The sequence below is a fragment of the Anabrus simplex genome, chromosome 7 (assembly GCF_040414725.1).
Source record: "Anabrus simplex isolate iqAnaSimp1 chromosome 7, ASM4041472v1, whole genome shotgun sequence".
Lineage (NCBI taxonomy): Eukaryota > Metazoa > Arthropoda > Insecta > Orthoptera > Tettigoniidae > Anabrus > Anabrus simplex.
The window spans coordinates 21,524,709-21,596,797 of record NC_090271.1 but is presented as its reverse complement, the minus strand read 5'-3'; the positions used below and the strand labels follow the sequence as shown (position 1 = coordinate 21,596,797).

General features: G+C 42.6%; 1 protein-coding gene across 1 annotated transcript; it reads left to right on the top strand.

Annotated features, from left to right (window-relative positions):
- The first annotated feature begins 19,681 nt into the window (after positions 1–19,681).
- On the top strand, positions 19,682–60,755 carry LOC136876868 (uncharacterized). Its single transcript, XM_067150628.2, has 3 exons — positions 19,682–19,737; positions 37,871–38,215; positions 60,194–60,755. Exons 1-3 carry the CDS (start codon positions 19,723–19,725, stop codon positions 60,578–60,580), a joined length of 747 nt encoding a protein of 248 aa, XP_067006729.2. The 5' UTR covers positions 19,682–19,722; the 3' UTR covers positions 60,581–60,755.
- The last annotated feature ends 11,334 nt before the right edge of the window (positions 60,756–72,089 follow it).

The following is a 72,089-nucleotide window of genomic DNA, read 5'->3' as shown; positions in this document are numbered from 1 at the left end:
GGCCAGCATCCAGTTATAGGGAGATAGTGAGTTCGAACCCCACTGTCGGCAGCCTTGAAGATGTTATTTCCGTGGATTCCCATTTTCACACCAGGCAAATGCTGGGGCTGTACCTTAATTAAGACCACGGCCGCTTCCTTCCCATTCCTAGGCCTTTCCTCTACCATCGTCGCCATAAGACATATCTGTGTCGGTGCGACGTAAAGCAAATAGCAAAAGAAAGATCTACGTCCAACAATATGTCAACTGACCCAGCACGCAACAATCCCTTGTCATGTCACAAGATAGCACCACCTAATATGATGTACGTCCAACAATATGGCAGTTGATGCAGCACACAACATTCCCATGTCATGTCACAAGATAGCACCACTTATCAAGATCTACGTCCAATAGGATGGTCGCTGATTTAGCACACAATTGTATGGCCATAAATAAAATTCGCAAGACACGTGTTATGAGAAACATTCTGCTACCTTCGATGACGTTACCATGTGTAAGGGGCGTTGCTGTGACCTAAACGAAACGTCAGTCAAGGGCAGTGGAAACACGGCGACATTTGTACCTGCTGTATATAGAAGGTACAGTTCTGGCGCACGGTAATAACGTGAGGAAGAAGATGACGAACACCGATCGCCTGATTACTACAGTGTCTGTTTTCTGCCCACGCAAAGCAGTCCGGCTGAATTGATGACGCCAATTTCAGATGGACTCCCCAACCCAAAAATATATCCATATTAAAAACATACGTCGGATTTAAATCAGGTGAACGGTGAGGTCCATCAACTTGACGTCTCCTTCCGATCCATACAATGATTGAGGATACCACGGACATTTTAGGTAGAAGGGTACGGGTGCACAATATTGCTGCCAACACATGTACAGACAAAGAGCATATAAAATATATTTTAGTGGCTCAAGAACCGCAAAAGTTACAGTAGATTTCTCCATTTAAACGGGATGGCAGTATACAATGCCGTTTCAGGTAGTTAAACAGTGTTCTAGCCCATGTATGAAAATTGCTGTTGAGGGTTTCTGATGACGCGAAAGTGAGAATTTTCCTCAGCCCAGATGTGGTTATTTCTTAAGTTATATAGATGCAGCCCCTCGTGAAGCATGCAACGTCATATTAGGGTCATGACTACACATATAAAGAAGCCATTAACTAAACATTTCACTTGAGGGCGGTAAAAAGTCCTTTTCAGTTGCTCGACATTTCCGCCGTGGGTACAGACTTCGCTCGTGAAAAGCTTTCCAGGCTCGTATTTTTGAACGACATTTCTTTCTCGCAGTTTTTCGTGTACTGTTCATCCACACAATTCAGCGTTACTTCTTGAAATTCAACAATGCTGCAATGTCTCCTACCAACATGTTTAATAAACTTTGGTCACTGACTTTGTGTCACGAAATCATTGGTGAATTCTACAGACAAGCTGTAAATTGGTTGGCACCTTAAGAACCTATAACAACTGGCAGTCCTGCAGCTTCACTTCATAACTTAAGTTCATAAGAGTAAGTTGTGTCGGTGTGAATTTCTCCAAGTTAGAAATAACTTCTTCTGCCCCTCCTCTGTTTACCCTATCCAGCGTTTTAGATTTTGGTTTCTCGGTTTTCTGCCAGGCAGTAGAGCTGAAAAATTCCTCTCAATGCTTTGATATTGTTCAGACAGAAGCAGTGGTTTTTGGACAGTTCAGCGGCCACCGCCACGTCCGGCCCCTGTGAGAGGCCTCCACCTCATGGAATGTGCTGGCTAGGAGTACATGCTTAAACTCACATAACCTCACTTGAAAAGTAGGCCAGTTGGCTAAGAGCGTGCTCTTAACCTTAAATGACCTTACGCTGGCTACGTGTTCAAGCTTAACCTCGCAGATCCGAGGTTCGATCCCAGGCTTAAGGACGTTAACATTACAGACCCAACTTCAATGCCAAAAAGTGCAAGCTTACACTAACAGCGAACGTGGTTATGGCTAAGAGGGCAAGCTTAATCTAAGAGGCATGGCGTGTCTAGACTTAACCTCGCAGACCCCGGGTTCGACTCCAGGCCTAAGGACGTTATCCGTACAGACCCCAGCTCGAAGCCTAAGAGTAAAAGTTTTAACCTAAGAGACTGAAAGTTCAACATACGGGCTAACCGCACAAGAGTGGAAGCTTAACCAAACAGACTTCAAGTTGGATACCTGGGCTAACTGCAGGTCGAACGTTACGCCGACCACGCGTTAACCTAACCTAAACCTAACCTCCGAGGCTAAACGAACACGAGTGTAAGCTTAACCTAACAGACTTTAATTTCGATACCCGTGCTGTCTGCATAAAACTGCAGGCCTAACGTTACGCCGACCACTAGTTAATCTAACTTAACTCCCGACTTCTTCGATCTGAACTTGGAACAATATGGCGGCTCTCAGGCTTAATACATATGCTTTATTCATAGGGACATAACATTGGAAAGCGACTTAAGGGAACTTGGAACTGAACTTTGAACAATATGGCGCGTATAAGGCTTAATACGTATGCTTCATTCATAGGGGCGTCATATCGGAAGGTGAGTTTGGGACTCAGAGCTGAACTAGGAACAAGATGGCGGCTGCACATGGGACTAGGGAGATGGTGTAAGACTTAATACATATGCTTTATTCATAGGGGGCGTAATGTTGAAAGGCACCCTCAGGGGCTTGGAGCTGAACTCGGAACAAGATGGCGGGACTGACTAGGGAGCTAGGCTTAATATGTATGCTTTATTCATAGGGGGCGGAATGTTCGAAAGCGACTTAAGGGAGCTTGGAGTTGAAAATGAAACCAGACGGTTCCTGTGCTGACCGTAACACACTTTTCGTTTTTTATTGTCCGGAACACTCAAATTTTTATTTGAACTTTAGAGCTTATAGAGTTGAACGTCAAGGTACAACTTGTAGAAAAAAGTTTAAAAGGAACGTTTCCCTTTGTGAAAATCAACTGATCATAAATACGTGTCCCACTCAAGGCCACCCATCAACGGCTTCTAATTTCAAATGATCACCAGCCATAAGACATAGCCAGCACGGTTGATAGGTAACATTGTCTGACCATCCATCCATACCTTACACCACAGCCTGCACGGTTGCTAGGTAACATTGTCTGGCCGTCCATCCATACCTTACATCACAGCCTGCATGGTTGCTAGGTAACATTGTCTGGTTATCCATCCATACCTTACATCAGAGCCTGCATGGTTGCTAGGTAACATTGTCTGGTCATCCATCCATACCTTACATCACAGCCTGCACGGTTGCTAGGTAACGTTGTCTGACCATCCATCCATACCTTACATCACAGCCTGCATGGTTGCTAGGTAACATTGTCTGGCCATCCATCCACACCTTACATCACAACCTGCATGGTTGCTAAGGTTACACTTCCGTCACATATTTTGTGATACTAACTTCCGTAGCACAAATATTGAGACGAATCCTCAGGCATAAAACACACTTATGTCGATAGAGAATGTATGTGCTTTTTTTCCCAAAGCTTTTCAATTTGTTTTACTCCTCTTCCTAAATAAGAGATGTGATTTAGGAATGTATTACAGGAAGAAAAATTACGAAACCTACCAAACAAATCATTTCCGGAAAATTGTTCATACTCATTCCCTCTGTCAGCCCTGAACTTTCTAGCATAATCACAGATACAGAGGTACAGTGTAGTCCCTTTTACATTGGTGATAAAACCCAAAAATTACTCTGTCAACCTTTTCCTTACGTCCAGCTTTCTATGTGTTTCTCTTCAGTGGAACACAGCACGCTAGTTTTGTTACATCAAATATCGACAGTTACCAAGACACTATGTCAGCCTGGGGAAACTTAATCATAAACCATCCATACTTAAGAGCCGTCATGAAGTAGAGTGTACGACCTTGTACACCGTATTATAACTCAATCTTGAGAAAAGCAAGTGAGAATTGCCTCTTTAATGGTGATTCATTCTCCAGGATCCGGTTCCATTAATGAAAAATACGATCGTCATAACTAGTGAAGTCTGTACCCAAGTACAGTAAGACTTATTTTTACTGCTCAGAATAATTTTATGCAATTTTATTGACACAGCATACGCCCCCTCGTTCCAGACTGATGTAGTCGAATACTCACGCTTTAAATGGCAACGTACTTATTTACCATTCTCTCCACTTCCTTAAGTTTCATTTCATTTCAGGCTCATAATGAACTCTCCTGTTCCTGACATCAACAGGAAGGTTTACATTAACATTTAGGAGACTGTCAATATATCTGTCATATGTGTACGCAGATTTTTAGGATCTACAATGAGTAGAGGTGGCAGATTTTCGCAATCGCAATAAATAATGCTGTAAAAGTTTAAAAGACATTTAGATCTACCACTGCGAGTTTTTCATCCTCTATAAAATGTGAAATTGAGTACAAATTGCAAAATGTATACTCTAACACGGAACAGAGGCTAATTTATATTTGAAGAAAAAGTTGTAAGAAAGCGCAAGAAACGTAACATAAGAGTTTCATGGAACATGCACGTTATCGAGTATGGTACATACAACCTTTCTGGTCCGGATTGCGCACAGCAATCATAGTATTCAACTGCTGTAATACATGTGGACGAAATGAACAAACACTCGTCACTTGTATGAAAAGGAAATAGACATGATGAGTGTGCGCTGCCTATGTTATACTTCCAGTTAACTTCAGATCACAAGGCTAGCACAGGTTGGGACTTTTCTTCAAGAAGTTAGGTCATACCTCCATGTATGACTGAAGTTCACATATTATTTTGAAAAGTGAAGTATTTACAGCCGACCCCGTGGTGTAGGGGTAGCGTGCCTGCCCCTCACCCGGAGGCCCCGGGTTTGATTCCCAGCCAGGTCAGAGATTTTTCTCTCAACCTGAGGGATGGTTCGAGGTCCACTCAGCCTACGTGATTAGAATTGACGAGCCATCTGACGGTGAGATAGCGGCCCCGCTCTCGAAAGCCCAGAATACGGCCGAGAGGATGACCACACGACCCCTTGTAATCTGTAAGCCTTCGGGCTGAGCAGCGGTCGCTGGGCAGGCCAAGGCCCTTTCAAGGGCGTTAAGTGCCGTGGGGTTTGGTTTCTTGGTTTCTGGAAGTTTTTCTTTACAACTTGCTTTAGGTCGCACCGACACAGACAGGTCTTATGGCGACGATGGAAGAGGAAAGGCCTGGGAGTGGGAAGGAATTGACCGTCGCCTTAATTAAGGTACAGTCCCAGCATTTGCTTTGTGTGAAAATGGGAAACCACGGAAAACTATATTCAGGGCTGCCGACAGTGAAGCTCGAGCCCACTAGCACACAGCTGCGCGCCCCTAACCGCACGGCCAACTCTCCCTGTATTATTTACGGAGTGTAATTCTAAAAATGTAAATTAAAATTGAAATCAACTGAACACTGGGAAAATCCGAAGAAAACATCGATGTCGATGGCAATATTAATAAGTAGACGTTTATGCATATAGCTAACGCGGTGCTGCCCTCATAAGGCAGACCCTACGATGAGGGTGGTCGTCACTTGTCGTGTATAAGAAACTCCGTGTTATTTTGTTTGTTAGTCCAACCCTTGTCCCGCTTCCCTACGGGGCCGGGTATGAGGTGAGGTGAGATGAATCTGTCGTGGCGGGTTTTTATGATCGGATGCCCTTCCTGCCTTCAACCTCATCAGAGGAGTTAGTGAGATGAAATGAATGACGTGATATATGGCACCAAGAAGAGACAGGGTGAAACCTGGTGCCGGCACATAGCCTAATCCTGTCGAATAGCACCAAGGGGTCTGCTCAAGGCTTAACGTCCCCATCCGAGGACGAATCACCATCAACGGCGTCATATGAGCGCCGCGGAGAGGTTTGGAATTTAATCCAGGCTTTTAGCCTGCGTTCAAGTGATTGGGAATTGTATACTATCACCTCTCCAACCCTGCTGGCCAACATTCTGATGGTGGAAATCTTTTTCGACTAACGGGACTCGAACCGTCTAACCTCGGTGTCAGACCGTTTAGACTTAAACGCCTTAACCATCATGACCATCAGGCGGGCTAAACTGCGTGTTATTTTGTTGGAATACAATGCTGTGCGTGGTGTATGAGAAGCAGTGATATTGGGGATAACACAAATACCCAGACACCGAGCGAAAGGAATTAAGCATTTAAGATTAAAATACACGACCTGGCTGGCAATTGAACTCGGGTATCCTCTAAAGCGAAGACAAGTACGCTGACCATTCATGCAAGAAGCGGGACTATGAATTTATTAAAAATAAAAATACTAACCGAGCAAGTGGCCGTGGGGTTGGGGTCGAGCAGCTGTGAACCTGCATTCGGGAGAAAGTGGGTTCGAACCCCACTGTCGGCAGCCCTGAAGATGATTTTCCATGGTTTCCCATTTTCACACGTAGCAAATGCTGGGGCTGGACCTTAATTAACGCCAAGGCCCTTTCCTTCCCACTCCTAGCCCTTTCCTGTCCCATCGTTGCCATAAGACATATCTGCGTCGGTGCGACGTTAAAGCGAACTGAAATAAATGTCTAAAACATTGAAGATACAGTAATCGATATTCCAGTTAATTAAGGGCATACAAAACCGATGTGAAAGAGAGCCAATTTCTACGATGATACGTATTACTGTTCATGATTTTCTGGAACTGCACAGTGTCACAAAATATCTGTCGATATTCATTCCTAAATTGAAGTTCAGTTGATAGCAAACCGGCCCCGGAAGAAGTGAGAGACTCTAACAATATTTATTTATTTATTTATTTATTTATTTATTTATTTATTTATTTATTTATTTATTTATTTATTTATTTATTTATTTATTTATTTATTTACTCACCCTCCAGGGATGGTTTTTTACCTCGGACTCGGGGGAGGATCACTCCTCTACCACCTCAAAGGCAGTGTCCTGGAGTTTCAGACTTTGGTTCTGGGTATACAACTGGGAAAGATGACCAGTACCTCGCCCAGGCAGCCTCTCCTGCTATGCTTTGTCGGGGGATGGGAAGAGTGGAAGGGATAGACAAGGAAGAGGGAAGGAAGCGGCCGTAGCCTTAAGTTAGATAGTATCCCGGCATTTGCCTGGAGGAGAACTCGAAAACCACGGGAAACCACTTCGAGGATGGCTAAGGTGAGAATCGAAGCCCCCCTCTACACAGTTGACCACCCAAGGCTGAGTGGACCCCGTTCCAGCCCTCGTACCACTTATGCAACTTCGTGGCAGAGCCAGGAATCGAGCCTGCACCTCCGGGGATGGTAGGTAATCACACTAGCCATTACAGCACAGAGGTGGCCACTGCTACAATTACTAGACGTTAATTACCTGGATGTTTTCCTACTACTCATTTAATAATCCCACGTGAAGTGGACATGCCAAAATATTGTCTTGCAGGAGATATTTCAGCTACCGCCAGCTCTACCAGCACGAGGATGGGAGATGGATCAGTGGTAGAGTATCAATCTCTGGATTTCAATACCGTGGATTCAAGCCCGGCGGAGATAATTGGATTGTAGAAGGCTGGGACCAAGTCCTTTCGACACGCCATGTTGTATGAAGTCAGCATGTCAGGTGTAGATGTTATGTCTGGTGTTGTCCGACTCCTTGGCTGAATGGTCAGCGTACTGGCTTTCGGTTCAGAGGGTCCCGGGCTCGATTCCCGGCCGGATCGGTGATTTCAACCATCAATGGTTAATTCCATTGGCACGGGGGCTGGGTGTTTTTGCTGCCCCCAACATCCCTGCAACTCACACAGCACACATATTGCAGATGCCGCCCACCCTCATCGGAAGGTCTGCCTTACAAGGCTGTACTCGGCTAGAAACAGCCATACGAAATTATTATTATCCAGTGTTTACTTCAGAAAAACTCAGAAACCATCCGCCAGAGTGAAACAGAACGCCAAAATTGTCACGCAGGTATCCTAAATGGCATAACATTAAAATGCCTGAGCATGACGACATTATTCAAACACCTCCGGACTCAGCAGCCAACTTCAGGGCAGAAGGGTAGCGATTTACATTCTCCGTGGCTCAGGCGGCGACGCCCCAGCCTCTCACCTTTGGGTTCCATGGTGAGATTTGTGCTGGGTAAAGTGGAGGTTGAACAGGATTTTCTCCGGATACTCCGGTTTTCCATGTCATCTTTCATTCTAGCAACACTCTCCAATATCATTTCATCTGACAGTCATTAGCCTAATTATTACCCAAAGGAGTGGGACAGGCTTCGGCGGCCGGCACAATTCTCATCCTCCCGCTAGACGACGGCGTCATTCCATTTCTGACCCGGTTGTATGACTGAAAACTGGCTGTGTATTAACAAGGGTGGCGATGTATCGCCTGCATTATGTAGCCTGGCAGTTTCTGTAAGAAGTTCAAGTAACATCATCGCGTGTTTCTTGCCGGCGCTTTCAGTACTAAGGTGGCGGTGACTTTCAGTCTTCAGTAACAGGCGGAGGACCATGAAAAGACATAACATCCGATATGGTAAATCTCTGAGGAGATTACGTTAGACCTCAATTATTCGGTGTGCACAACACTAATTGATGTTTATGTAAGAAGATTACTTGACACCAGTTCCGCTGCTAGCAAGCCGGAACAGGAAGAAACAGGAGAACTGCAACAATTACTAACCGTTATTTACCTGCCCGGAAGTTTTCCAACTACACAGATAATGAAAGGATTACGGTACGCGTATGCACCGCCGAGTTACGTGTGCTAAGAACTGCGAGATTCTCCTCACTGATGATCTCTCTTCTTCTCCTCCTACTTACTAGGACTCGTTCGCGGTCAAAGGAGAACAGCATTTGGGCAAGGGAGGTTGGACAGGGAAGGAGAAAACGAGCAGCCTGATAAATGAAATGACGTATTACTTTTAGTGCCGGAAGTATTCGAGGATAAGTTCGGCTCGCCAGATGCAGGTATTTCGATGTGACTCCTGTAGGCGACCTGCGCGTCGTGATGAGGATGAAATGATGATGAAGACGACACAGAGATACATCCAGGCCCTGTGCCAGCTGAAATAACGAATTACTGTTAAAATTCCCGACCCTACCGGGAATCGAACCGGACACCCCTGTGACCAAAGGCCAGAAGCCTGATAAAAGTAAGTGGAAGCAATGTTAGACGCAGCTAGGGGAATCGCGGTCCCCAAGCTGAGAATTTTTGGTTTCCCTTTTAGCTGCTATTTACTACAGACAGGGATACCACGGATTTGTTCCACCGTCCCAACGTACCGGTGGGAGGATCTCAGTTGGTCTCAAGCCACCTCCTGCGGGTAGAAGTGGTCGAGGGTTTTTCCAACTTGTTTCACGTCGCACCGACAACGATGGGACAGGAAAGGGCTACGAGTGGGAAGGAAGCGGCCGTTGTCTTATGGTACAGCCTTAAATTGACTTGCCAACGGCCGTAGCTGTTTTGAAACACCGGATCCCGTAAGATCTCCGAAGTTAAGCAACATTGGGCGTGGTCAAGATTCGGACGGGTTGCCACGAGCTGGGGGTAAGGGAAGGAGGAGCGGAAAGGAACTGGCCGCCCTACCGTACGTAAACTCCGGCTCAGGCACACCTCTGCGGAGGTTCGGACCTGCCTTCGGGCAGAATACACCCTTACCTTATCTTAAATTGCCTGGTGTTGAAAATGGGAAGCTAAGTAAATTATCTTCAGCACCGCCGACAGTGGGGTTCGAACCGACTATTTCCCGAATGTCAGGAGTGGCAGAAGAGATCGATGGTATCTCCTGTCTGTCATCTGAGGCGGCTAAAGATGCAGCCCTAGGGACTGTTGAATGATGATCACAGGGCCCATAACTTGTGCCACGTTTCTCATATCCGACTTCTTTTTTTCTTGCGATCTGTACGTATTTAGGTTTGAGTGGTCTAGTTTGTCTTTCACTTCATGCTCTTCTTGACCCTTTAGTTTTCTTTGTCTATAATCTCATTTCTCAAATGGTCAAACCTCTTAAATATTTCTCTGTCATTAATGTTAACAGAAGACGGTTGACCAGTTCTGCTTCCTCTTAAACCAATGTTCATCATCATCAATTCTTTCTGGACAAGTCATCGTACGAGTAAACCTAATGCCTTGCTATATATTTCATAACTAGGAGAATATTTTTATAAAATGTAATAAACATGCCTTGCATCTGATTATCTGTCGACACTTTGGATAACACTTTACTTCATATGCATAGACGTAACTCGTACATAATTATCCTTTGTTCAGTGCAAACACATGCTTCCGCACTAGATAACAGTATTTTCGTTAAAGTTCTAAATTTTAAAACGTTATTTTAAGATGGAGTGAACCTGTTAACGGAAATTATGCCTTAATTAACAACCCGTTATTTTCACTATCTCTTCATTATAATCGTTTCGTGTGAGTGAAACCCACAATGATCTCCCCAAAGTACCACACTTATCCAATTAGACCTGTAGATTTAGGCTGTTCGATGAATGTCACCATACTCGATATAAAATATCTTGTAAAATGTGAAGTTTTTGAAGAAATGCATTATGTCCCAACTGATGGCTTCATGAGCGTGCCGTTCAACTTAGCGAATATCAGCAAGCGGTACGATCATTTTGATATGAATACAAGAGGAGTCTCACCGAGCTCGATAGCTGCAGTCGGTTAAGTGCGGCCAGTATCCAGTATTCGGGGGATAGTAGGTTCGAACCCCACTGTCGGCAGCCCTGAAAATGGTTTTCCGTGGTTTCCCATTTTCACACCAGGCAAATGCTGTGGCTGTACCTTAATTAAGGCCACGGCCGCTTCCTTCCCACTCCTAGCCCTTTCCTATCCCATCGTCGCCATAAGACCTATCTGTGCGACGTAAAGCAAATTGTTTTCTTTTTAAATGTTGGGTAGATACGTAGCACGTGCCAACAATCATAATGCAGAGTGCCAAGAGCATCCCAAAAATCGATCTACCTCGGACAAAACAGAACACGAGCTTGAAGTGAGAAGAACCGAGACAAGTATGATAACCTCATCAGCAAAGAACGACGACGCTAACACTGTAACAAAGATGTGAATGTAACAGATCTGATATCACAACCTACTACCTCTGCTAAGTGGGCACCTGTTGGTCTTAAATACCACACTTTGTATGATTCACAAGTAACACATCTCGTGGTTTAATTGTAGGGGTTTCTGTTGGTAACGTCGTAGGTCGTGAGTCATGACGACCAGCTAAGCAAATGTCTGTGACAGATGGGATGCAACTTATTAAAATACAAGTGTGGGTATGCGGAATATTTTCTTAGTCATCGTTACGCTATTGCTTAGGCATTTACTAACTACAAGTTACAAATATTCGTTTTCTTCTTCTACTTCAAGTTGTTACTTCATCCTCCCTTGAGGAGTTGACTATCAGCTATACTACCTTACAGTAGGCCTTGGGTAAGGAATTCTGATTGAAGGCACTGAATGTTTGATGTAGATATTGGTGGGGCTGGTTTATCATAAGGAGGCGGCTTCCCACCCTGGCATTATCCTGTTAACCCTTTCATTTATTTATTTATTTATTTATTTATTTATTATTTATTCTTACATAACTTTTAAACATTTTTATATTTGCAGGCAGTAAATTTGGAAATATAGTAACAAGAATAGTTGGTTACGTTTACAACGATTATCTCTGAAAACCTTAGATAAACATTGGAATGCGCAGAACTCAATTTTCAAATGTTACTGGCTCTTTACCGGTTCATCCACAATGACGACATACTCCGATATCACAGGGAACAAACTTCTAAGGTTTTATCCTTACCTCCACGACATTTTATTTCCATGTCATATTGCGTATTCACCTTTTACAGTGTTCGATTACTACAGATCACTTCACACAACCTATTAACTAGTTCGTGTTAGGGGCACGTATATTATTAAAGCACATAATAAAGGGCACGTTAGTGGAATGATCCATCTTGGCGTGAATATTGCGTAGCCTATACTAATTCTTTTTCTCGTGGAAGGTTGTCTTGTTTTGGATTGCTTACATATACGATAGGTAGCAAACAGAGCAGTATCAACCTTAAGGAATGGGGCCGATGACTTTAGATGTTAAGCCCCTTTAAACAACAAGCATCATCACCATCTCAGTGACAGTTGGGTAGAGTGAATTTAAGGGACTGCTCTGTATAGAGCTATAACAGTGTTTACACAAGTAATTCACTGACATATAGACTTACTAGTTGACTTCTTCGTCAAGTTACAGTTTACTTATACTTTACATTATAAATGCTTACTTTGCTCGGTAGCCTAGATAAGGTTAACCTTGAAGGATGCGAGTTCGATTTCGCGAAGTCAAAAACCTTAGAAACGTGATTTCAACGTTTGAAGAGGAACATTGCTCATGAAAAAATATTTAGAAACCTTTTTGCTAAGTCGGCAAGAGTCTATAACATGTTCGATGTAGAGTTGCTATCAATATCATTCTGGCAACGATTAAGAATTTGTACATCTACCTATAATCTGTATTTTTATATTAACCTGATGGTAAAGTAGCAATAATGGAAAAGAGATGACGCTGCGGAGCGCCATAGACAGTCAGGAAGGTAGTACGTCACGAGAAACCGCTGACAGCCGGATCTCCACCTACGTGTCTCAGAATCTCAAGAACAGCATGATAGGTCGACAAAAATATAATTATGCACATGATGAATTATTGTTCCGTCAGCGACGTTTACAAAAGCCAGTTCATATGAAAATCCAGAGTTCTGGCGCTTCAGGCAAGCAACTCAGTGTTGAAAACACCCTGGGGATATGAGCTACGAACTTTAGGTTAATAAAATATAAGACTATATTCTTGATTGAACCAAGGAACACATTACAGAAATAATTTTGTAAATAAGTTCATTTGGCTAGGATTTGATTCAAGAAGGAAACGAGTAGAGAAACAAGCGAGCTTTTCCGGAACTGCATTTAGGCCGGAAGTGATTTTCAATTTTTTAACTTTCATAGAGATATCCAAGATTCAAAATTGAATTCTTTCCACGCAGTTTATTCATTCAAAGTTCGGCACAAGTGAGGAAATTGCTTAACTTTATGTTTTTTGTAGTATGCTAAGAAATTATTTCAAGATTAAAAATAATTAAACCATGGAATGATGAGATTATACAATCATCTCAGGTGCTATCTTAATACGTAGACTTTCACGACCACTAAATGACATTATAATATTTGGGGATATTCGGTCGCGTAAAATGAATAATCAGCTGACGCGTTTCGATCCTGCCACAAGGATCGTCTTCAGAACAACAACAAAGCATGTAATGTCAACTGTCACTCTATAGTAACCAGACTCAAGATAGAGAGACCCCGTTAGAAATATAGTTCATTCCAGGGACTCCAGAATCACGGAGAAAGGTGTTGACGAGATAACTATGGAGGGTAACCATGATCTACTCAGTATATAGGCTTCACCTGTGTTTTATTCGGGTGTTTTAGCAACTTCTGTCGCCTCACGATTGATTCTTGGTATAACATTTTTCTCTTCATAAATGACAGAAGATCCTTATCTTTATGTATGGCATGTTCTGCCACAGCAGACTTCTCTGATTGGCAAAGACGTAGGTGCTTGCGATGTTGTTTAACCACCGTTGCTACCTTCCTTCTTGTTTAGCCAACATAAACCGATCCACAGGAGCAAGGAATCATATATATTCCAGCACAGTTTTAACCAATAGGATCTTTGACAGAACGCAAGCAATTGCCTATGGTGATATTAGGCTTAAAATGGTCTTGATATTGTGCTTTCCTGAGAATATTTCCAATCCGATCCGTGACAGATTGTACGTATGGCAAGACGACCAGACTCAGAGGACGAGAATTACGTGACAACCTGTCTTTTGACTTAGGATGTAGCACTTCGTCAATCTGTTTCCTTGAGTAGCAATTGCTCAGAAATGTTTTGGTTAGGAACTCAAGTTCACCGTTTAATTTACCCTCCTCACAAACCTTCCTTGCCTGGCTGATTAGGGTGTTGAGCACAGCACGATTTTGGCAAGGATGGTGATGAAGAGGACCCATGAAGATGGGTCGGTTTATGGTATACCGAATGACCTAAAGTTCCATCTGATTTCCTAGACGCCAAAACATCCAAGAACGGCAAACACCCCCACCTTAAGTCTCCATGCTCAATTTAATGTCTGGAGATATGCTATTCAAGTGATTAAAAAATGTGGATAATTGATGTTCACCATGGGGAAAGATAACAAATGTGTCACTGATATATCTCAAGCAGATGGAAGGCTTTAGCGTGCAGGATTGAAGACAACGCTCCTCAAATTCTTGCTTATAGAAATTAGCGATGACTTGTGCCAATAGCGATCCCATGGCAACACCATCCACTTGTTCATACATTGTACCATGAAAACTTAAATATGTGGTGGTGAGTACAAGGTTAAACACATTAAAAATGTCACCACGGAAGATTGTATCCAATAGAGACAAGGTGTCCATGATTGGAACCGTAGTGAACAGAGACACAACATCAAAACTGGCTAGAATATCACCAGGAGAGACATGCAGATTGGTTAAAATGCCAATAAACTGCGTAGAATTCCTAATGGATCCCCATTACCTATGTACGGCTTGAGAAGTTCTCCAAGGTATTTGGCCAGGTTATAATGTAGGGCAGGGCCTCTCGGGGTGCATGCACCAGTGCATTGCACGGTGCACGGTGCAAAAGACGACTTCGCTTGGTTGACCAGAGTGTAGACCCCCACCCCTCGATTTGGAGCAATAGCGCTGTCTCCCTCTTCCTCACTTGCTCCGTAGCGCTTCAAATCCGAGCCGAGTTTAGGCGAGCTTAGCCGAGTCGCCCCGAGACGAAGCGCTGGTCCGATCCGAGCCGAGTGGGACCGATGCACTGTGAACAGGACATCTGCGCCTCAGTTTGCACGCGTGAGATTTTGGGCGTTTGAGAGGCCCTGATGTAGGGGAACCTATACATTGACAATAGGTCTAAGGGGAACTCCGTCTTTATGGATCTTAGGAAGTTCATACAGACGGGGAACTGTAGAAGCCTGCAGTCGCAAACCACGAGAATCATCACTTATAATTGAGCTAGCTTTAAGAAGAGACGCTGTTTTCCTATCAATGGCATGGTAGGATCATTCTTTTGTACCTTGTAAATGGGATCACGGAAGAGTTTCTCAATCTTGCTATTATAGTCACGGTGTTCATAACTACTTTATCAGCTATCAACACCACCAACTCCTTGATCATTTTCAGTTGTTTGAGAGCATACCGCTCTCCAGAACTAATGTTATAACGAGAGCGTTTGAAATGTCTGATGAAATGTCGTATGGCTTTTAGTACCGGGATATCCCAGGACGGGTTCGGCTCGACAGGTGCAGAGCTTTCTATTTGACGCCCATAGGCGACCTGCGCGTCGTCATGAGGATGAAATGATGATGAAGACAACACATACACCCAGCCCCCGTGCCATTGGAATTAACTAATTAAGGTTAAAATCCCCGACCCGGCCGTGAATCGAGCCCGGGACCCTCTGAACCGAAGTCCAGTACGCTGACCGTTCAGCCAATGAGTCGGACGAAATGTCTGATAATGGTCAGCTATATGATACAGTAAAGGCTCTAAAGAAGTCTCAACACCACAGATGATCTCCACAGTCGGAAGCTTAAGTGGTGAAATCGCAAAATATAATCCCATGTCGACCACATACACAAAGGAGTATTAAAGTTAGTGGTGGATAGATTAACCATTATTATAGAAGAATTCAAGTGTGGAACAGAATTATTCCTCTGGCACATCGACAAACGGGAAAGAAGATGAAAGCGATAAGGAAACCACGTGAGTCCTCTAATGTCGGACCTTCTGCCACGGAACATTTTATAGCTAGAATCATTCGTGATAAGATATAAATTGCTAAACACCAGAAGAATTTCAACAACGTTGACGGCTATATACTGAATAGATCATGGCTACCCTCCATAGTTATGTCGTCAACATCTTTATCCGTGATTCTGGAGGCCCTGAAATGATCAGGGTCTCTCTATCTTGAGTCTGGTTACTGTGGAGTGACAGTTGCCATTACATGCTCTAAAGACGATCCTGCTCGCAGGATCGAAACGCGTCAGCTCATTATTAATTTTACGCGACCTAATATCCCCTAATTATTATAATGTCATGTTTGCAGTGAACCTCAGGAGTTTGGTAAACTATCAACTTACACAGTAACCAGTCAGAAAATGGAGAAGCCTCAAGGCTTCTTCTTGTGTAAAATCGTTTCGCAAAGAAATTGCTCCTGGATTTTGCAGGGAACCTGTTACATTTTCACCATGTCATTAAGTACGTGACTGGTCAAATATCCCAGGGGTCAGTAGCGATTACCACTTTCTATACTCTTTATTCCTGTTCCCATTGCATCACTCGGAACAAAGCTCATGATCTTGGGGAATTTAGAATACAGCTACAGTTGAAGTTAGTCGGACCCTTGGGGCGGTCAGCACCACAACCACCGTGCTACGCGGGCTGGTACTGTAACATTGTATAGTATTACATGTCACGTATTCTCAGACATGTCATTTATACGTGCAAGGGGTCATACAGCCGAAGAAAATAGGAATCAAAATTATTTATAAAGGAGCAAAAATCTTGGATGGTATTTTTAACATAAACATGTCATGCCTGGGGGTCATCTAAAATTTTTTGTCAAGAAATTAGCGATATAAAATGGGTGACGCCATGTTACTTAGCAACCGTGCAGGTTGTGATGAGAAGTATTGATAGATGGCCATGACTGGCAGATATTATATCAAATCGAGTACAGATGGTCCATGTGATCTTGCAGGCTGTGATGAGAAGTATTGATTTTCCCAAAGGTGAATTTCACACCATTTTTATAACACTTCGGGGTTCTTCTAATTCGGCAGTTGACAAAAGATACAGTACGGTAATTCTTTACAAGTGGCGATGAGTGCTTTAGGAATTCAAAACAAACCAGTCAGAGTAAAACCCATACCTGTGACAATTGAAATTGAACACGCTGCAAAACAGTTAGACTTACTTCAGAATAGAGCCTGGAATACAGTTTACTACAAGGAAAAAAGTGCATAAGCAATTTCTTCTTATTCAGTTTTCCTCTAAAATAGGTGCATTTTTGTCTTATGGTTGTGATTTAAGTGTTGTAGCTCACACTGATTAGAATAACTGGGATTTAGTGGTCAATGCACAAGTACCCAAAGGTACTAGCAGCAGTACTGAGGGAACCCAGTGATAACGAGAAAGAAAGAAGAGATTGGAATCTTCACGCATTTATCCCATGTTAGTTCGTAGTTCCAACGTTGTGGCTATTTGGGTACCCACATCATTATTATAGCATCGCAATTACTTCATACTGTTCTAACTCTCTTTTAAATGGCTTTTGCCACCCTTATTCACACGTAATGCCCATAATATTAGCTTGACAGTTAATAATTCATCCGCAGCAAATCTGTCCATTCATTCTGCACACGTTGGATTTATACATTTGTATCCTATCTAGCATGAGTGCAATCTTTTTTAAGTTGCAAACTATAACTGCGGGTAGATGCGACTATATTAATAAATAGATACATGTCAATCTCAAAGAAAGACCATCACAGAATCTTTTTCTTTATGTAATTACTATCGATACACTTAGTAGATATGCCTCTCTCCTTCTTTCTCTCTCTCTCTCTCTCTCACACACACACACACACACACACATGCACAGGGGCTGAGCACGTATTCTTATGTTCCTCAATCATAAATCTGTATATTTGTTGAGATAAATGTTTTGCTGTTGATAAACTTAACCATGATAGGTTAATATGGTTGTTCGATCCGTACTGACTAGTCTGGATGTATATAATTGTTTTAATCACTGATACTTTTAAATTCCTGTAGTCCAAAATTGATGTTCGTAATGCTTTAGTTTCAAACCTGGTGTAACTATCATGTGTCCTTTAACTCGATTTAGTACCTGGACAAGCACAGTCGTAATTAAAATGTGTACTCGTATTATAGCAATTTAGTCAGTGGCCTGTGGGAAGAGAAGATACCACTAAACCTCAAGGGTTTTCTTTATAGGAGTATGACTCGTCGTTCCTTAACGGAAGGTTTGGAAACAGTTGACAATGACAAAAGCCTCCGCAAGAGAGATGGAGTTGGCATAAATGAAAATGCTGCGATAGGCATGTGGCGTGTCAAGGAAGGATGGCGACATCTGGAGGAGAGGGAGTGATTATGTGGGAAGAAGGCCCTTAGATATGCCTTGTCCCTAGAACACAAGAAGAAGAGACAAGCGTCCATAAGGAAGGACCCCGTCATCTCGGATAACAAAGAAATTCATCATCTCAGTTTGTCCCTTGAAAAGGTGTTCGTTCATAGCAATTGTCCCACTTTGATCCCCTTCCAAAAACGGGTCAACTTACCCTTAATATATTTTCTTCTTATGATTCCTTTTCTGTCTATTTCACAGACACACACTTATGGGGTCGCTTGTTTTATACGTCTCGTAAATACCCTGCCTCATAGCCACAGGATTTAACAAGACACTGCTAAATCTCCGGCCGTCGGGGAATCGAAGGCGATACCCTCTGGATCAAAGGCAACAACGCTGATCATTTATCTAGTAACTTAAACAAACCCCATAGTGCCTCCATTCCGATGAGTCTTGACCAGCCTAGTAGTCACTGCAGGTGACGAGGTGATGCATTGTCAATGCGACGGTTCCTCTCGGCTGTTATTCTTGATTTTCTAGACCGAGCCCGCTATCTCACCATCAGATAGCTCCTCAATTGTAATCAAGTAAGCTGAGTAGACTTCGAGACAATCCTCAGATCCAGGTAAAAATCCCTGACCTGGCCATTGATCGAACAGGGGGCCTCCAGGTGGAGAGGCAGGTGCGCACCGCCTGACAGGTATAGTAACTTACCTATCAGCTACAAATTACCCTGAAGATTGAGTAGATATTCTTCGCTTCTGTTATATTTGTGCTAACTTGAAGGATCGTGTGCACAAAAGAGATCCGAATGTTCTTGCTGAAGTGAAGAGAGGATGTCAGGAAGGTTAACCATGCAGCGATCCTGCCTCTAGAACCTGTTTCGCCAATTAATTACTGATTGTAATAAGCTCAATAAGGTGGTTTATGTCATTCCCCACCTGCCATCACCAGCGGCGCCCAGCGGGCGAGTCACGCTGCGAAACAGTTGAAGGTCGCGCCGCGCTTTCAGGAGGAGGAGAAGAAGAATTGCAGAGGAGAGCGAACGGGAATTGTTGTAAGGTCATTGGGCAACTTGTGTGAGAGGAGCTGGGCAGAGAGAGAGAGAGAGAGAAAGTGTATCTGGAGGAGGAGGGTTAACGTGAGATGTGTGTCACGGTGGGTTACATCACTGCCCCTCACTCTCACTGTCAGACACGAAGGATGTTGGCTCCTGGATCTCCTTCTCGTCCCCCACCACTCAACACTTTCCCACTAGTAAATACTTACGTTAATTTCCCCCCACCATCTTCCAAGAACGAAAATTCCTGAGCCCCCAAACTGGTGTTCGCTATTTCTTCTTCCTCTTTGCACCCCGACCCCTTCCCCTCCGCAGGTATTGTCTTCAGGCCTGGAAGTCCCCCGAGAAAGCCCTGTGCTATAAAAGGAGCTCCCTAGCATGTCGGCAGCATCAGTGTTTGTTTGGTGAAGTGTTCCACCGTGCGCCATCAACCAAGGATTTCGAGCAGCATGGGCTTTCTCAAGGTGTGTTCCAAAATTTCATCGAAAATACCGCGAGTTTTATGACTACTACAGTCAGCGGAATGTTAGCAAGCTGTAGTGTGCTGAGGTGTTATTCTGAACTCTGGTGGCATCTTGAAGCTTTTTTGCAATCCTTTTATTGTACAGCGATACCAGCGCTATTCGAAATTGATTTCAAATCAAAGTTTTAAAATTCTGCACATTGTCAACATTTGAATTTAAAATTTGCATAAGTTAATTACTCTGTGGAAAGCAGTGCAAAAAAAATTAACACTTGTATATTTTGAAAATTAGAGAACGAATTCTCATTGCTAATAAATACTTAATTTTTTTTAAAAAAATACAGAAATGTAAATGTATGATTAACGAAGTTCTGCTTTGTTTAAGATTACAGTCTTGTTTTAACAAAGTCGTTTCGATGTCACCACGAAATTCAGATTAACTTAATTCCTTACTTCACTCATTTCTGGAAAGGTTTCGGTTTTGTGTTTAACACTTCTCCTTGTTGTAAGTTAATTTTAGATAATTCTGTTGACTTGTTTGATGATAAAAGATTCCTAGAAAAAACATTCGTGCCTTATACTAACACTAAACACAGTAGTGACGATCATTTTAAGAAGTGTGGGGGGGATACACAGGTTATACTGCACTATTGAGACAAGATTGGAAATGTAATGCATTTCAAGAATGATCACCTCATTTCCCCTGTAAGCCTCTTCAGCGAACCTACGCTACCTATGACAGGTGAGAGCAGAGGTACTGAGGATCCAGCGAGACTTCGAGCTGAGTACTCAACAAACGAATAAATAAACAAACAAACAGACAAACATTACATACATAATCCCTTACGCTACATATTTTTACTACTTCAAAACAATATTACAATGTACTCTTTTAAGTAATTCAGTTAATTGTAATTGTATTTGTAATAATTCACCTAAATCCACGGTAGTCCGTTTAATTCCGCTCTAGTCCATGAATTCATTGTCAATAAAACAACCAATGTCCCGATTTTTAAGCATTCAAAGTTGTCAAAATAGCCAATCAAAAAGGTGGACAAAATATGTAAAATGGGAATTCCAGATTTAAAATAAGCAGTTTAGAATAATGTCAATAAAACAACAGAGCATAACGATATACAAACCATTTCTTTAAATTCTCAGTGTCATAACTCACACTCCTCTCAGACAACATAACCGGTGTTACTGCTGAAAAATAACCGTTCCACATGTTTTAAATAAGGCAGAGTAGATAGACTTCAAATCTACTGTCACTGAGAGATGTCTGAAGATTTTATAACATCGGTATGAAAACCACCAGATTGCTTTGACAATTTTGGGTATGTCTTTGTTTTTACGAGGGTTAGATAACTTGTGGTCTTCTGGTGTCACACCATTATCGGCAATAACAAATAGTAGCATTAATTTTTAAATAACTCAAAAAATAGAACAGATCATTTATGTCCATAAACTGCATGATACCAAAATACTGGGCAAGAAATTAATAAATACGTCACTTTACAGCTTTAAAATGAAAAAGAGGCACTAAGTCTTATAAAATGCAGTAGAGACTACAGTGGGCAAAATAAAATTAGCCCTGCCATTCCAAATATGCCAAAACATCTTTATATAATGCTTTATTAAATCAATTCAGAAAAAAAAGGCATTTTGCCGAGTAATTCGGCTCTAAACAAACATGTTTATATAATGTTTTCTTAAATCAATTCAGGAAAAAAGGCATTTTACCGAACAACCCGGCTCTAAACAATCCAAATAATATTACTTGATAGTAGTAATACATATTGCAGAATCATTCACGTTAAGAACACATTCGTAGGCATTTGTAAGATATAACGTGAACTTATTCAGACCAGTAACCGGTATGCCCCTGCCCGGACAACAGTTCTGCTATGAGATGTACATAAACTTTAGGGGCCCGGCCTATTAGATCCCCTATAAGTTATGTTACTCTCGCTACATTATGGAACAGCAGGCTAGGAGACACGTCCTACTAGCCAAATTATCTTGCATTCCGATCTATAACTACATAAACATCGGTATCTACCACTTCAGGCTAGATAACTACTGAAGTTTATTGATTCTCCCACCAAACGGATCCACTTCACAATTTACAACCTTTACCTTCAGAATACAAGATGTTTAGAGAGTGTATAAAGTCTATCAGATATCCTCAACGCCACTGTAAAGTTACTGTGGAGCTAGTTGAGCCTCCTCTACAGTATTATTATGTATGCCTCACGTGAAGAAGTAAGTGCCGGGCGTAGTAGCTCAGGTGATAGAGCGCTGGTCTTCTGAGCCGAACTTGGGCCGCTCGATTCTGGCTCGGTCCGATGATATTTGAAGTTATTCAAATACGTCATGTTTATACGTAAGAAAAACTCCTGCGGGACCAAATTCCGGGACCTCGACATCTCCGAAAACAATACAAATGTAATTAGTGGGACGTAAAACTAATGATAGTATTTATAAGTGTTCTCGTGACATAAACTTGAGATACTGCACTCTAAAAATCTGAAGGGTTAAGAAGACACTGGGAATAAAGTAACGGACGAAGCTTTGGTTGACTGGTAAGTCAGTCGACTTTTAACCCAAGAGGTTTTTAGTCCACCTAAGGTTTACTACAGTGCCCAGAAGGCTACGCGCCATCTCACCTGGCTAATTCGCAATACACGCACCGCGCCTCGGGTGTTGATGCGGAAGAAGATTACAGCCATGACTGATGTTCCTAGATTACGTCTCGAGGCTACAGAACGAACTAACGGATCTGTTTGCCACAACTTCCTCATGAGCAGCGAAAGCCGTATTTTACGCCATCGATAATTACCTCTGAGATGATTGCCTAATTATTTTCCACCGCTTTTCTTTGATATTAACAAATTAACTTCAACCGTTATAGAACAAACATAACTTGCAGTGATTTTGCCTTCCCCACAGAGAGAACTATTAATCAAAGGTCAATTCATGTTACAGGCAAGAGTTTCCATGTTGTTAACTATGCTATAGCCAACAGAGCACTCCTTCCAAACGAGCTCTATCATGGCGAGATGAGCGCTACTTCTTCCATTATGAACACTGAGGAATAAGTTTTGCAGGAATGAGTATCAAAAAAGGCTGCTACTCGTATTATGTAGACGATCGTACCAAGCATCTAGTACGAGTCAATACTCCCTGCCTTAACCTCACGGTTGGCCCCAACCTTGGCTCTCCTGAGAATGGTTTTCCGTGGTTTTCTATTCTCCTGCACTAAGGCGAATGCCGTGACAGTTCCTAGTGGCCACGGCCGCCAACTCCCTCACCTTCTCCGAGCATCCCCTTCACCGTACCAAATCTCCCGGCCTGAGAGATGGCGGCACCGTCTAAGAGGCCCGCCTGCCCGTTAAGGGGAGGAATGAAAACATTTTAGTAGTAGTCCCTCCCTTAAGAGCTGTGCTGGTTCTGAGAAATGCTTGAATTTACTTTTGTTCATGAGAGATGCATTATTACAATAGATAAGGTTACCGGGCGAGTTGGCCGTGCGCGTAGAGGCTGTGAGCTTGCATCCGGGAGATACTATCGGCAGCCCTGAAGATGGTTTTCCGTGGTTTCACATTTTCACACCAGGCAAATGCTGGGGCTGTACCTTAATTAAGGCCACGGCCGCTTCCTTCAAACTCCTAGGCCTTTCCTATTCCATCGTCGCCATAAGACCTATCTGTGTCGGTGCGACGTATAGCAACTAGCAAAAAAAAAAAAAAAATAGATAAGGTTTATTTTATTTTAATTTATTGTAGAGGACCATCTTTTACAATCTTGTATGATTGCACTTTAAGCATTTGCCGTACATTTTAAGAAAGAAGAACTGAATCCTTACATCTTCGACGTGTATACAAGAGTATCTTTGGATTGCATGAATTAAAAGTCTACTGCTGAAAATTGTGCATATCGTCGCTGCCGGGACAAAACCTCCTATGTGAAATAATTCTAGCTTAGAACTTTGGCTGGTAAGGTTCTGTCATCTAAGGTGCAATATCGTGTGCATATTGTCAAGCTATTCTCGCTCTTCACAATGTATGTGCTGTGGGTCAGTATATCTCCAAAACATATTATCACATAGGAGGTTTTGTCCCGGCAACGACGATATTTTAACTGTGAGCATATTTCAGGTTTTAAGAAGTATCACATTTAACGTACACTTAATCAATTAATTGAGGCAGATATAGGTCAAAACTGGAGGGAGATTTTCTCTATGAATGTAGCAGAGTATTGATGTGGTCCGCACACACTTCATGCGAGTTTCAAGGGCACGAGGGATGAATTCTAACGTTCAATATAAGGGAAGTAAGGCCTGCTGGCCGTGTTCGTTAAGGCGTTGTCAGCCTTCAATAACCATTAGATCGAATACCAATAGTAAGGATTAAATTCCAAACTTTTCCGCAGTCTTAGTTTATAGAGTGAGGGCGTATGACGCTCTTCTTAATGATTCCTCGGTCGGATAATGACGTTAAGCCTTGAACAGACCCCCTCGGTGTTATTAGACCGGAGTAAGCCATGTGCGACATCGGGTTACGCCTTCTCCCTATTGAGGAACCACAGCAGACGTAAATTGGTCATGCACGGACCTTCGCTCGTAAAGAAACAATAATACGAAGCTGTAATTGGGAATATTCGTAGTTTTGGAGTATCTGTGTTCTAATCCTACACCCGAAGATTGGCTCATTACTAACTTATTTGATACTCGTTGGGTGTCTTTGCAAGTGGTTAAACGGCTTTCTGACACACTAAATGTTTTCAGCGACGGAAGGCTGGGAGGGAGCTAGGAAAGGGCAGGTAGCGGCCGTGGTCTTAATTCTTGCTAGTTGCTTTATGTCACACCGACACAGATAGGTCTTATGGCGACGATGGGACAGGGAAGGGCTAGGAGTGGGAAGGAAGCGGCCGTGGCCTTAATTAAGGTACAGCCCCAGCATTTGCCTGGTGTGAAAATGGGAAACCACGGAAAACCATTTTCAGGGCTGCCGACAGTGGGGTTCGAACCTACTATCTCCCGAATACTGGATACTGGCCGCACTTAAACGACTGCAGCTATCGAGCTCGGTGGTCTTAATTCAGATGCAGATTCAACATTTAGCTGGTGTGGAAATGAGAAACCAGGGAAATCATCTCCAAGAGTGGAGAGTCGAACCCACATCATCCAAATGCAAGCTCACAGCTACGCGCCCCGAACTACGTAGCCAAATAGTTCGGTTTTAGATCATCAAACATTCAGATCTGAAGTTACAAAAATTAAAGAGCATACGACATGAGCAAACCAACAACCCTCCATGCCTCCTGACCGCATTGCATACAGAAATTAAAAAAATGAATAAATTGGTGGTGACGATTGTGTGAAGAGGAAGTAGAAGTAGACAACCATCCTCTCATGAACAAAAATAGAAGGAAAATGCATGAAATCCCACTCTTCAAAGAGCGAAATTACCGAAAGAGGAGGGCTTCGCAAATCGGAAGCCGTTGGGGTCGGAAGAGAACAACAGTTGACCAGGGAAGGCCGAGCCTGACACAAGTAAGTGGAACCAGTGCCAGACTCAACTCACGCTATCAAGACGATATAACCTGCTCTCTGTTTTAAATACCTCTTCCGACAGATAGGCAATACCGTGGATACATTCCATCATCCCACCCGCAGGGGGCTCATGAAGAGCATTACGTCTTAAGAGTAGAACAAGTCAACATGTAAAACATCATCATTTGCGCTTAATATAAAAACCATTTAGTCGGCCCAGTGGTCGCAAGCTTATCTCCTACCCGGAGGGCCCGACCTCGATTCCCTGCCAAGTCAGGGACTTCTATGTCATTTCATGTTCGGCTCCATGGCTGCCCTTTGAGCCAAGATGTACTGGGTTCAATTCCGGATCGGGACGCAGATTTTAACCTCAATTGGTTTATTTCAATGGTTCGGGGGCTTGGTGCGTGTGTATGTGTCTCCTACAGCATTAGAATTCATCATAGGGCGCCATTCTCAGAGACGCCCAGGCGTCAACTCGAAAGACCTGCACCAGGCCTCTCCGGAGGCCACCCTCAACCTACGTGAGGACAATTGAGGAGCTATGTGAAAGTGATAAAGCGGCCCCGGTCGAGAAAGTCAAGAAATCGTCACACTGAACACGCCTCACCTCTCGGGCTTTAGGGATGAGCAGTGGTCTCTTGGTAGTGTGTAGCGCCATGGGGTTTACCTTGTGAAGATCATTTCCACTGCATGGAAGGTCACTGTTTACTGAGAGGGTGTCCAGCTTCATGGGTAAATGGTGAGCGTGCTGAGCGTTGGTCACAGGGGTCCCGGGTTCGATTCTGGCAGGGTCGGAAATTTTAACCATCATTTGTTTGATTTCGCTGGCCCGGGGGCCATCCTCATCACGACGCGCAGGTCGCCTACGGGAGTCAAATCAAAAGATGTGCATCTGGCGAGCCGAACTTGTCCTCGGACACTCCCGGCACTAAAAGCCATACGCCATTTCATAGCTGAGAGTGTCAAGAGATAGCACGTAGCCGTCACCAGTCTCGTTCTAGTTTCCATTTAACATGTTCTTTGAGGGGAATTCCCGACAAGACGAACAGCATGTTTCTCGGAAGTAACAGTACCTCGCTAATGTTCTATGCAACACGAAGTTCCTCAAGCGGAGTGCAGATCAGGTGTAATTCATTAAATCAGAAATCAGGATCGTGGCTCACAGCGGCGGCGTGCTGCGATCTTTAAGTAAGAAATCCAACAAGAAATAAATACACAGAGTAGTCTGAAACAAGCGCTAGAAGGTTGGCAGTACTGATAGATATCCTGAAGAATATCTCGCGCTGTTGCCGGACTGAGTGGCTCAGATGGTTGAGGCCCTGGCCTTCTGACCCCAGCTTGGCAGGTTCGATCCTGGCTCAATCCGGTGCTCAAATACGTCAGCCTCGTATCGGTAGATTTACTGGCACATAAAAGAACTCTTGCGGTACTAAATTCCGGCACCTGCACCTCTCCGCAAACCGTAAAACTAGTTAGCGGGATGTAAAGGAAATAACATTACTATTTATATCGTCTCGCAGTTGTTATTTTATCACCTGCTGTAATTAACCAATCAGACCGCTCCATGGGCGAATTAAACTGGGCGTTGAGAGGCGGTGTTGCTAAACCTACACGTGGCTTAAAACAGGCTTTGGAGCATTCATCGAATGACCGCAGAAGTGATATTTGACGGTGACACCCAGGGTGTGTTAAAGACCACTTGAATTCCTCGCGAAGCGATCTGATTGGCTAACTTCAGCAGCTGATAAAACGGTACGAGTTATCACCATTCTGTTTCACATTAGTTATCACTACAACCAACATTCTAACGCTCATATTCACCATTCACCCTGTTTCCCTGTATATTAATGACTCAAGGACCACCTAGATGAGGTAGTTAAAGCTGTGTTTTGATGACCGGTACCTGGGTCCTATTCCACGTCATGAAGTCGAAAAATTAAGGAAATTACTTCTGGAGAGAATAATGGTCCTCAGATTCACTCAGCCTGCTTCCAAACATGACGGTAAGAAGCCTGGAACAAGTTAGTGGAAACAATGCCAGACTCAGCTAGGGGACCCGTAATCGCCAACCGACACTCCCATAGGTTCGCTTTTAGTCGCCCTTTTAATAATGTTATTGTCTTTACCTCCCATTAACTACTTTTACGGATTTAGGAGACGCCGAGGTGCCGGAATTTAGTCCCACATGAGTTCGTTTACGTGCTGACGTATTTGAGTACCTTCAAGTACCACCAGACTCAGTCAGGATCGAAGCTGCCAAGCTGGGGACAGAAGGCCAGCGCCTCAACCGTCTGAGCCACTCAGACCAGCAGTCCCTCTTTTAGACGACAGAGAGGGAATACCGCGGGTGTATTCTACACCCCGCACCCACAGGAGATCAACAGATGACAGAGCTGAAGAATCCGCGATAAAAAGGAAGGTTAACAACACGAGGTACATCCATCTAGGGAGCACAGATTACATCAGGTCCGGTCAATAACTCCATTTCCGTGACTGTGACGAGCATTGTGTAGCAAGACTTGGTCCCGCCCGGAGCCTGCGGGCCGTTCGGCTCCCGGAAGACGCGTCCCAAGTCACGCGATCCCAGAAGAGAGCAGAAAGTCTCAAAACATTCAACTGGAACATGTTTCTCATTCACTGGATGTCAGGTTGGATCTCATGCCGCCCTGCTTCTTCTCGGAGAGGCAATAACCTGTATGTTGATGGCCAGAAACTCGCCGAGAGTGGACAGAGAGCTTAAATCACACTAGGCATACGTACTAATTCCAACCTTAGAAATAGTAGTGGTTATAACTAGTGGTTATAGCTTTACCCTATTAGTACAAAGTTACTTTTAATAAATATTTATTGCAGCTAATAGCCAATTTACTAAAATGTTCCTACGGTTAAGTAGAAGTAGAATAAACTACCATTTCCATGGTTTAATATTTTAACACCAGGCTGTGCCGCTACATTCCCAAGCCTATCCCTTTCTCATCTTTGGGTCGCCTGAAACCTTCCATGTGTTAGTGTGACATTAAAGAAAAAGCATGTATGTACAAGGAATGTACCATAAGATTGCTTACATATTCCAACAATTATGACATCGAGAGGCGGCAAGTTGCTTTACGTCGCACTAACACATATAGGTTTTATGGCGACGATGGGGTAGGAAACGGCTAGAAGTGGGATGGAAGCGGCCGTGGCCGTAATTAAGGTACAGCCCCAGCATTTGCCTGGTGTGAAAATGGGGAACCACGGGAAACCATCTTCTGGGTTGCCGCCAGTGGGGTTCGAACCCAATTATCTCCCGAATACTGGCCGCACCTAAGCGATTGCAGCTATTTATTTCATTGTGACCTTAATTAAGGTACAGCCCCAGCATGTGTCGGTTGTGAAAATGATACATTTTTTTCTCTCCATCACAATGTGCTTACTCGGCTGGGGTCGAACCAGCGAACTTGAGATCATGCAATCTACCCAGGCAGCCGTTATCCTAGATACTGCATATTCCATAAAACATGGATTGTCACGACAGTTTTATTACCTGTTACTGAAACTGAACGAATGTGATATTTCTAGTAATGACTCCTATGATTTCACACTTTAACAGCCTGTAATATGGCGTGAGTCTATAAGTCGCCTTGCCGAGCACATGCTAACGATATTATCTAAGAAAGCCTTGAAGAGCACCTATCAAATGAAAAATGGCATTCCTAGTGAAGATCCGTTACTTTCCCGATCGCATTGAACTAAGGTCAATCTGTGCAATGTATTCTCGCTTCGCAAATTAGAGTCCACCCATATGATATTCATATATTCAGTTATTTATGAATGGCATAATGCTGCAAATGCCACCAGACTGTGCTGATTGCAAACTGAGGTTCGGTATAAAATTACATAATCAAAAATCAATATGCATATTTCAAGATATTATGGAAGAGACAAAGACAAGACTATTTAATTACCTGTAGGTCAAAATCCATAGGTCAAAAATCAATAGTTGAGGCACATTTTGAGGTGATTGAGAATATAACTGTTACGTGCATACGTAATTGTAAGGATTTAAAAAAACTGTTCGAAAGTGCGTCTTCTCTGCTCCAAACGAACGAAAACACGGTCATCCATTACCAATTCATAGCTAACATCGCGATACACAATCTGTACAGCTAATTTCAGAGGACCGCTAGTCATATTTATGTATGAATGTTCGTTTCGGCATCTTCTGTCATCCCCAAAAGTTAGAGTACTGAGATTTGATACCCCCTGTGAATATAAGTTACTCTCCTTGTTCTTAAATTTCCTTACCATATCAATGTACTAAGTGCATTTGTCTTCTTTAAGATGAATTTTATAGAATTGCGTATCAGTTTTCAGTTGGGCGTTAAATAGTCTCCAAATATTGATCTAAAGAAAAATAAACCAATTTACCCTTTGCGAAAATCAAATTATCATAAATATGTCTCTCGGTCATGGCTGCTAATTTTAGATGGCAACCAGCACGGTTGATATGTAATTTTGTCTGGCCATCCATCGATAAATTGCATCACAGCCTGCACGGTTGCCAGGTAATAACATCTGATCATCCATTCACACCTTAAACGACTGCCTGACGGTTGCTAGGTAACATTGTCTGGCCATCCATCCCTACCTTACATCACAGACTGCACGGTTGCTAGGTAACATTGTCTGGCCATCCATCCATATTTTACATTTCGGCCTGCACGGTTGCTAGGTAACAACGTCTGGCCATCCATCCATATTTTACATTACGGCCTGCACGGTTGCTAGGTAACATTGTCTGGCCATCCATCCATACTTTACATTAATGCCTGAACGGTTGCTAGGTAACACTTTCTGACTACCCATCCATATCTTACATCACTGCCTTGTCCGGCTCCACGGTTAAATGGTTAGCGTGTTGGCCTTTGGTCACAGGGGTCCCGGGTACGATTCCCGGCAGGGTCTGGAATTTTAACCATAATTGGTTAATTTCGCTGGCGCGGGGGCTGGGTGTATGTGTCATCTTCACCATCATGTCATCCTCATCACGACGCGCACCTCGCCTACGGGGGTCAAATCAAAAGACCTGCATCTGGCGAGCCGAACTTGTCCTCGGACACTCCCGGCACTAAAAGCCATACGCCATTTTATTGTCATCACTGCCTACACGGTTGCTATTGTTACACTTCCGTCAGACACTTTGTCGCGTCACGATACGCAAATTTTCGGATGAAACCCAGCCATACAACATAACACGAAAGGATGGGACCAGAACAAGAATTGACCATTCTATTCCTACTCTACTTCCACTCCTTCAAGGATCTACATACTCCGTAGCGAGTTGGTTTCCACTTTACCGTACAACAGTTGAGATAAGTGGCAGCCGAGGAGACAGAGAAAACTGTCCCTGTAATTTTCTTGTTGATTACGTTTAGGGATTTAGAACGCTGACCTCGTACTACACGGCTGTAGTAGTGCGTGTCCTATAACTCTAAGGCGTTATTCCTGCATTTTTCCCAGAGAGCGTGGTACATACAGGAGAAAAGTGCTCTCTGATGTCCTATAGCTACATCATTAAATATTATTGTTACTAACACTTTAAAAATCCTTGAAATAATGTTAGAAAATGGTTTGTGTGACTCCTTGGCTGAATGATCAGCGTTGAGGGTCCCACGTTCGATTTCCAGTGTGGTTGGAGATTTTATTCTCGTCTGATTAAATCTTCTGACTCGGGGACGGCTGTTCGTGTTGGTCCCAACATTTTCCTCTTCATATCCAGACAACATACCACACTACCAACCACCACTGAAACATTATCACATTACTCAACATGTGGTTGTGTCATGAAGGGCATCCGGCCGTAAAACAGGATGAAATCCGGATTGCGACACACTCGCACCCGCGACCCCACAAGTGTGTAAAAAGCAGCAGTAGAAGAAGAATTTTAGAAAAGGGTTTTTGCCGATATTTTAATTTTCTGGCTAGAATTTAAGTCAGGTAAAACACCCTGATACTAGTTCAGCTACACGGCGCTATCCTAGATAAATATTCTTATTCTGAGAACAAGTGTTGGCAATGAAGCAACACAGATATTTTCAAACCGATTTTTCTCACAAGTAGGTTTTTGGCTTAATGCGTTTCGCTTGTAAACCCATGGTATAGAAGATTTACTGATGACGAATAACATTATCCTATTACTGAATGGTTAATATGAAACCAAGACGCCGAGTCACTTGAAATGCTCGGTTATGCTACGCTTGTAACACTTTACATAATCTGTGTCGTGGGCTGTCTAACAAAAGACGACTTACTTCTCGGCGTGAAGATCAGGGCTACAGTAAGTAGTTCCCTGCTCCACATGCACTTGCGCAATCATTGACGGCTTTGTTCAAACAGCGAGGCCCCAGACGCGCTAAACTTGTTATACGTACCTACCTTCACCGGTCATCCAGGTGGGATATTGTGTTCTTTTCTGGTAATAAAGATAATTTAGGGTGTTGGATTGTGGATTTCAAGTTCACGGGTACAGACCAAAGAGAACAGGTCGGATTTTTGTAGGTCAGAAGAATGTCAATTTGACACTCTCTCTATCGACTTATTTTATGTTCATTGAACAAAGTGAATTGAACGTCTAGAATAGATCGGTAAATCCACCTGCTATCTGTGGGAGTAAAACTGAACCTCCAAAATTAACACACAGTCAGACACGTAAGCTGAGGCCAAACGAAGATGATATTATTATGAATAATGTTAATAGGTTCACTAATTACTTTCCGCGGTTTTCGGAGACGCCGAGGTTCCGGAAAGTAGTCCAGAGGAGTACTTTTACCAGCCGGAAACTGTACCGACACAAGACTGACATATTTGAGCACCTTCAAATACTACCGCACTGAGCCAGGATGGAACCTGCCAAGTTGGGGTCAGAACATCAGCGCCTCAACCATCTGAGCCACTCAACCCAACGAGATCGTTATTATTATTATTATTATTATTATTATTATTATTATTATTATTATTATTATTATTATTATTATTATTAACATTCATGACAATCAATGCAATAGATTTGAGATGATTCTTTCAAAAACGGAAGAAAATAAAAACCGAAAGTAGAAGTAATCATTACACACTCGTCCGTGCTGAAACCGAAGTACGGGGCGAGTTGGCCGTGCGGTTAGGGGCGCGCAGCTGTGAGCTTGCATCCGGGAGATAGTGGGTTGGAACCGCCACTGTCGGCAGCCCTGAAGATGGTTTTCCGTGGTTTTCCATTTTCACACCAGGAAAATGCTGGGTCTGTACCATAATTAAGGATCCGGCCGCTTCCTTCCCATTCCTAGCCCTTTCCTATCCCATCGTCACCAAAATACCTATCTGTGTCGATGCGACGTAAAGCAAATTGTAAAAAGAAAATCGAAGTATTTCAGATAAAATGCACAATATAGAAACACAGTTTCATGATATTGTATATTTATTTTGTAAAATACTGGTACATATCTGAAATCAGTGTCATCATTTCTGAGATCATCATCAAATGGGACTCGCAAACTCGGCCAAGAGAACAGACCGCAAGATTCTGCAATTCATTCCCTGCTTACCTCTACATTATTGTTGTTGCCACATGCTATATGTCGATTAACTCCTTATTTCCTTCATTGTATGCAGTCTTGGTAAGGCTGTATTATCTCATTAATGGAAGCATTATTAGTTATATTCGTCCTTCAGGCTACCCCCGTCTCGTGATGGAACTGCAATAGCATCTTGTGCCCCGCCGCGTGGATTGCATAAATATCGCTGTGAGGCCTCAAAAGGCGTGCTAACAAGTCGGGTCCATGTCATTACAAACTGTACTCTCCGTAACTGTCTAATGATGGACAGAGCTGGGCTGAGAAGTTGCGTTAAAGAGCACTGCTGACGGTCGGACCACACCTTACACTGCCCTGTTTGGACAGATACTAACGAAAATACGCTGAATGTTCAATTAACAAATTATATATTTAATGGTGAAAATATATTTACCGTAAAATAGGCGCTAGTGTTGTAAGTAATTGGTGAAAATTTAACTGGTCGGCAAGAAGTATACCCTTGCCTATGCATCATCATCATCATCTGTTTACCCTCTAGGTTCGGTTTTTCCCTCGGACTCAGCGAGGGATCCCACTCTACCGCCTCAAGGGCAGTATCCTGGAGCTGCAGACTCTTGGTCGGGGGATACAACTGGGGAGAATGACCAGTACCTCGCCCAGGCGGCCTCACCTGTTATACTGAACATGGGCCTTGCGGGGGATGGGGAAGATTGGAAGGGATAGACAAGGAAGAGGGAAGGAAGCGGCCGTGGCCTTAAGTTAGGTACCATCCCGGCATTTGCCTGGAGGAAAAGTGGGGAAACCACGGAAAACCACTTCCAGGATGGCTGAGGTGGGAATCGAACCCACCTCTACTCAGTTGACCTCCCGAGGCTGAGTGGACCCCGTTCCAGCCCTCGTACCACTTTTCAAATTTCGTGGCAGAGCCGGGAATCGAACCCGGACCTCCGGGGGTGGCAGCTAATCACGCTAACCACTACACCACAGAGGCGGACACTTGCCTATGCACTGTAGAAATTACCTACATTTCTATTTTAAAGTTATGTAAAACATTAACAGTGTACTGTATGTTCCAGGGAGCGAGGTTAGCTCAGTGGTGTAGCTGCTGGCTTCCCACTCGGCAGGCTGAGGTTCGAATCCTGGGTTGAGATTTTCATCTTAAAATGCACGTGACATCAGGAAGTGCATCCGACATTAAACCCCCGGCGGAAACGAAACCGAGCCTGTATAGCTCGGGAGACACCAGAAATAGCTGGTATAGGCTAAAGGAAGTGAATACAGTATATAATCTCCTCACACGAATTGCTTGATTCGATAAGTGGAAAATATCCAAAAGAAAGTAGCATTAATTCTCCTGAATAATTTCCGACAAAGGAGTTGTGTTAACATGTTGCAATCGGTTTGGAAGACTTGGGAGTAAGAAAACAAACCACTCGGCTAAGCGGTATGTTCCGAGCTGTCAGTTGACAACATTCGTTTATAGGAAGAGGAATTAGAGATTGGAATAAATTTATCCAGGGAGATCCTTGATAAATCTCTAAATTCTTTGAAAAATCATTCAAGAAAGTACTACGTAAATAGCAGACAAGTATTCTGCGATCTGTTCGGCAGTCCTAAATGCAGATTAGTGGTTACTGATTGAATAGTTTATTGATTGATACATCAAAATATTCATACTTCCGTGTCGTTTATAACGAGAGCTAAAATTATGTGTACTACGAAAACTTTGTGAACTGTTTTTTTCTTTCTTTCTTTCTTTCTTTTTTTTCTACAATCTGTTTTACGTCGCACAGACACAGTTAGATCTTATGGCAACGACGGGATGGGAAAGGGCAAGGAGTGGGAAGGAGGCGCCCGTTGTACAGTCCCAGCATTTGCCTGTTGTAAAAATGGAAAACCACGGAAAACCATCTTCAGGGACACTGACAGTGAGGTTCGAACCCACTATCTCGCGGATGCAAGTTCGCATCTGCGCGTCCCTAACCGCACGGCCAACTCGCCCGGTTTGTGAAATATAAATATGCTTGCTATTAATATAATCCTTTATTCGCCCAAATCAGAAACTACTGGATTTCTGTTCAGAACAATCACAGTGTCACGTTGCGAACAACCTATGTAACAACAGCAAGCGTGCAGTCTTGTTATGACGCTTTTCTGATCATCCTGCAAAGTCTTTTTGTAATTGATTCTGTTCCACTCCAAACAATTCCCTTCTAATTTACGCATTGAACTGACAAATGGGTAGTGGTCATAACAGAACGCCGCACTTGGCACTGCCCTTGGTATCAAGCTGCACCGCAGTTGAAATATGATCTTCTCTTCACTTAGCCTAGCACATTGTAGCTAAAGAAAGCGAAGGGCCACAGAGGACGTGAAAATGAAAGAATCCCTGCGCCTCGCAGCTCGGATACGAAAGATGAAGGCCAAGAGCCTCACATAAGTATGTGGAAGTAATGCCAGACTCAGCTAGGGGACCCGCAGTGGCACCTCATCCGAATGTGTGCTGCGCGAACACCATAATCAAGTGTTGAATGGCATTCAGTAAATATATTTTAATTACTTTTGTCTAGGGTATAATCGAATTTCGTAATAATTGTCATTCCCTGATAACGAAAGAACTCTGCCAGGATGTTGCCTTCAATCATTATACTAACGATAATATTCACTAGACCGCTGCCGTTCAGTGGATGAGCTACAATTTTTTTTTTCACGCAAAGTGCCATGTAGGTACTTCAACTCCGCCTCTGTGGTGTAGTGGTTGCTGTGATTAGCTGCCACTCCCCGGAGGACCGGCTTCGATTCCCGGCTCTCCCACGAAATTTGCAAAGTGGTACGAGGGCTGGAACGGGGTTCACTCAGCCACGGGAGGTCGACTGAGTAGAGGCGGGTTCGATTCCCACCTCAGCCATCCTGGAAGTGGTTTTCCGTAGTTTACCACTTCTCCTCCAGACAAATGCTGGGATGGTACCTAACTCAAGGTCTTGGCCGCTTCCTTCCCACTTCCTTGTATATCCCTTCCAATCTTCCCACTCCCCCACAAGGCCCCTGTTCAGCATAGCAGGTGAGGCCGCCTGGGCGGGGTACTCGTCCTCCTCTCCAGCTGTATCCCCGGACCCAAAGTCTGAAGCTCCAGGACACTGTCCTTGAGGCGGAAGAGGTGGGATACCCTCACTGAGTCCGAGAGAAAAACCAACCCTGGAGGGTAAACAAATTAAGAAGAATAAGAAGGTACTTAAACAGGAATTAAGTTATATGAAATCTTCGTCTGATAGAGGAGGGTGTTTAAAATTTTAAAGGGAAGTAAAACTGGGCAGCCATCCTCTCGAATATGTTTGTACATTTTACATACAACCACAACCCAGTGGTTAGCAACTACTGCAATTTTCAGGTGAAACTGAATACAGCTTTAGGTGACTGAGCGTATTTAATTTTAACAAAAGTCAACATTTGAATTTGTTCCTCAGGTTGAAAAATTTTACGGTTAATATGGAAATTTCTTTATTAAGCATAAGATTTCTTCATATAAAACCGTGTTCTCAACTTAAAATAGAGCCTATTAAACGCCTTACATCGACGTCAGGTCAAAACATTGACTTGTACAAATATTGCAGTTCTCCAGAAGTGAGTAAATATATTTGGTCACTCAAAACAAAATTAATACATTATGTTGTGTGTTCCGCGCATTTAATATTTTATCAGACTCAATTATTGGGGGCGGCCTCGCCGAGGCGGTGAAGGCGTGCTCGGTTCATCCGGAAATACTTGAGTTCGATTCCCGTTCAAGAGTCGAAAAATTTAAGAAACAAGGTTTCTATTTCTGGAGGTGCACATAGCCCCGAGGTTCACTCAGCCTACACCAAAAATGAGTACCAGGTTCATTCCTGGGGGCAAAGACGGCCGGGCATAGAGCAAACCACTCTACCCCTTCAAGTGCCGAGGTTACGGATAGTGGAAGCCTTTACCTTCCACCCCTCCAAGGGCCTTCATGGCCTGTACGGAGATTGCTCTGCTCTGCTTTTCTTTAACTTATATCGGAATATGTTTCCCCTACCATGTAGATACAAACCTTGCGTATACCCACAACAAACATATATATAAGTTCACCTGTTTCTGAAAGAAGTCTGCTTGCAGGGAACTTATGTAACACCGTCTGTTTATTCTCTCTCTCCTGATTTTTGAGTGACTGAGTGTTAAGGTCTTTTACACTATAAAATATTTCGGCCATGGAGCTTAACTGTTCTTAAACATTCTGAATGGGTTGCCTATTGGAAGGAACAAAATAATCACTGGGTTTCAGGGCGGACTAAAACTCACATGATAACGCCGTGTCAGAACTTGACAAGCATTGGCAATTTTAATCCTAACGGCTCCGGTGGCGCGCCAAAGCAATTGACTTCCGACCTTACCTGACTTCGGGCATGAGACTTAGATGGATTTTTTAAAATCCGTAAGTCGTCCTTTATCTTGTGCTCCTTTTCGTGGTAATGATGTTTGTATCTCCTCTTTATGAGAGACATGTCTTCGGTGCAACAGGCAATTTTGATGAAGTGTTTCAGAATATTGGAAATTGTTTAACTATCTTACCTATTTTTCTAATGGCAGGGTGTTCTAACGTCAAAGCCCTAACTCGTAACTGTATATTTCAACTTTAAAGGCGCAGCGCTTCAGCATTTCGAACTAAGGATTTTCATAGTCTAAATTTGAGATTGCTAAACACCTGCAAATATTAATTCGCACAAAGTATTTTTTATGTTATAATATTACGAAGATGTGTTAAATGATGTTGATACTTCCAAACATAAACTGGTTCTGGAAGTATACACGCTATTCTCCTGGTCCTCATATCATACGGTGAGTTATTAGAGCTGCAGGATGTTTGTAAAACTTAAAATCGAAAAATAAATGTTTTTTAATATTTTTTACAGGTATGTTATAGTGTTATGATTATTGCTCTCGACAAAGTAAAATGATTTTATTTCTCAGCTAATGAAGTATTGCTTCTGTTACAGTGTACCCTGCTGCTTTTAACAGCGATAGCAGCTGGCGTAGCGGAACCTCAGAGGCCCGGTAACAACCAGTACCTGCCACCGGATCCCAACAAAGGATACGACTACAATCCACCATCGGTGCCATTTCCTCCCCCTAATACCCCACCACAAAGACCACCTGTTCGTCCTCCACCACAAACACCCGTTCGTCCACCACCACAAACACCCGTTCGTCCACCACCACAAACACCTGTTCGTCCACCACCACAAACACCCGTTCGTCCACCACCGCAAACACCCGTTCGTCCACCACCGCAAACACCCGGCCTTCGTCCTCCTCCACCAACATATGGCCAACCACCAGCGGTAAGTCTGCAGAGTGACATAGATAAACTTAATTATGACTTAGATTATAAACTGACAGAGCCTCCGTGGGTCAAGCGGCAGAGCACCGGCCTACCACCGCCGAGTTCCGTGGCTCAAATGGTGTCGTCTTAATTGCGAGCAGTCCAGATCGCGGACAAGTGGGTACCTGAAGGGGATGATTTGGGTCTGACACACATTAATGAGTCCAGATTGTGGACGGGAAGCGGATAAGAGCAAGAATATGTCATTTTATATATGACACGCTACCTACCTAGGTGGATTGTAGCAGCAGTATGCATCCCTTGAAGCTTCTCGCTGATCTTCCACGTTCCTCGCAGTTGTTCGTGTCGGAGCTGACAGCAAACTGTCACATGCCGGACTGAGTAGCTCAGACGGTTGAGGCGCTGGCCTTCTGACTTCAGCTTGACAGGTTCGATCGTGGCTCACTCCGGAGGTATTTCAAGCTGCTGCAATACAGCAGCCTCATGTCAGTTGATTTACTGACACATGAAAGAACTCCTGCAGGGCTAAATTCCGGCACCTCAGCAAGTCTGGAAATTGTAAAACTACTTAGAGGGACGTAAAGCCAATAACATTAATAATTTTTAAATCTGTCACATGAATTTGATGACCCTGTTTCCCTTTTCTTGTGTAAGCCATAGAAAAGAACAGGATGGATGGTAGATTTCCTTTCTTTTTATTTACACTGATCTACATTTAGGGTTGTTTCACGCTTGACAGACTTCCAATCAGTTGCTTACTTAGACTTTTCTTAAATGATTTCAAAGAATTGGCAATTTTTCAAACATCCTCCTTGGTAAATTACTGCAGTCCTTAATTCTTCTGCATATAAACGAATATTACCGGTCTAAGGAACCAAAATTAAAGGCCGAGAGAATTCGTTGTACTGGCCACACGACACCTCATAATATGCCTTCGGTCTGAGCAGCGGTCGCTTGGTAGGCCATGGCTGTTTTGCCATGGGGGTTTGGTTTATTTTTATAAACGAATATTTGTCTCAATTTGTCCTATAGAATTCCAACTTTATCTGCATCTTACGATCTTTCGCACGTTTAAGCACTCAGCCCTTTTCTTTTGCTAGTGCCATTCCACGCCAACATACCACTTATTCAAAGAGTTCGTCTCCGAACTTCCAAATCTTCTCAGCCCTAAAAAGCTCCTACTGGCTGACACTGGCAAATAGGAGGTATTCCCAGAATGCGTGGCGGAGATCTGTACTGTACTGTGCGCTTTAATGAAAGAACTTCCATAAACTAATGAGGGAAATTCGAAGAACATTACTCTGTTTTCGGGTATCACAAATTCCTTCTTATGTTACTAGCCAACACCTTGAGTGCTTTTCCTTTCACAACACACTTTGTCCCCGTTCCACTCTCAGTTGTTAAATTGTAGAAATATGTGTTATTTATTTTACGTCGTGCTGACTCACATAGGTCTTAAGGTGACGATCGGATAGGGCAGGCTCACCGTAGGAGTGGACGCGCAGGTCGCCTATGGACGTCAAATCAAAAGACCTGCATCTGGCGAGCCGAACTTGTCCTCGGACACTCCCGGCACTAAAAGCCATACGCCATTTCATTTCACTGTAGGAGTGGAAAGAAAACGATCGCGGCCTCATTTTAAGTGAAAAGGTGTGCAAAATTGGAAACCACGGAAAATCATTTACAGGGCTGTCGACAGTGGAGTTCACATCCACCATCTCCCACATACAAAATGACAGCGTAGCCAACTCGTTGGATCCCAGAAACCTTAACGTTGTCCTAAAAGATAACTTTCAAGGTGTGACTAACCTCTAGGTGCAGTTGGCTTGAAAGTATCTCCAGTTCCAAGATGACAATGCTGTCAGGTCAACTCTGAGTACAGGAGGTGTATGTGCTGATCATTCTCGGATAGGAACAGTATGTCGCATCTAAGATCATTATCCTTATGATCTTCGTGTGTATCCTCTCACCAACTCTTGTTAGATAGACATGCCTACTTGAATGTCGTGTAAATTAGGTACGCCTTACGTCAGTCTTTCTCACGATTTCACACTCTCATATAGCATTGAAGTTACCCCTCCTCAAGGCGTTCACGATAAACTTAGTTTTTAATAACAACTACAGTAGTAAGAGTTACAAATCTGGTACATTATCAAATTAGACATGTGCGAAAACAGGCCGTAGTGTAGCTCGAAGTATACGTAAGAATATTACAGACACTGTTGCTTCCAAAATAGTGAGTTTAGTTCTCAATGACGTCGATTGAATTTAAGGGTCTTTCCGTCTTTATAATCCGAGCAATTGGATTGGAGCATGCTAAAGGACTCTTGTAGACTAAATTCCGACACCCTGCCGTTTGTGTTAAACACATAGCTTCCTGTTTTTATTTATGAATTTTTCCCCCAGTACAGTAGTTTTTCCTGCAAGCCATAGTTCTACACAGTTTATTCCTCGATAATTCTCTACCTTCTGCGTCTTCCTGACTTAAACGTCTTCCAGCGATGCTTCTTATTAAACCATCTATCCACTGTCTCCTAAGTGTTCCCCGTTTCGCGTTGCCTCAGGTTTCCAGTTAGGCATTATCTAGTGAATTCTGTCACCTGTCACCCTTTTCACGTGTCCGAACCACTTTAATCTCCTTCCTTCAACCACGGCGAACTCATTCTTTTCTACATCCATAATTTCTCTGACTTCAGTATTCCGTACTGTAACCAACCTCGACTTGACTTTCTACCTGTTTTGCACGAACATTTCATCTCAGTGGTCAACAGTCCGCTTGTTTTCTGTTAATAGTTCACGTTTCTGCTCCAAGCAGCCAAATACTCTGCACAGACTGTATTCGAATTTCTTTGTCTTGTTTAAAAAAATTTCGACTCCATGATAATGAATTTAGTGTCCCAGTCATTCTCATGCCTTAAATTACTCGTCTATCAATTTTGAACGAACTTGCTCCGTCGGTCTAAATTTTTGTTCTAAAATACTTGAAATAACTGACGTCTAAATGTCCTCATTTTCCATATGAAACATTGTCAGTGTTAGCTCCCAAAGAGAGAGAGAGACTATATTCGTCAATTAATTATTTATTATTACGAGTAAATCGATATTTTAATCCCGTTTTGGCCTACGGACTATGTGATCATCATCAGCATCAATTTATGTAATGGTCCGTTACATCATGTGTTAGAATTTTCAGAGCGGCTCCTAATAAGTGACCCTTACACTTACATTATTAATGTCAATAATGTGTGTCTAATCCGGATATGGATATTTTAGTCAATAATAAGGAGAGTATAGGGATTTCGGATGTGACTCTACACTGGCAGTATTACTGGCAACATTTTGTATCAATATGAAGTAAGTTCTAGCAATGGAATATCAATGAAAAAAAGGCTTGTTTGGCGATGATCATTTTATTATTAGTGATTTAAGCCCACTAAAGAGCGCTTATGACTAGCTCTTTTTGGATGATCGCTTTCGGTCCCAATACTCTTGAGTCCGGCTACTAGATTTTCCTTTCTTTCCTGTGGAATAGGTTTGCGATATTTAATAACCGTTGGCAGAGGAGGCCACGAATTTGCCAATTTTCAAAATTTAGGCCGGTCTGGGACATCAGTATCAGAAATCCCAGCGAAAGTTAAGTCTCTTTTTACTTTATTTATTTTCTACAACATCCGTAAATAGTGGATGAAATATTAGCTTAGAAAGTGCGGAAATAGTTTCATGTAAATTTATTACAACAAATTTAACTCAATTATTCCGTTGATTTTCAGATGAGTACAGAAAATTTCGGAATGCTTGTGGTAATGGGAAAGCCATTTGAACTAGAAGTGGCACTAGGGAGAGATGTTGTGTTTCGGGTAAAGATGTAGCCTACTCACTCTCGGAAATCCGGCAACCGGGAAAAGCTTTGAAGGCTTGAAATTCTGCAAATCAGGAATGTTGACTTTCTCTGTTAGGCACTGTTTCCAATAGTTCAATAAAGCTTCCACTTTCTTTCTCACTTTTACACTATTTTCCTTACACATGTCCTAGGCCTTCGTCCACGCTTACCACTTCGTGGACACTAACCTCTTCACTATTGTTTTTCCATCGCGCGGCAGCTCTGGATAGCCATCCGGATCCATGGCTTAATGGTTAGCGTGCTGGCCTTTGGTCAGAGGGGTCCGGGTTCGATTCCCGGCAGGGTCGGGAATTTTAACCATCATTGGTTAATTTCGCTTGCACGGGGGCTGGGTGTAGGTGTCGTCTTCATCATCATTTCATACTCATCATAAAGACCTTAAGTGCAATCGACATCAGTAACGCATCCTTTCCAATAAATCGAAAGAAGTACATAGCATCAAGATCTACGCCCAACAATATTGCAGTTGATCCAGCACACAACATTCCCATGCCATGTCACAAGATAGCCCCCAATATCAACATCTATGTCCAACAAAATGGTTGCGGATTTAGAACATAATGTTAAGGCCATTAATATTTTCAATGTAGGTAAATGATAAAAGTTCTGCCGCCTTCGGTGACCTTACCGTGCTTTGCTGTGATCTATACGAAACGCCAGTCGAAGACAGTAGAAACTCGTTCAAAACACAGCGCCATTATTTGTAACTACTGTATATAGAAGGCAGCGCAATGACGTGAGGAAGATGACGAGTACTGGTTACCTACTGTATATAGAAGGCAGTGCAATAACGTGAGGAAGAAGATGACGAGTACTGGTTGCCTGGTTACCTACTGTATATAGAAGGCAGTGCCATAACGTGAGGAAGAAGATGACGGGTACTGGTTGCCTGGTTACCTACTGTATATAGAAGGCAGTGCAATAACGTGAGGAAGAAGATGACGAGTACTGGTTGCCTGGTTACCTACTGTATATAGAAGGCAGTGCAATAACGTGAAGAAGATGACGAGTACTGGTTGCCTGGTTACCTACTGTATATAGAAGGCAGTGCAATAACGTGAGGAAGAAGATGACGAGTACTGGTTACCTACTGTATATAGAAGGCAGTGCCATAACGTGAGGAAGATGACGAGTACTGGTTACCTACTGTATATAGAAGGCAGTGCAATAACGTGAAGAAGATGACGAGTACTGGTTGCCTGGTTACCTACTGTATATAGAAGGCAGTGCAATAACGTGAAGAAGAAGATGACGAGTACTGGTTGCCTGGTTACCTACTGTATATAGAAGGCAGTGCAATAACGTGAAGAAGAAGATGACGAGTACTGGTTGCCTGGTTACCTACTGTATATAGAAGGCAGTGCAATAACGTGAAGAAGATGACGAGTACTGGTTGCCTGGTTACCTACTGTATATAGATGGCAGTGCCATAACGTGAGGAAGATGACGAGTACTGGTTGCCTGGTTACCTACTGTATATAGATGGCAGTGCCATAACGTGAGGAAGATGACGAGTACTGGTTGCCTGGTTACCTACTGTATATAGAAGGCAGTGCAATAACGTGAAGAAGATGACGAGTACTGGTTGCCTGGTTACCTACTGTATATAGAAGGCAGTGCAATAACGTGAAGAAGATGACGAGTACTGGTTGCCTGGTTACCTACTGTATATAGAAGGCAGTGCAATAACGTGAAGAAGAAGATGACGAGTACTGGTTGCCTGGTTACCTACTGTATATAGAAGGCAGTGCAATAACGTGAAGAAGAAGATGACGAGTACTGGTTGCCTGGTTACCTACTGTATATAGAAGGCAGTGCAATAACGTGAAGAAGATGACGAGTACTGGTTGCCTGGTTACCTACTGTATATAGAAGGCAGTGCCATAACGTGAGGAAGATGACGAGTACTGGTTGCCTGGTTACCTACTGTATATAGAAGGCAGTGCAATAACGTGAAGAAGAAGATGACGAGTACTGGTTGCCTGGTTACCTACTGTATATAGAAGGCAGTGCAATAACGTGAAGAAGATGACGAGTACTGGTTGCCTGGTTACCTACTGTATATAGATGGCAGTGCCATAACGTGAGGAAGATGACGAGTACTGGTTGCCTGGTTACCTACTGTATATAGAAGGCAGTGCAATAACGTGAAGAAGAAGATGACGAGTACTGGTTGCCTGGTTACCTACTGTATATAGAAGGCAGTGCAATAACGTGAAGAAGAAGATGACGAGTACTGGTTGCCTGGTTACCTACTGTATATAGAAGGCAGTGCCATAACGTGAGGAAGATGACGAGTACTGGTTGCCTGGTTACCTACTGTATATAGAAGGCAGTGCTATAACGTGAAGAAGATGACGAGTACTGGTTGCCTGGTTACCTACTGTATATAGAAGGCAGTGCTATAACGTGAAGAAGATGACGAGTACTGGTTGCCTGGTTACCTACTGTATATAGATGGCAGTGCCATAACGTGAGGAAGATGACGAGTACTGGTTACCTACTGTATATAGAAGGCAGTGCAATAACGTGAGGAAGAAGATGACGAGTACTGGTTACCTACTGTATATAGAAGGCAGTGCAATAACGTGAGGAAGAAGATGACGAGTACTGGTTGCCTGGTTACCTACTGTATATAGAAGGCAGTGCAATAACGTGAAGAAGAAGATGACGAGTATTGGTTGCCTGGTTACCTACTGTATATAGAAGGCAGTGCCATAACGTGAAGAAGAAGAAGATGACGAGTATTGGTTGCCTGGTTACCACACTGCCCACGCTAAATCCAGATAAACCCTCCGCCAAAAACAGTCCTACGTTAAAATAGAAAACTTTCTGGGAGGAAAAACAAGAGCGATTCGTGTGTCTTCAGATCCATACTAGTTTCGACATGCTAGAGGAACCAGTCAGTGAGCGTTCCCACCGTCCGGAACATTAGCCCACTTTGTAAACAAATAAGAATAGTTTACCGTATGTCGCCATAATATCATAACACGTGCTTTCATCACGATGTCATTGGCTATTGTGCTCGCTGCTAGCATGACGAAACTTCTCCTGCCTATCAACACAGGCTGTGAGAATGCATAAACCTCAAGGCGATGAGACCAATTAGAGGACGAGTCACTGTACATATCCTCGTTAGAACCAATAAGCAAAGGTGAGGACATATACGGTATATTGTATGTCTTTACTTCTTAACTGGGCTTGACAGTGGCGTAATGAGGGTGCGCCAGCCTTGGGCTCCATTTTAGGTGGAGGAAGAACTCCACTTCTATCGGGAGCTGTAGCGTCTCTGGACAGGCACGCTACGGATAAAACTGGAATGGTCAACCAGATGGACGAGCAGACGTCAATACACTGTAGTTCCGCCCCTCTCATACATGGACATTTGTTTCCCTATTATATCCCTGAATTATCAAAAGTAGTTTCATATGAGGTGTAGGTGTAGCGTACCTGCCTCTTACACGGAGTTCCCGGCGAGGTGAGTGATTTTTACCTACATGGTTCGAGGTCCACCTAGTCTACCTGATTCTAATTGAGGAGCTAACTGACGGTGCGATAGCGTCCCCGGTGGAGACAGCCAAGAATAACGGCCGATAGGATTCGTCGTGCTGACCACATGACACTTCGTAATCTGCAGGCCCGGGCTGAAGAGTGGTCGCTTGTTAGGCCGCGGCCCTTCGGGGTTGTTGTGCCATGTTTTTTTTTTTTTTTTTTTTTTTTTTGCTTTACGTCGCACCGACACAGGTCTTTTGGCGACGATGGGACAGGAAAAGGCTAGGAGTGGGAAGGAATCGGCCGTGGCCTCAATTAAGGTACAGCCCCAGCATTTGCCTGGTGTGAAAATGGGAAACCACAGAAAACCATTTTCAGGGCTGCCGACAGTGGGATTCGAACCTACTATCTCCCGAATACTGGATACTGGCCGCACTTAAGCGACTGCAGCTATCGAGCTCGGTGGTTTGGTTTTTATATACAACTTACTTTATAACGATCATAATAAAATATTATTAAACTTATCACATATTACGAGGAAATTATTGCAGTGTCACCTCTGATTTAAATATTTATTTATCAATTACAATTAATGTCCGCCTCTGTGGTGCAGTGGTTAGTGTGATTAGCTGTCACCACCGGAGGCCCGGGTTCCATTCCCGGCTCTGCTACGAAATTTGAAAAGTGGTGCGTGGAATGGTGTCCACTCAGCCTCGGGAGGTTCGACTCCCGCCTAAGCCATCCTCGAAGTGGTTTTCTGTGGTTACCCACTTCTCCAGAAAAATGCCGGGATGGTACCTAACTTAAGCCCACGGCTGCTTCCTTCCCTCTTCCTTGTTATCCTTTCCGATCTTCCCATCCCTCCACAAGGCTCCTGTTCAGCATAACAGCTGAAGCTGCCTGGGCGAAGTACTTCTCCTCCTCCCTATCTGTGTCCCCGACCAAATGTCTCACACTTCAGAACGCTGCCCTTGAGGAGGTAGAGGTGGGATGCCCTCGCTGAGTGCGCGGGAATAAACAAACCATGGAGGATAAACGGATTATATAAATAAATAATAAATAAAAATGAGAAGAAAGTAATCTTGAAGTATTTTAAATATTAGTGCCACACTATGTTAAATTGACATAGGGTACTTAGTGAGATATAGTATTTTCTTTTTGCCATTATTACATTTCGTAAACATTCAACAAAGCTCTTTTCGTAGATAATCCGCCGAATTTATCACGGATACTTCTGCCCTGGTTTTGTATAAGAGGATCATAGCACACATTTTTGTTCCGTCCGGTACTTACTCCAGCTAATAACGAATAAAAATACTCCTGAAAGTTGCTCCGTGAGTACGAAGTCCACATATCCGTGGCCTGATGAAAATAATTCATTCTATTGGTTTGGGCTACACGAGTTTGCTTTTAAGGAGACGATTATGTGGGATTTATTCTACTTTACGTCTCAAGATTTTATCTTCCTTTGTCCTTGCTTGAATGTCAATTAACGAAGAATTGTCACAGTAACGAAGCTGAAACATTATATCTCAGATAACAGTTGATGTAGTTAGTGACCCATTAGCATTGTGGCGGGTTAGAGCATCGCCCTCCTTCACACTCTGGTGGGTCACAGTGTGAACTTGGCCCAGTTTTGCGACTGGAAGCCCTGCCTTATGCCAACCCTATGCGGTGGTGATTTCATTTCGTTTACCACTGACGTGCATTTAGTGCTGTCGCCCTGGTGGCAGATTCCCTATCACTTGTTCGTTAATGATTTCGAGGAAGTTCAAAATCCAGCGAATATCTCCAATACTAAACTGCTCCACTTCCTATAACCGAATATTTGGACCAATTTGGCCTCCTAAATTCCAACTTTACATTACAATCCTTCGTACTTTTACAAACTCCATTCAAGGTCATTCGTCTACTAATGTCATTCGACGCCATCTCCTCACTATCAGTTCGAAACATGCTGCTTAGTCGAGCAGCTCGCCTCCTTACTCTGAAGTCTTCCGAGTACAAACACGGCAACATTTTCCTAACACTACTGATTTGTCGAACATCGCACAGAAGAAATAGTGCTGCTTTTCTTTCGATTTCTTCCAGTTCTCGAATCAAGTAATAATAATAATAATAATAATAATAATAATAATAATAATAATAATAATAATAATAATAATAATAATAATAATAATAATAATAATAATGTTACTGGCTTTCCGTCCCACTAATTTTGCGGTTACCGAGCTCGATAGCTGCAGTCGCTTAAGAGCGGCCAGTATCCAGTAATCGGGAGATAGTGGGTTCGAGCCCCACTGTCGGCAGTCCTGAAGATGGTTTTCCGTGGTTTCCCATTTTCACACCAGGCAAATGCCGGGGCTGTACCTTAATTAAGGCCACGGCTGCTTCCTTCCACTTCCTATGCCTTTCCTCTACCATCGTCGCCACAAGACATATCTGTGTCGGAGAGACGTAAAACGAAATAGCAAAAAAAAAAAAAAATTACGGTTTTCGGAGACGCGGAGTTGTTGGAATTTAGTCCCTCAGGAGTTCTTATATCTGCCAGTAAATCTACCGACACGAGTCTGACGTATTTAAGCTCCTTCAAATACCACCGGACTGAGACAGGAGTTAACCTGCCAAGTTGGAGTCTTAATCGTCTGAGCCATTCAGCCCGGCGGTGTCGAATGAAGTAATCCTGGTGAGAGTCCCATACACTCTAACCATGCATTAGTTGCGCTGCAACTGATATGCCGTCTCCTTTGGATCCATAATAGCAAAGCATGGTCATCTCTGTACAGGCTATGAAGACTCTTGGAGGGGTGGAAGGTAAAGGCTCCCACTATCCGTAACTTCGGTCTTTGATGGGGTAGAGTGGTTAGCTCTACGCTCTGACTCCATTGCCCCCAGGAATTGACCTGGAACTCATTTCTGGTGTAGACTGACTGAACTTCAGGAACATATGCACCTCCGGAAGTGAAAATCTCGTTTCTTACTTTTTTCGGTTTCCTGACGGTGAATCGAACGCACGTCTTTCCGGGTAAACAGAGCACGACAGGCAGCCCCTAACAACCCTTAAATACCCGTATAAGTATTCGGAGAGATATTTAGCCTTTGTTTACAACCCCGTTGATATGATTATCCCAATGAAGATCATTCTTTATAATAACGCCCAGGTACTTACAGTGCTCCCCATAGGAAACATTCACTCCATCAGCGCAATAATTAAAACTGAGGAGCTTTTCCTCTCCGTAAAACTTTCCAGCCCGTTCATCATCGTATCATTGCCTGTCGTCCATCACACGACTTCGTCCATTCCCTTTTGATGTTCCTCACAACATTGTAAATTATTTATTACTCTATGCAGTATACTTCATACATATGTAAAACAACCTTGTCTGTGATTATATTTCTTTACCCATATCGTTTATACGTGTATTAAAACATAGAAGTCCAATAATATTGCCCCGTGGAATTCCTCTGTTAATCGTTACATGATAGCGCAGAAAAAAAAATCGTTCTGCTTTTCTTTAGATCTTTCCCACTCGTCCAATCAAGTAATCCTATTCAGAGTCCCTTGCACTCACACCTGTGACTTATATGCCCTCTCCTTTACATCCACACTACAGTGATATGTAACCTGTAATACTTCACCTATTCTAATTCTCTGAGTACTATTTTCTAGAAATGTGGCCACCCGTTCAGTCACTCCAATAGGCCTCATTTTCGTCAGTAGTCGCACATGATATACCCTAGCAAAAGCACAATCCATTCGACTTCCTGAATCTAAGATATGTGCTGAATCTCTCACTGGAATACTTTTTCCTAAGTCAGAATTGCATTCTATCAAACCACTTAGTAAGTTCACAAACGCGTCTGATATAATCAGAAGGAATGCTTTCCCAGAGCTGACAAACAACACTTGTCAAGCTCACCGGCTTGGGTTAGTGGTGTGATGTGTTCTGAAGGAAGGTGTATTAAGACGAACGCAAACAGCTAGACCCCGAGCCAGAGGAACTAGCCAAAGTAGTTAAAATCCTGGCACGGCCGGTAACCGAACCCAGGGCCCTTTAAACTAAGACCATTCAGCCAAGGGGCTGAAGTATACAAGTTATCATGGCACGCTCTTGTTCGTTGTGATGCATCACTCTTGGCCCAGGTCTTAAGTAACAAAAACACTTTACTTTGAACCGGAGAGGAAATTTTCGAAACACATTTGTGTGGTGCGCATATTTCAAATGATCATGCCCGCCATTTCTCCTTTGCTGTCTTATCAACTGTTTGTTTGCACTGCATCGCGTATCTTAATCATCACCGTTTTACAAATACCACTAACTGTACTCAACTAAAGCAGTCCTTAACATCTTTCTTCATGGAGGAGTACTCAAAGGGCTGAAATCATGCGATCTTTCGCCTGCCAATCAGAAAGATGTATATTTCTTAGAGAAATTGTGTTACTCTCTGCCTTTAATTCAGATTATTGTGATTCAAATTAATTAATTAATTAATTAATTAATTAATTAATTAATTTATTGCTATCCCACCCCCACCAAAACCCATGGCACTACAGCCCTTAAAGGGCCTTGGCCTACCATGCGTCCGCTACTCAGCCCGAAGGCCTGCAGATTACGAGCTGTGGTGTGGTCACCACGACGAATCCTCTCGGCCGTTATTCATGGTTTTCGTGACCGGGGCCGCTATATCACCGTCAGATAGCTCCTCAGTTCTAATCACGTAGGCTGAGTGGACCTCGAACCAGGCCTCAGGTCCATGTAAAAATTCCTGACCTGGCTGGGAATCGAACCCGGTGCCTCCGGGTAAGAGGCACGTGCACTACCCCTACACCACGGGGCCGGCATTTGTGTTATTGTCATACTTACTAATTTTACTGGATTTGGTATCTGTACAAACGTAACCTTAATTTTAATCATCTTTAATGTTTAATATAATATTTTAGTTGGTGTGTTCATAAAATTTTATATTATAATATGAAAACGCTACATAAAGAGGATTTTCAGCCTCAGTGGCGTGTAAATTACCAATAAATTCAATACAATTCAGTTCAATTGTAGCTCCCTCCCTCACACCCCAGCTTCGAAATAACCCTACTTTATCTTCCTCAGAAACTTAGAGAACATTGGATTCCATCAACGATTTGTTAAGAGCCTGGAATTCACGAGCACTGGATGCCACCAGCTATCCCAGTCCGTGTTGAAAGAACAGCTCCACACACAAAAAAAGAACTACCTGAGGTGCAGTGGCACTTGGTGTAAGGATGGAGATCCGGCTAGTTTTTACTGTGTCTTCACCTTGCGAGGCACATTAGCGACCTTAATGACCTGTCTTTGTCGGAGAAGGAGGCATTAGCCGAGAAAATGTCGTGAATGAGCCAAGGTTACAATTTACGTATTACACGGAATGCATAAACCATCAACGCCTCAGAAGTTCCTCAAGTTCCCAATGGAAAGGCTGATTATACATCATTTCTCTCATGCAAGCTTTTAATAAGATTCTAGTGTTCTAAGTTTTCATGCCTCGCCCTCAAAGAGATGGGATTTCAATGGCGTTAATTCTTACAAGTGGTCCAAGGGTTTGCATGTAATCGAACACCCAACCCATGGGAAGAGAACGGAGCAAATGAACTCTCTGACAAAGAAAATCCATTGAATAGTTTATGTGCCTCATGTTTGAGAATGTTTCCACTCCACTCTCCACGTTGCACAGAAGTACTGAAATCTACCATCAAAGGTCAACATCTGAAGAGAATTTTACAGCTAGTGTATTAGCATTAAAATGAGATTCCGCGAACATTAGCCTAGAATCGCAGGCTGGGGCTGTGTCGTATCGCGATCTCCGTATGAACGAAAGAGAATGTGCATTAACATATTTGCTAGAAGGTTCAGCCCACCATAACGTCTCCACCCTCACCTTTAAACAACAGGTGCAGTTTGAATTTAGCAGAGGAAGGCCACGATGGCCTGACATTTGACCTAATCGAAATGTCAGAAAGCGAGTTTATTACACGACATTTGCATATATTATATTATATTTTTTAAACGTTCCACATTTGACATTAATCCATAACGGATGTTGCGATTTCTCTGTAGCCGACCTCAGAGTGGTAGGTTGTATTTCGGCTGTAGTCACTGGCATTGAAGGGTGTACGAATTGGAAAAGTGCGTGTAGCTGGTTTCCGGTGTGTTAACAATTTGCACTTCAAGAGATGCACAGATACCCGAGGTTTACTCAGCCTACACCAAAAATGAATAGCAGGTTAATTCCTGGGGGTTACGGATAGTGGGAGACCTTACCTTCCACCCCTCCAAGGGCTTTCATGGTCTGTACGCAGATGACTTTGTTTTTAAATAAATCAACCCTTTAGTCCCGCTTCAAAGTGACGGGCTCAATACATGCATCTTCATTATAGACTGTTATGTCTTTCAGCGTTCAGTTTGCAAGCTTCTGTGAATTTAGTAAACGCCTCTGCAATCCTTAGTTTATAACTAACCCCGTGGCCTCGTTTAGTGCATACCACTTATCCTTTAATTATAATAAATTGAGTCGAACCATCGTCGTCTATACTCCTCCAATCACCTCCCATGACCCACCACCGGAGCCGGTTTATGAGAATAGCTTCATCAATCGAGTTTATTTCTAAATTGGCCTGTATCTCCTCATTCGGATTATCCTCATACCACCTGTTCGTACCAGCCATCATTATCGCTACTTTTATTTCGATTACTTGTAACCTTTCAATAAGATATTCTGAGTCCACCCAACTTTCACTACCGTACAGCGAAGATGGTCACAAAACAGACCGGTGTAATGATAGTCTTGCCCCGGAGCTACAGAATACTGTTGGTCGCAAGTACGAGCACACTGCATTAGCATTGCTGCAACCTCATTCAATATCACTTACTACAGACTAATAATAATAATCGAGATAATTCACCTCATAACCACCCCTATTAGGGAATAGGAATGATCGACCTCCTAATCAGTTCATTTGAACATTTTTTTTCTGTTGTTGGATGTGAACAGGGTCTGAGTTAAAACTTGAAATTAAAACTGTCAACCATCAGACGGATTTTCTCTTTCGGATTTTATTGGAAAAATAAGATCCAATAATAATAATATGGCCTACAGCACTTTTTCTGACACTCCAAAAGCCCAAAATCTTACTATCCTTTCTAAAATTATAATTGTGAAATTATAGATCATTTTCGGGATATTTGGACGCATTCACGCTGCAAATAAGTCGACGTTTCAAATATTCGGGTGTAGTCATCGCCAAGACAAAATGACGAGGGCAGGATGAAAGAGTTTTCATTTTTTGTTTCAGTGAGTTCCAGCACTAAATTGAGGAATAGACCTCATAATTACGAGGGTCGTAAGTGTGAAAAATGAAATTTCGAGAAAATAGCATTCGGAATTTTAGACTATTGCTTGGTGATTTCTTGAATCACTCCAACAAACTTCTTTATTGAAATCAGTAACATAAATTATTCAATAGCGAATGTAGTTCCTTCAAATGAGTAGTGGAATTTTCCTCACAATAATCCTATTCTTGAAAATCTCTGAATAAGCACTTTTGTGCACTTAAGAGTGACAGAAATGATTTGATACGCTAAAATGAATGTAAAATAAATTCTGTAATACGCACTTTAAAACAATAGAATAATTCAATACATTACAAGTGAAAAGAAACAAATTTCCATGAGAAAATAATCCACACTCCTAGCCTCAAAGTTGAAAACATCGTAGGGATATGAGCTACGAATTTTAGGTAAATAAAGTATGAGAATGTGTTCTTTATTTATTTCTAAAAATGACAGTCATTTTATTAATCGTCGTTATCCGGTCGATTAGATTAGCAGTTTGCCTTTTTCTACCACTACGAGCGCTAATATGAGTCAATGCAGAGTTTCACTTAAGCCCTTATAACTGCAATCGGTGCAGGTAATGAACCAAGGATCGCATTACAGAAGGAATTATATAAATAAATTTTGCTAGGACCTGAATCAAAAAGGAAACAAGCAAAGAAGCAAGTGATTTTATATTGTTTTCCATGAACTACATTTAGGTCGGAAGAGATTTTCGAAATTTGCTTTCTTAGTTTGATAGAACTATCCAAGCCAGTCCCTTTGGCCCTTCAACTTCGAGCACGACTGAGGAACATTTTTTATTTTACGTTTTTCGTAGTATGGGGACCTCTACTTTGTCTGGGAAGAAATGTTTTCAACATTTAAGAAAACCCGGAGCTTCAAAAATTTGCCTGTAACAAAAGTTGTTTCAAGTTCGAATTTTTAAAATGTATCTATGCTATTTTCACGTAAGATGTATCATATTTTCCCCATGTTCCTTATAACATACCAACAAGCACTTCATCTGAAATCAGTGTGAAATCAGGAGACGGGCACCAAACCTGCCTCGGGGATCGAACCAGGGCCAACAGAATGCGAAAGCACTTCTTATACCTACAGCAGAAGTGAGCCGAACAGCTGAGAGGTGACACTTCCGTCACAGTGTAGAGATAGCACCAGCTTCACCCTTCACGGTATGAACAAGTAGGCGGGTATTGTTTCCGGAAGTCAACCCGTCACTTCCAGCGAGGCTAGACGCGCGCGGCCTTGACTCCTGTTGACCCCATCTCATGTGCAGACAGCAGCAACCTTCCTCAGCCACTCTGCATGTATCCGACACCTAGTTCATTTGTTTGTTGTTTGCTGAAGGCTGCTCAATTACGCCTTCGCCACAGGCATTACAGATATAGTATTTAGTTTACACCAAACCACCAGAAACTAAACATGTAACGAAGAATTTGATCAACTTTCTCACAAGTAAACCACAACTGTACAAAGCTGTGGAAATAATTAGATACAGTGATAATTTTATTATATTCATAGTTTGTAACAGTGAATACTTGTGGCACATAAGAATGACTGTAATTTGTTTTTCAATTCAATGCCATGAGAACCCATTATTGTAGATTGTTGGTGTCAATCAAATTGTGACGTAAGTTTTCTTCTAGAAATCACGTTAAAGGTATCAGCTGCCAAAAGTAAGATTTCTCGTCAGTTCATAGCACCATTGCAGTGACTTATTTGTCATGTTTTGGTAAGATAAAATTATCGAAAGTATTTTACGTAGTGACAGTTTTAAGTTTCTTAACCATTGACAAACTTGGCTCTTTAGATCAGTTGATTTACTAATTTCCGGACTACTAGATAACAAGGTAACAAGGCCATCAGGAGACCAAACAAAAACTGTTTCATTAACGGAATATTTCTTATGAAGAAAACTGGACTTTTCGCAAAATTCAGTGTTTGAGCCAAAAGACGGGAAAAAGCAAGTTGCCGGGCTGAGTGGCTCAGACGGCTGAGGCGCTGGTCTTCTGATCCCAATTTGGCAGGTTCGATGCTGGCTCATTCTGGTGGTATTTGAAGGTGCTCAATTGAGTCAAGAAAGACTCATGTGGGACTAAATTCCGGTACTTCGGCGTCTCCGAAGAACCTTAACTAAGTAGTTGTTGGGACGTCAAACCCTAACATTATTATTATAAAAATCATGTTACAAATCCTGAAGATAACAATGAGTGAAATCATAATTAAGGACACTTTACGTTATATCCAAGCCACAGAGAATGACAATTCTTTCTTTCTTTCTTTCTTTCTTTCTTTCTTTCTTTCTTTCTTTCTTTCTTCCTTTCTTTTTTCATCCGTTTACCCTCCAGGGTTGATTTTTCTACACACTCAGAGAGGGATCCTGCCTCTACAACTTCAAGGGCAGTATCCTGGAGCGTGAGAATTTGGGTCGGGGGATACAACTGGCGAGGACGACCAATACCTCGCCCAGTTGGCCTCACCTGCTATGCTGAGGGTGGATGGGAAGACTGGGAAGGATAGACAAGGAAGAGGGAAGGAAGCGGCCGTAGTGTAACTTACCATCCTAGCATTTGCCTGGAGGAAAAACTACTTCGAAAATGGCTGAGGTGGGAATTGAACCCTCACTCTATTGATTTGACCCCCCGAGACTGAGTGGACACCGTTCCAGCCCTCGTACCCCTTTCCAAATTTCGTGGTAGAGCCGGGAATCGAACCCGAGCCTCTGGTGATGGGAGCTAATTACACTAACCACTACACCACAGAGGCGGAGAATGATATTTAATTTTTAAAATCCGAGGTGCATTAATCGAACCGCGACCTCTTTGGTGAAAAGAAAATGACGATACCACTCGGCTACCACGGCGCCACTCCCAAAAAGGAGTTAATGTTCTTTCGATATTATTGTCTGATAATATAGGGTTATTTTCAGTGTTTTATTTGCATAATCTCATTTTGACTTCCTTACTCTCGGGCATTATCCTGGGTGGCTCAGGTAGTGGAGCGCTAGCTCTCTGAACCCAAGGTAGCTTGTTCGATCCCGGCTCATTTCAAGGTGCTTCTATCCAATAGCCTCGTATCGAAAAAAACTTCTGGCACCTTGACGTCTCTGAAAAACCATAAAAGTTAGTATGAGAGCGAGGTCACTGCTCGGGACTGTCAAGTAGGATGGTGTTTGAGCCCTCTCTTGAGCCGTGCAGTTCTTTTTCTTGCTAACCACGAAGAAGAAATTATAGCGATTTTAGGAATAGTGAAAACGATGACCGAGTATGGATTACAGATCGAGTTCAACAAATCGCATATAAAGGAAAATGACCAAGCAGAACAATTTATGGGCACAGGCAGTCAAAAAGAACTAAAGACTGTGGATGCGTTTGTATATCTAGGATCGCCCATCAGCAATACGGAGAACTGTGAGAAGGAGATAAAGCGGAGGATAACCCTTGGAAGAGATGACTCGAACATGCGGACGGACAGAACAATAACAAACGAGACCACTTTTCCCTTTCCGAAATTCAAATGAACATTTATATGTCTCTCAATCATGGCCAACCCTCAACGGCAGCGAATTACAGATCACAACCAGCCATAAGACATAGCCTACACGGTTGCTAGGTAAGCCTGTCCGACCATCCATCCATACTGAACCGGTTGCTATGGTTACACAAATTTCGGATGACCCCCCAGCCACAAGACGTATTCGTGCCCAAAATCACAGTAGTCCGTCCAGTGGAAACTCTTGTTTTCAGTGTTCCTTTACGACTGCCAGACTTGGAACGCATAAATGCATGTGGTATATGATGTTGGCGAAGAACGCTTTATATTCCATAGGCTGAAAGAAGAACAAGTGCATCGATCATAGAAGAGTTAAATATCATTTAGCCTTTGTAATCTCGCGAGAAGCAAGTAATTTGAGGTTCCTTGCTCACATAACCAGGAGAGATGGAGTGAACCTTGAAAAGACAATCGTGCAGGGAAAAGTAGAAGGCAAGGTATTGAGAGAAATGCCACCATACAGGAGGACTGATCACGTGAACAGGATAACCAATTTTTTAATTCTAGCATATCTTGAGGAAGGATGATTGGTGAGAGCGGCTGTATCAAGACTGCACAAGAAATATGATCACAACATTCAGAAATGAGTAATGTGGCTAATGATGCTTGATGATGATGATGATGATTATGATGTACCGCGCAGCAGAATGACTGACCTAAGTGGGGAATTCTTCACAAATACTGAATTATAGTGTCGAGAATATTTCTTAGCAGACAAAGTAGGGGGCCCCATACAACGAAAAACGTACAATTAAGCAATTGGCTCAATTATGCCCAAAGTTGAAGAGCTAAACGGCCCAGAAAGGTTTTAGATTATGAGTCTTGTATAGCTCTATCAAACTAAATAACAAATTTCGAAAATCAGTTCCGGACTAAATGCCGTTCCGGAAAAACAGCCTAAAATCGCTTGTTTCCTTACTCGTCTCTTTATTCAAATCCTAGCCAAATTATTTAAATAATTCTTTCTGTAATGTGTTCCTGGGTTCAATACCCTCAGGAGTTTTTTGATTTCTTGAAAAATGTCCACACCCAACGTAGTTATAAGGGCTTAAGTGAAACTCTGCATTGACTCACATTAGCGCTCGTAGTGGATGAAAAAGGCAAACTGCTAATCTAATCGACCGGTAAACGATGATTAACAGAAGGATTGCAACTTTTACGAATAAATAAAGAATATATTCTCATACTTTATAATATATGTTTACCTAAAATTCGTAGCTCATATCCCCAGGATGTTTTTGACACTGAGTTGCTTGCCTGAAGGGATAGAACTGTGGATTTTTAAATAACTAAATAAAATACACACTTCTAATAATGATATCGTAAGACTTACTCAAAGAGTGTCACGAGTCACCTGGGCGATTTGTATGCTTTTTTCAATGACCTGTTCCCTTTCATCACCATGATGTCTCCGAAACGGTAAAAGTAGTAGTGAGACGTAAACATAAAACAACAACATGGTACTCATTTGTGTCTGAGGCTGAGTTTCCTTTGAAACTGAAACACATGTTCTTGCGAGAAAACATTTCCACTTAACAGTAATGTCTGTATTTGGGTGTGATCATTATAGAACGACGACCGTTATGAGGTCAGAACCAGCCGTGATAGAGCGAGACGAGGGGCTCACCTGCTCTGCACGCCCCAGAGAACAGCACGATCTCAAGAGAGGCGGTACTTTTCCGAAGGTCAAGGGTCAAGGCCAGGATAACCTTGTGCTCCGGTACTGCTCTCACCCTCCATACGCAGCCGTAACGATGTTCGATTATGTAAGGCAGAAGTGTTTATGACGTCCAGAAGTACTATTTGTGCTAAACATACCGTACGACGAACAAGATCATCTCCGTATAGGTAATGAAGGCACTCGGAGAAGTGGAAGGTAAAGGATACCACGGTTCGTAACCTCAGAAATATGCGGGGTAGAATAGTTACCATTACCCCCCCGGTCACCTTTCTCCCCAGGAATTAATATGGTATTATGTAGTAGGCTGAATGAAACTCTAGGCATTGTGTTTATCCACAAGTCGAAATTTCCTTACTAATTTTCCGACTTCTTGGTGGGGAATTGAACCCACGTCCTTTGGGGTGAACTGAGCACGGCTTTACCGCCTCGGTTTGGTATTTGTATCGTTATCGTAACACCGGGCAAGAATGTCATTACTAACCTGAATTTGTATACGGGCCAGGAATTTTGCTCTCAAATGTATTTTGGCGCAAGTGACGGGAAGCTAATACTCCCGTTATTAGTACGAGTATTATTTTATTCAATCAAATTCTGTAGCTCTGAAAGGTCCACAGAAAATAATGAAGAGCCCTATTCATAAAATTACATAATAATATTTACATACTGTCCAAAGTATATATTTCTCATCATTCTTTCTCCCGTCGACAGTTAGCCAATCAACCGTTCATCCTCCGGCTCCATGGCTAATGGTTACCACTGGCCCCTTGGTCTAGTGGGTCCCATGTTCAATTTCCGGCTGAGTTGAGGATTTCAACCTTCCTTGGTGAATCCCGAAAGCTCGGGGGCTGTGTGTATATGCCGTTCTGATCATTAGAATACATAAGTAGGGCCACATTCTCAGAGACTAGAATCAACTCGAAAGACCTGCTTCAGGCCACTTAATTAATTTTACACCCATTAATTCTGTCACATAACCGGTCTGTCGTTCACTCTTTCCCCGTCACACTCATAGGCACATTCAGCAGTTCTTTTCAATAACACTGACCCGTCTGTAAAACTGGAATTTTGAAAGACATTGACATTGCTTGACAGCGAGTTCCATTGCTTTACGGAGCGCCAATAAAAATCTTTCTGGAAGGTACAGGTACTGGTAAAAGGCAGAAAAAGGGTAGACCTAACTCCTCCTTCTCTGTGAGCTGAGCGGAAATAAGTAGAGATTGGAATTATAGGCAAGAATAGATTAGAATGCAAACGTATTCGAACAAGGCGCAAGTGTCCTCTACTTGCATAACGGTTCTGCAGTGGGATTTGCATAAATATTAGCGATCTAAACTATCAGAACCCCTAAAATTTCTTCTACCCGCACAACGGTGCTGCAGTGAGATTTGCATAATATTAGCGATCTGAACTCTCAGAACTCCTAAAGTGTCTTCTACCCGCACAACGGTTCTGCAGTGAGATTTGCCTAAATATTAGCGATCTGAACTATCAGAACTCCTAAAGTGTCTTCGACCCACACAACGGTTCTGCAGTGAGATTTGCATAAATATTAGCGATCTGAACTATCAGAATCCCTAAAGTGTCTTCCACCCTCACAACGGTTCTCCAGTGAGATTTGCATAAATATTAGCGATCTGGACTAAGAGATCTGAACTATCAGAACCCCTGAAAGTTATGCAACTCACCGGCACAACTGAAGAGCGGCTAGAAGACACTTGCGCCTTGTTCGAAAACGTGTTGCATTCTAACGCCTGTAATTCCCACCTCTAGTAATAAGTGATACACTCTGGAAGGGATCAATAACTAAAGGCAAAGAGGGATTTCCGGAGGAAGGTCAAATTACTTTGTTCAGCACAGCTATAACGATACTAGATGGTGTAACTTTAACTCCACAAACAAAACTCCTGATCACTTGATGCACACATGATTTGGTTTCTAGCACACGTGCCCATTATGTGAACTGCTGTCTCTTTGTTTCAGCCCGGTCCCGGTGAGCCTGGTCATGTTCATATCCCCGGCATGCCCTACGACTTCAACTACGCGGTCAAGGATGCCACCTACGGCACCGACTACTCGCACAACGCCGCCAGTGATGGAGACGTGGTCAAGGGAGAATGGCGTGTGCAGTTGCCCGACGGCAGACTCCAGATCGTCCGCTACACAGCTGATTGGGCCACTGGTTTCCACGCTGACGTCTCGTACGAAGGAGAAGCTCGCTACCCACCTGCAGCCCCTCAAGGGGGATACGGACCTCCTCGCAACAACAACCTCGGTAGCGGCGGTGGTTACTCTGGACCTCCACCACCTGCGCCTGGTAGTAATGGAGGCGGCGTTAAGCGTCCCAACGGCGGCGGCGGCGGTTACTAGTGCTCTTTGCCTGGGAGCAACGGTGTTTCTCGAACGGATCTGCGAACTACCAAGGAATCCTCCCAGCTTCCTGCTCAATTCTATTTATTTTTTATGCCTCATGCATTATTGTAAAATCCACATACACCAAAATGCAATTTAACAGTTGAGCCGTATCTCAGATATGAAGCTTCCACGGTCATGACGTCCCTTTGCCGTGTGGGTGTGTGTTGTTGTTTTCCGTACCTGATGCACAAGTTGCCCGTGTTTCGAACATATTGCAGTATTCTTTACGAAGGCAACTGATGTACCCGTACGGTACTCGATGCAAGATAGTCTCCTCTGGAAGCTTGAGACTAACACATAACGCAAAAGTTTTTGGCTGATGACACTTTTCAGCTGATCAGAACTTAAAGTCATGATCCTGTGAGGTTTAAGTGGATTAACTAAAATACATCGCGCGCTGAAGCTTTTAGACTTCGATTTATTCATTCCTAAGCTGTCATCAGCTAATAGATCAGTAAGTCAAACAAACCTTATGTATCAATACAGCAATATTAAGAATATTTCTTCTAAATCACAGATGTAAACTTAAAACATGTGTCTGGTACATCATCTCATAAAATGTGACGAAAATATTATTCAAAATTTTGTTTTGTTAAGGTTGTTTCTATTTACAAAATTTGAAATAATATAACATACAACTACACAACAAAAGATTTTAAAGGTATTTTCAAATAAAGTTTCATCTGAAAATACATCGAAATATGTAAAATCTGAAATAATCAATGTATCAAACCAGTCTATAGACTGATGACTCAATCAACACATATTTATTGCAGCAGAATTAAGTACTTCTGAAAAGTATTTGTTATTGAGGATTCCTTGAACTCATCTGATCAATTTACACATGAGTAATAAATTTCCTTACGGTTTAGTGATGCTCGTTTCACTGTGATATGTACAAATATTATGTAAGTTATAAAGAATTACTGTAGTTCGCAGAATGAGATCGTGCCGAGTACACTGGAAAGTGGCAGTATTTATAAGTGTACCTTGAGGAAAGAAGCGATCTAAATTCTAACTTAAATAATTATAATGGTAATAATAATGAGAAACTTTAATGATTACTTTTGTAACACAATTGAAAACAAATCTTTGCCAAACATTTTTAAAAAATGTCGAAGATATTTTGTACGTCTGAGAAATTCAACTTTTAAAACACGTCATCTCTCTCTGTGTTGTCTGTATGCGAGGCCCGTGTATAAATCTGTGTGTATGTGCTAACACTGTAATATAACTATGTACGGATGTATGATTGTTACGTTTACAACTTCTTTTTTTAATGTACAAAAATAAAAGTCATCTCAGGCAATGTAAGGAAATAAGTTATTTCTTCCCAATACCTTCCTTGTACCACCATCCATTGTCGTGTCTCCTAGGATACGTATGGAAGGAGGGGTTCAAAGTTTCAGTCTCTGGTCTGATATTGGTCACCTTGGCTACGGTTCCCTCCAGATACTTGGCGGGCAAACGTAGACAGTGTACCTTATAAGGAGAACAATGCCTTACGGGCTTAAATTATAATGAATTCATGGGATTCTTTGCTGTATGGTTGACTGAGTAAGGCATCTCTTATAGTAATATCCGGGCATATTTTATAGGTAAAATGCCATTTTTATATGGATAAACTGGCACTAGCTTTCAATATCTTGAAGATTTATATAAAAAACGAACGTGCACATTTATTTATTTATTTATTTATTTATTTATTTATTTATTTATTTATTTATTTATTTATTTATTTATTTACAGCACACTAGGGGATTTATAAACCCAATCACAGTGCAAATTGTTTACATATGATTATTTTTCAATACTTCAAAGCAGCTTCTAATATATTTACAATGGGAAAAAAATATTTCATATCTAATCTAATTTCAACTTTACAAGAAATGGTATAATAAAAAACGTACTTTTATATCAAAAGGATTACTTTCTTCTAGTTCTAACACGTCTAATTATATTCATGGGAAAGCGATTAATGTAGAGGGTTTGAAGAACATTTTGTGTTTAAGATAACCAATACAAGTTATTTACAGAGTTTTCGCGGAGATGGTGAATCGTTGTAAAAACAGGTCTAGTGGTACACAGATGTCAAAATTATTATTTTTCAGAACTGGATTGTTTTGGACATCGCATATTCTGTAGAGTGGGGAATTTTGTGAGCGGTTGTTCTGACTTTTTAATTATGAAAACTTACATTTGTCCTCACAATAAAGCGGGGCACGAGAAAGCACAAAAGGCATAGAAATTCAGGATTGTCAAAAACATAATTTACAATTTTTGTACAGAAACACCATCCTTTTGTCTCCTCAGTTCCAAGTTTTCTATTTCAAAATTTAGGAGAAGTTCTTTGTATGCTGTATCTGGATATTATCTGTTTTTGTAATAGCCCATTGTGACATTGTTTAAGATCCTTGAAACTTAAAATGCTTGCGGTGTTTATATTTTGGTGAAAAGTGATATTATGTTTTTACGAGTAAGTATGAAATGGAAAACTTTTAATACCATGGCATCAGAGTTTGCTTAAAAGAGGTTATAGTAACTAACAGTAGTTCGACTGGAGGGAGGAGAGTAGTTGTCCCCTTGAACAGGAAGTAGGAAATGAAAGTGCGGTGTTCCTGCGAGATCTTCGACTTTCCCAAATAACCGCAGGGTGGATGAGAGAAAGCATGGGAGTCGAACAGGGGATGAAACGTATTTATATGTATTATATAATGACGAAGGAGGGAGGAAATAGAAGCGCGCTGATACAGAATTGGATCAAACATGATCCGAGATTGATCTATGATGGGACAATTTATAATGTTCTCCCAGTTTTATAGCAGAGTGGTAAGTAAATATTAAAATAAGACGAAACTATGAATTACTATATTATTGCAGCATAATTACATATCTTTGTCCGCCTTTGTGGTGTAGTGGTTAATGTCATTAGCTGCCACCTCCGGAGGCCCGGGTTCGATTGCCGGCTCTGCCACGAAATTCGAAAAGTGGCACAAGGGCTGGAACGAGGTCCTCTCCACCTCGGGAGGTCAACTGAGTAGAGGTGGGTTCAATTCCCCCCTCATCCATCCTCGAAGTGGTTTTCCATGGTTTCTCCATTTCCCTTTCAGGCAAATACCGGGATGGTACCTAACTTAAGGCCACGGCTGCATCCTTCCCTCTTCCTTGTCTATCCCTTCCAAGCTTCCTATCCCCTCCCCTCCACAAGGCCCTTGTTGAACATTGCAGGTGAGACCGCTGGGCGAGGTACTGGCCTTCCGCCCCAGTTTTATCCCCCGACCGAAAGTCTCATGCTCCACGACACTGCCGTTGAAGCGGTGGAGGTGGGATCCCTCGCTGAATTCGATGGAAAAACCAACAGTGGAGGGTAAAAGGATTAGGAAACGAAAGAAAGAATTATAGATGTTTAGGTACAGTATTAACAACTGCAATAGTGAACACATCCATCCACACACGGCTTGCGTCAGGAAAGGCATCCGGCCGCAAATCAAGTTCAATTTCACATGTGCGACAAGGGTTGAAAAGTGGAGAAAATAGAAAAGGAATAACATTTCGCAAGAGAACATTCTCCCATCAACAAGCAATGAAATAAATAATTCGTTCTAATTCGTTATAATTTGCTTTGAAACAATGTTTGTTTCTCTTCCTCTTCAATCGCTCACTGAAGATAACAGCGTTGATTTTCTGCAGGCCTGACTTAAAACATCGTAAGTAGTAATAATAATTTAAGTAATTTTCTGACATTTAAAGTTCCTATGAAGTGCTTGCATTTCGGTTTGAGAGATTTGGGAAGCTCGAACACATTTCCGCATGATGTTCTCGGCCCTCCAGAATCCGATGACCGAGAAAACCTAGTATATCTACTAGGGCCATCATGTTAATCAGCTGAAGATAATGGGGAGATCAACCGTAGTCGATCTCAAAATTACAACTAAGGTTTCGAGCCCTGGAGGTTATCACAAGATGTATTCTGACTGTTGTTTGGTTTTCCGCAGTAACTTTTACGACTTAGCTACTCAATCGGCGCATTAACTGCTGCAGGCGGGGTTTATTGTCTTCAAAAAGGCTTACGACTCCGTAGACAGACAGACAGTGTTTAATGTGCTAGAGGAATTCCAAGTTGACAAGAAAACAAGAGAAGTGATCAAACAAACATTGACCGACACAACATCGAAAGTAAAATTTTTAGGAGAAATTTCTGAACCATTTAAAATCAAAACAGGAGTCAGACAAGGGGATGGATTATCTCCATTGCTATTTAATTTAGTTCTGGAAAAGTCATTAGGATACGCCAATATAAAACTAAAGGTATAAGTATTGGTAGATGTGTCCAAAACAAAATTCACCTTACTTGCCTAGCATTTGATGATGACATTGCTATCCTGTCTAACAAAAGACAGGAAGCAATCCAGTCTGTAGAAAAAATCCATGAAATAGCAGCCAAAGGAGGACTCCAAATTTATTACGAAAAAACAAAGTATATAGAAGGGACTAGATCAGGTTTCAACAATCAACCATTAATCACAAAATATGGAAATATCGCTCAACTAGACAAATTTAAGTACCTAGGTGGAATTATTGAACCAGCAGGGTTAAATCAGCAAGCTGACAAAGAAAGAATTAAAATACTTCAAGGAGCAAACAACATTACTTGGAATAGACACAATAAAAGAACTATATAAAAAGGCAAAATTAACACAGTAGTTAAAACAGAAGCACTTTATGCATATGAAATTACTGCGATTCATGACAGAACTCGAATAAAGATGATAGAAAAACAAGAAAGAAAAATCTTCAGAAATATCTCAGTACCAAAGTGCGAAAATTGAATTTGGATGAAAAAGAAATCACATGAAATTATCAAGTTACAGAAAAAATCATAGATACAATGAGCAAGCGACGATTACAATGTTATGGTCACTTGTATGGAATAGATAATAACAGGCCCACAAACAATATTTTAAACTTACCCTTATCAATGAAAAATCGCTATAATTGGTTAAAAGAAATCAGCGAAGACGTAAATGAAATTGACAGTAATGAAGAAACCATTCAAGGTAGAATAACATTCAGAACCTTAATTCACGAACAAAATTTTTATTTGAAGCCCACCCGACTTAATACAGGGTAGACTGAACAACATAAAAAGGAAGACAGTGAAAGAATGAAGAGATATTGGGAAAAGAAGAGGAAAAATCAAAAAGCGCTAATGAGTTCAAATGCGATCCCTAGTTGGGCACAACGAATCAACAAAAACAACAATAATTGTACCGAAGGTACACATTCTTCGTTCTGTTAAACTGTGGGCTTTCTATAAGGCTATCTGTGACATGAAGTTGGTACTAGTGTAAGGCAAGGTACTTCGATTTTCAACTGTTAGAGGTCTCTACGGTCGGCTTAGGTGCTCCCTCTGGCGGTATTAACTCTTAAGGAAATTTCAATTTTTTGAAGGTGGCAAACCTTTAATTTGTGAAGATTGTTTTGTTCGTGTGTCAAAGTTGTTAACACTCCTACGGCTTCCTTCCTCCTTAGTTATTAACAAATCAGGAATTTTGTGTATATTTTATCTTGCCAATTAAAATTTTGGGGGGGGGGGGGTGTACAGGTATCCTGCCAATATGAAAAGAGCTCTGAAAACTTCCCATGGAGAATACTATAAAAGCTGGGCGTTTAGGGCCGTATTGTCATCTTCATCGCTCCGGTCTCGGGAGTGCGGCGTGTTATTCGGAGGAGGGGCGCGGGGCGGCGTTCAGAAGGCGTAACTACTGAAGGTAATGGCAGAAATTTCTAAACATGTCATAGCTCCAGGCAGATAGCTTGAAGGGAAGGTTTAAAACTTCCTTAATTTTATATAGAACCCTAATTTAAGGTTTTAAATGTAGATTTACGGCAATTCTGAGAACTCTCTTCAAATCCCTGCTGGAAAACACGTAACTTATGGGAACAAAAAGTGATCACATCTATTGATTCCCATTCAGCTTGGTATGGGGTGACTAAGGTTAGCGTGATTAGCTGCCACCCCCGGAGGCCCGGGTTCGATTCCCGGCTCTGCCACGAAATTTGAAAAGGGGTATGAGGGCTGGAACGGGGTCCACTCAGCCTCGGGAGGTCAAATGAAAAGAGGTGGGTTCGATTCCCACCTCAGCCATCCTGGAAGTGGTTTTCCGTGGTTTCCCACTTCTCCTCCAGGCGAATGCCGGGATGGTACATAACTTAAGGCCACGGCCGCTTCCTTCCCTCTTCCTTGCCTATCCCTTCCAATCTTCCCATCCCTCCACAAGGCCCCTGTTCAACATAGCAGGTGAGGCCGCCTGGGCGAGGTACTGGTCATTCTCCCCAGTTGTATCCCCGACCAAGAGTCTGAAGCTCCAGGACACTGTCCTTGAGGCGGTAGAGGTGGGATCCCTCGCTGTGTCCGAGGGAAAAGCCGACCCTGGAGGGTAAACAGATGATGATGATGATGATGATATGGTGACTAAAATTTTCTAAACATATAAATTCTTAACTCTCTTTCGGCATTTAATATTTCTCTTTTAGTCACCCTCTGTAGTATATGCTTAGCCTCTGCAACTTCGGGCCATAAGCCCATTTAGGGTTTTAGGGGTTTTTCTAAAAGGGAGTGCAAGTGTTTCCGCTCCTGGCCTTTGTTCAAGACCGATCGTATTATTTTACATTAAGGCTATTTAGTATGGGCACTCATTGCCCCCGTTTAAATTGTAATTATTGACAAACGAGTGTGTAAAAGACTGAATGTCAACACACTATTTGAAGTTTATCAGGCGTAAGAAACTTGTCCCTCTGAGAGGCTGGACTCTAGTAACTCCTACGATGTAAATTAGTGGAGCAAACATGCTCTTATAAAAGTTTACCTATTCAGAGCTAAATGATCATACAGTATATATTACCTTGTTGATAACCCTCTCCAGTTGTTGTACCAGATGTTTGGACTTATAGTCCGCTGTTGTTATCAGAGCTGACGAGCTCATTTGCTATTCTATTTAACTGTTATTTATTTCAAATCTTCTATCAATCACATTTTAAAATTAAAAAAAAATAAAAAAGGAAAGAAAAAGTTTCAAAGTTTAGTGCTTTAACTCTTGCTCTGGTCATTTTCTTGTCACCCTTTCTTTCTACGATACTTCCGTATCAATAATAATAATAATAATAATAATAATAATAATAATAATAATAATAATAATAATAATAATAATATCTACAAGAAATTGGTATTGCCCAAGACAAAACAGAACAAAGTTTAGAATACCAGTAAGCAAACATACATTCGCAGAGTAACCTCAAAGGAAATATACAGGAAGACAGAAGAACGCAAATGCAGAGTGGGTCTCGGCCCACAAGTGGTCACGGCTAGTACGTGGTCCAACAGCTCTGCACTCCGACCGGCCAACTGAGCAGAGGAGGGGTGGCTAAGGCTCTACCGTGGCTTTACAATTCTGTATTCGGGAAACGGAGTTGAACTGGTACCCATCGTTGGCTGTCCTGAAAATGGTCCGTGGTTTTTCATTCTCCTGTACTAAGGCGAATGCAGCAACAGTTTCTGGTATAGGCCACGGCCGTCAACCCTCTCACCTTCAGCGCACGTCTCCTTCTCCGATACCAATCTCCTGGTCTGAGATACGTGTCACTGTCTAGGAGGCCCTCCTCCCCCTTCAGGAGAGGAATGGAAACGTTTAGTGGTAAAACGAAAAAAGTAAGTCAATGGATCCTATTTGTTTTACGTCCTACTAACAATTCTTAAGGCTTTTTGAGACGGCAGGGTGCCGGAATTTCGTTTCTCATGCGTTCTTTAACGTGCCAGTAAACCTATCCAAGCGAGGCTGATACATTTGAGCACCTTCAAACACCGCGTGGCTGAGCCGGAATCAAGCCCAGCAAGTTGAGCTCAGAAAGCCAATACATGATAAATGCCTTATTTCTGAGGTTTCGTTTCTTATGCTGTAATTTACCGTATCACATCACAATCTGCGTGTGCCACAAATATCCATTCCACACAGCCCCCGTTTGTATCGCGTGTTACTGTTTCATTTGACCTGCTGGAGATACGCCTCATGAAAGACCACGGAAGAAATAATACATCCCCCACTCCTTCATAAAAGTGATGGCTAAGAAAATGCATAAGGCTATTTCGCACAGGAGTATTTCCAACACAAAGAAATAAATACCACGAGAGTACATCCTATCTGAAAAATGAAAATCGACAGCCTGTTTCCAGTCATTTGACCGGGTCAGGAATGGAAAGAATGAAGCCCTCTTCTAGCGGTGATGATGGGAATTATGCCGGCTGCTGAAGCCTGTCACACTCCTCTGGGGCAATAATTAATGGCTGACGGATGAAATAATATTGGAGAGTGTTTTTTTTTTTTTTTGCTATTTGTTTCACGTAGCACCGACACAGATAGGTCTTATGGCGACGATGGGACAGGAAAGACTTAGGAATGGGAATAAAGCGGCCGTTGCCTTAATTAAGGTACAGCCCCAGTATTTGCCTGGTGTGAAAATGGGAAACCACGGAAAACCATCTTCAGGGCTGCCGACAGTGGAGTTCGAACCCACTATCTCTCGGATGTGAGCTCACAGCTGCGCGCTCCTAACCGCACAGCTAACTCGCCCGGTATTGGAGAGTGTTGGTGGAATGAAAGACGATAGGGAAAACCTGAGTGACCGGAGAAGAACCTTTTCCGCCTCCGCATTGTCCAGCACAAATCTCACATGGATTGACCGGGATTTGATCCACGGAACCCAGCGGTAAGAGCGATCCTTTTTAAATACAAAAGCTCCAGCATAGGTCTCCTCGTTGCTTCAAAGTTCACATTTTACGTCAGTTTTCCTTTTCTAGATTAACACATACTTGATCGTAGATAGCAAACATTCACATTAACGCACTCAGTGCCTACATTTACTAAGATTGTCGGCCTCATTTTCTTATGCAGCTCCTCCCAGTCACGAGCCCATAACCTTAATGAGAATGGAACAGGATCAAGGACAACAGAGCACAAAGTATGCAGCTCGTCTCTTAGACCTATTTATTGAAAAGGAAAGAAGAGATACAAGCATTCTCTCTCGCCGAGACATTTCCGAAAGGGGATGTAAGAACTCCTGCCGTACAATGATGAACATTTTTTTTCAATTCCTAGACGAGTATAAAATCGTAAGTCTGGCACCGCGGTGTAGGGGGCAACGCGTCCGCCTGTCACCCGGCCGCCCTGGGTTCGATTCTCGGCTGGGTCAGGGGTTTTTAATAGTAAATTATTAATATCCCTGGCCTGGGAACTGGGTGTTTGTGTCGTCCTGAACGTGTCTTTCCTCATATTCAACACCCAACTCTTCCTCCATTCCAATTACACGCAGGTTCATATTACATGGTGCAAAAGATCTCTACAGGTCGACGCCCCGAACAAATAGCATTTTAAAAATTAAAAAAAAAAAAATCCAATAAAATCGTAATACAAGAACACGTCTCATTCACGTGACGTAAGGAATATTCCTAGTAAGGAGAAAGATTAGCTGCCACCTCCGGAGGTCCAGGTTCGATTCCCGGCTATGCCACGAAATTTGAAAAGTGGTACGAGGGCTGGAACGGGGTCCACTCAGCCTCGGGAGGTCAAATGAAAAGAGGTGGGTTCTATTCCCTCCTCAGCCATCCTGGAAGTGGTTTTCCGTGGTTTCCCACTTCTCCTCCAGGCAAATGCCGGGATGGTACCTAATTTAAGGCCACGACCGCTTCCTTCCCTCTTCCTTGCCTATCCCATCCAATCTTCGCATCCCTGCACAAGGCCCCTGTTCAGTATAGCAGGTGAGGCCGCCTGGGCGAGGTACTGGTCATTCTCCCCAGTAGTATCCCCCGACCCAAGGTCTGAAGCTCCAGGACACTGCCCTTGAGGCGGTAGAGGTGGGATCCCTCGCTGAGTCCGAGGGAAAAACCGAACCTGGAGGATAAACAGATTCAGAAGAAGAAGGAGAAAGATATTGAGATCATACATAACAAAAGTCCGCCTCTGTGGTGTAGTGGTTAGCGTGATTAGCTGCCACCCCCGGAGGTCCGGGTTCGATTCCCGGCTCTGCCACGAAATTTGAAAAGTGGTACGAGGGCTGGAACGGGGTCCACTCAGCCTCGGGAGGTCAACTGAGTAGAGGTGGGTTCGATTCCCACCTCAGCCATCCTCGAAGTGGTTTTCCGTGGTTTCCCACTTCACCTCCAGGCGAATGCCGGGATGGTACCTAACTTAAGGCCACGGCCGCTTCCTTCCCTCATCCTTGCCTATCCCTTCCAATCTTCCCATCCCCCTACAAGGCCCCTGTTCTCCATAGCAGGTGAGGCCGCCTGGGCGAGGTACTGGTCATACTCCCCAGTTGTATCCCCCGACCAAGAGTCTGCAGCTCCAGGACACTGCCCTTGAGGCGGTAGAGGTGGGATCCCTCGCTAAGTCCGAGGGAAAAGCCGAACCTGGAGGGTAAACAGATGATGATGATGATGATGATGACATAACAAAAATGAAGTGTCTAGCCATGATAAATTACATAAAGGGGCCGATGACCTTCGATGTTAGGCCCCTTAAAACAACAAGCATCATCATCAAATTAGATAAACTAAGGGAGAAAATGATATGAAATCATGAATCACAAATCTCATTTAAGGCCGAAACAATAATTATTATGATTGGTATAATGGACTATGCTTACGGCATTTTAAATACCATGTGCAGGAAATCGTTTCACAGTTCTCATAAAAATTTGGTTCTCGTACGTTGGTAGTATTTGATTAAGCTTCCTCCTCATATTATGTCTTCAGCCGAGAAACACCAGCTTGGCAGCTTCGATCCTGGCTCAGTCCGATGGTATTTGAAAGTGCTCAAATACGTCAGCGCCGTGCCACGTAGTCCGGCTCCATGGTTAAATGGTTAGGGTGCTGGCCTTTGGTCACAGACGTCCCGGTTTCGATTCCCGACAGGGTCGGGAATTTTAACCATCATTGGTTAATTTCGCTGGCACGGAGGCTGCGTGTATATCTCGTATTCAACATCACTTCATCCTCATCACGACGCGAAGGTCACCTACGGGAGTCAAATCAAAAGACTTCCACCTGGCGAGCCCAAAACTCTCCTTGGACACTTCCGGCACTAAAAGCTATACGCCATTCCATGTCATTGCTGGCACATAAAAGAACTCATGCAGCACTAAACTCCGGCACCTCGGAGTGTCGAAAAACCATAAATCGTAGTCACTGTGACGCAAAACCAGTAACATTTTATTATTATTATTATTATTATTATTATTATTATTATTATTATTATTATTATTATTATTATTATTATTATTATTATCAGCGAATTCTCCCAATATTGGATGGCGTTAAGCAAATAACTCAATCAGTTCTTCTGTGGGTTCTTCTTGTCGTTCCAATAGGCTTTGATTCTTTCTGAGAAGGCTTGTTTACGTTCTTCCAACC

Coding starts and splice junctions, on each gene's coding strand:
- LOC136876868 (XM_067150628.2), top strand. Junction 38,216..60,193: donor CATATGGCCAACCACCAGCG/GTAAGTCTGCAG, acceptor TCTTTGTTTCAG/CCCGGTCCCGGTGAGCCTGG.